General features: G+C 45.9%; 1 long non-coding RNA gene across 2 annotated transcripts; it reads left to right on the top strand.

The window, feature by feature from the left end:
- The first annotated feature begins 19,497 nt into the window (after positions 1–19,497).
- LOC146805117 (uncharacterized) lies at positions 19,498–57,789 on the top strand. 2 transcript variants are annotated; one of them, XR_014967427.1, is made up of 4 exons: positions 43,624–43,824; positions 50,452–50,635; positions 50,879–51,016; positions 57,558–57,789. It is a non-coding gene; the product is annotated as an uncharacterized LOC146805117 (long non-coding RNA). The 2 variants fall into 2 exon arrangements; XR_014967428.1 differs by lacking the exons at positions 43,624–43,824; positions 50,452–50,635 and adding an exon at positions 19,498–19,577.
- The last annotated feature ends 14,300 nt before the right edge of the window (positions 57,790–72,089 follow it).

The raw sequence follows: 72,089 nt of genomic DNA, 5'->3' as shown, positions 1-72,089 counted from the left end.
ATTGTCTTTCAATGAGGCTTCAGACGTTTGGTCGTCTAGTGTTTTGGTGTCTCTGGCCTCTTGTCCTTTATCCGTATGAGCCAGGGAATCCTTTATCCCGGGACATCCCTTTTTGTTGGCTTTAATTGGTACTGTATTTGTCGGATCATATGTTTCATTTTCATTTTCTGTGTGGCCCTCAAAGGTTGCTTATCTGGGCCCTGCGGGGACTTTTTGAGTTGTGTAAATAGGTCACTCAGTATTACTGGGAGTGAGGCTAGTTTATGAACAATTGGACCACATCCGCAACTCGAATTTGCGCCTTGCGATTGGTCATACTTGTTTTGTAGAAGCATATTTAATGTACCCAACTTCCCCGTCGATGGCAACCACAAAGACAGCCAAGGTGTCTAGTAGCATCAGTTGGGTGTCCATCTTGTCGGATTGTTAATGGAGAGTCTCTACCAAGAGTTGCATTGTTTTTAACAAACTAGGCCACGCACTTCCATAATTTGTATTTTTTGGTGATCCCTCCTGGCTTCCTGGATTTGTTGTCACATTTTGGTCTTCTTTAGTTTCCCCCCATATGTTGTTCCTGGTTACCTTCAGTTGTCATATTCAAAGTGTTTGCGGTAGGCCCGCTCCTGCACTTGTCTTGGGAGTAGGCGGCCATAAGACCTTCCCACTCTTCCTTTCCCAAGTATGAAGAGACTTCTATCTCTGGCCTGTCCTCTTTTTCTTTCTCCCCCCGCGTTTAGCTGTTTATTATTTCAATATGATGGTACAAATCTTCTATACCCAATGTTTGTAGGGGTAACCAGTACCAAAACCGTTGCCTACTATGGTGATCTGTGGGATTTCATGTATCAGAATACCTATCTGTAGCCTTTAATACAGGGTAATAATAATCTACCTTTAAATGCCCATTGACCTTAACATATGCTTTCCATAAGCAAATTGTCAAGCCTACTGTCTTGGTAAACATTCATAAACAAAGCAACACCAACGACGGACCACAGTTAAGCACTTAAATTCCAAGAGTTTGTCTTATCAATTATGTACACTAAGTTTATATGTGTGGTGCAACAACTTCCAGCATCCGTCGTTGTTAGATGCAAAGCAAGTCCAGAAATGTTTTACATAACGGAAGGTGCACTCAAAAGAACAAAGTCCAGATTGATATATATTTTCCAAATATTTCTTAGTCTTCTTTTATTTGTTAAAGATAGCGGACAGCCAACGCGTTTCGTTCCTTTAGCACAGGAACTTCTTCAGGGCTTTAAAAGCTTCGTGTGTGGGCTCTCGTCCTTGTGATATACTTTTCAGTTAATGTGGCACGTCGTCTTTCTTAAATTCTTCTGTTCGCTCTCATCACTTTTTTTGAAGTGAGGCGATGGCATTTCAAGTTTGAAACATCCCAGCAATGGCAACTTTTGGAAAATATATATCAATCTGGACTTTGTTCTTTTGAGTGCACCTTCCGTTATTTAAAAAAGTCTTGGTAAACATTGTTTACCCCGAAACTGGAACATGGCATGCCATTACAACGCGGTCGTTACAACGACCACATTATTACAATGCATGCCATTACTCCGCAAGTTGGAACAACAACTTGCTCTAGAGGTCAGAAGGTGTTGTATTTAAAATCCATCACCTTCCCTACTGTTGCACAGACTGGAGTTGGAATAGTAAATTATACTATCCCAACATCCAGCGCCCCCCCTAGAGCAAGTTGTTGTTCTGACTTGCGGAGCAATGGCATGCGTTGTTACAACGCGGTCGTAATGACCGTGTTGTAATGGCAAGCGTAAAAAAAGCATGCAGAAAAATGAGGCATATTCTACTGTCTTTAGCAATACATTTCATTGTAAGCAATCAAGCTTATAACCTTTTTACTGGCTTGTCAACAGGGGCATAGCTTGGTCAGTAAGATTGTGGGGGTGTGAGCTTCAAATTTCTCAACAATCATGCTGCCATATCACAGTAAAATACAATATTTGAGAAGCAGAGCAGGAGGGGGCTTACGGGGCAGCAAGAAGGGATAGCAGCATAACCAATCCAAGCCCATTGTACTGCATGTAAACAAGGCAACCACCCAGCATACAGTCATGAAAGTACAAATGTATACAAAGCTACAAGTGGCAGTAATTACCAGCTCTCCTAAAACAGCCTAACAATGATTATTGTACTGCATATCTCCTATCCCTCACAGTTATTTTGGGTGGATCACACATACAGTTCTAAAATTACAAACATGTAGAAAAATGCCGCCTGCAAAACAATATACAGCCCCTGTCAAAAGAACTTAACATGAATCATCACAGTGAAAACCCCCAGCCTTTGCCAGAGTGGGTGGCCAACGCCAAAACCCTTGTCTACTGCGGTAATCTGTGACATTACATGTAACAAGGGCCTGTCGCAGAACTGGTGGTGCTACAATCGTTTTTTGAGCCCCCCCACCAATGACCTTTTCCTTCACTACCACCTTCCAACAGTGCCCCTCATCTCTCCATAGCCCCTTTCTCGTGTAGATTTCATTTGTTTTAAATCTCTGATTGGGGATGGATTTACTAATAAGAATGTATATCTGCCCAAATTAACCCTTTTTAGCAACATTAGGAATAGCTAATGAAAGACTGGGGAAAATAAATTAATGTTCTAACTCTTATTATGCAGTTTGAATGCAGCTCTTTGTTGTAAGTTCATAAGTCACTGCTCTAGATTAAGATTGTAATTTATGAACTGCTGTAACAAAAGGATCTCTGTGGCAAAAGCAGTAATTCACTAAGCTATGGGTACTCGCAAACATTTTCCCAGGGATCCACAAAGTTTGGTCTGTGATGTGACCAAGGGTTGATGCCAGCATGGTGGTGGTTGGGGAGTGGGGGGCAAAAGTGTGTGGGGGGTTGTGGCAAGGTGGATGTAGGGGAAGCAAAGCATATACATCTAGTGTTTGAATTGCACAATGTGAAACCAAAATCTTGGGATTAATCCCAGGCTTCTCCACTTAATCAAACTTTGTGATCCTTGGCAATTGTTTTCTTTCACTTTACCTCCATTTTCTTGATTATAACACATGACTACAGGATGTGTTACAAAACCTGATTTAACCCCTTGCATGCCCGCCCCTTTCCCCGCCCAGTGCCGCGCTTTTTATTAGCGGGCGGAGTTCATGACGAGCTGGACTCGTCATGGGCACAGCGCCACCGCAGCCCATGACGAGTCCAGCTCGTCATGGGCACTGAAGGGGTTAATAAACTATAATGTTCATGTATACTAGAAACCCAGGTCAGTCTAAGAGTTCACATTACAACCTGAGGGGAAGAATGAATGTTTCTAAATTCACGTTTGAAAATTATCACTTTAAAAAAAATACTTCTCAGTGCATTGATATAATCTGATGTGCTAAGGTGAAAAGGTTCTGCATGTTAATGAAATACACTTTTTTTTTAATTTCTTTTTATTGAACAATCAAAAGGTGGTCATTGCATTCAAACAGCAGTAAGAATATCTGTGTTACATTGTCGTCGTCAGGCAAGAGTACAATACATTATGATCTTGAACAATCCTGGTGTTAATACCTTCTAATCACATACATGTATCATGGTGTTGGTGGTTCATCAAGGGAGGGGACAAATGAGGGTTCACACACATTCCCTCGATATTCATTCCATTTGGTCCAGAGCGCTATCCATTTTCGGGGACAGCCTCGAGCTACATACACCGTTTTCTCGTGTGTCATGCACCAATCCATGTCATCTTTCCAGGCGCTGAAAGTTGGTGGCATTACCGCTCCCCAGAGGCGAACAATGTTTTGCTTGGCAACCATCTGTCCCAGTGTTACCCAAGTTTTCCCCTTCTCATTTATGTCCATGGGCTCCCAAATATTCAGGAGACATCTTTTTATCTCAAGTCGAAGTTCCACCCCCCATACCGCGCTCATACATCTATGGACTTTTGTCCAGTAATGTTGGATTAGTGGACACTCCCAGATTATGTGTAAGAAAGTACCCTCAAGGCCACAGTGTCTCCTACACATCCCATCTGTGCTCCTGCCCATAAACACTAATCTGCGCCCAGAAAGGTACACCCGATGTAGGATCTTTAACTGGATCAGCCGTAGCTTCGCGGAGATGGCTACTTCCTTAGGGGAAGAGAGTGCTTCCTGCCACTCCTCATCGTCTATTTCTAGACCGTCCCTCCCCCATTTGTCCCTCAGCGTCATAAGGGGATCAGGAGAGTGGTGTATGAGCTTTTTATATGTAAGGGAAATTGATTTATCTGGTAGATATCCATCTAGAAGTCTATCTTCAAGGGGAGAGGACTCCGGGAGTATTGCGCCTGCTGGGATATTTGCCTGAAGGGAGTGCCGAAGTTGTACGTATCGGAAATATTCTGAATCCGCCATTTCATGTGTCTGCTTTAGTGAAGCAAATGTGACTATTCCATGTGGTCCCCAGACGTCCCCTATGCGTGAGAGCCCTATTAGGTCCCACTTATTGAACCCCTTGGTACGACCCAGTGTGCCCAGGCACTCAGAATCCCAAAGCGGGTAGCAAGTGTAAGTTTGTTGTCCCAGCCCAGGCTGCGATTTACTGCGTGCTAAATTTGAACCGAGTCTTTTGTAGGTCCCGTAAGGGGATATTTACTAGGCTTGGAGTACAATGCCCTTGTGAAATCGCCTCCAGGTAGAATCCACTTGTCCATGCAATATGCAGGGTCATTGCCACAGCAGTATGTACATTGGTTGATGGTTGAGAGGTGGGCCGCCCAATAATATTTTTTAATATCGGGGAGAGCAATTCCCCCATCATACCAACCAAGTGTCAGTTTGTGGAGCGAGATACGTGGCTTTCCGTTCCACAGTAGGTCTCTTTGTGTAGCTTCAATATCTCTAAAAAACTTTGGTGGGACCAAGTCTGGGTAATTTCGGAGGCATAAAGGAAACGTGGTAGTGCCATCATTTTAAAGAGTGCTACCCGTCCCAATAGAGACAGCGGGAGCGTTTTCCAGTTTGAGGTGTCTCGTTTGAATCTCTGCAAGGGTGGGAAGAGGTTGCGTTCATAGCGGGTCCTGGCACCAGTGGAAATGAAGATGCCGAGGTATTTAAATCCTTCTGTGACTGTCTGAATCGGGCAGTCCTTTGGCATTGATGGAGGAGTTCCATGTAGGACCTATAAGAGTAATTTGCTCCAATTAATTTTGTAACCTGAGTTTCTCCCGAAGCTAGTGAATATATCTAGTACTACCCTTAGTTACTTATGGGGGGAGGTGAGGTAAAGGAGGATGTCGTCGGCGTCTAGGGAGATACGGTCTTCCCATCCTTCGGTCCATTTAAATCCCCGTATAGAAGAGTCTCTTCATATCCATGCCGCGAGCGGCTCCAGGGATAGTGCGAGAGAAGTGGCGAGAGCGGACAGCCCTGCCTCGTACCTCTACCGAGCGCGAACACTTCCCGAGGTTTTGTTGTTTATGAACACTTGAGCCAGTGGTTCAGTGTAGAGGAGTCTCACCCAGCCGATGAAATTAGAGCCAAAGCCCAACTTCTTAAGGACCGCAATCAGGTATGCCCATTCCAGCGTATCGAACACCATTGTTGCGTCTAAAGAAACTACTATTGCATCTTCCTGGATAGTGGAGCTGCGCCCCAGCACTCCGTGAAGTCGATGTAGATTAAGAGCAGTGTTACGATGTGGCATAAATCCCGACTGGTCCGGGTGGACAAGTTTGTCTAATACAGGCCTGAGTCTGGTTGCTAGAAGCTTCGCGAGTATCTTGGGCTCTGCGTTCAGTAAAGAAATCGGTCTGTAGGAGGCACATTCGTCTTTAGGTTTCCCTGCCTTAGGAATGGCAACCAGTTTAGCGATACGTTGGTCCCGTGGTAGTACTCCCACCTCTCTGCTGTCTTCAAACATACTTTTCAAAAAAGGTGCTATTTTATCGGGCTTGAGCTTTTACAGCTTAATGGGTAGACCATTTGGGCCAAAGGCTTTACCTGGCCGGAGATCGCTAATGGCCGTAGCCAGCTCGTCGTTGGTGAGTGCTCTCTCCAGTGCCTCTCGTCGGGGTCCAAAAGAGTGGGCAGTCGGATGTCTGCTAGTAAGTTGGATGAATCTTCCTCCGGTAGGTCCGAGCCCCGTCGGCAGACTCGCTCGAAGTGTGCACAAAATCGCACACTACGTCACGAGGTTCTGTAAGAACTGCACCGGAACTGTCTTGTACCTCAGACACTAGTCTCTGTGTCTGTTCTCGTTTGTCAAGCCAGGCTATAAGTTTGCCCGCTTTGTCCCCCTGATCGTATATGCATCTGTACCTGTCTCTTGCAAGGGTTTTGGCAGCGTCGGTCGCTATTGCTTTGTATTCGGCCGCCTTTATCTGCATTTGGTGAAGAGCAGCTTGATCTTTGCCATCTTTTGCTACCGCCTCAAGATGATGGAGGTCACCTTCAATAGCAACTAGTTGTTTTTCACTTTCCTTACGCAGCCCTGCTATTGTCGTAAGGGTGTGCCCCCTAATTACTGTTTTGAACGCTTCCCATAGAATGGGTAGGGAAGCCACAGTACCTTCATTTTCTTGGAAGTAGTGTTCAATTTCTCGGGTAATGGCGGTTTTGGCCTCCGGGTTGCGTAGATGCCAGGGATTGATAGGTGCAATACAGCCTACTCTCCCCTCCCCGATCGTGAGGTGAACCCACAGGGGGTAGTGATCAGAAATGCCCCATGCTAGGTGTTTGATTTCCTGAGTGATCGTGTTTAAGTGAAGAGGCATGAGAATATAGTCTAATCTGGAGAGGGTGTGGTGTGGTCCCGAGAAAAATGTGTACTGCTGGAGGTTTGGGTAGCGTCGTCTCCATAGGTCTGTGAAGCCAAAAGCTTCTATGAATTTAGAGAGCCAGTTTTGCCCAGCACTGATGTCTCTCGGCGGATGCCGATCTAGCAAAGCCCGATGCAACTGAGTTGAAGTCCCCCCCATTTACGAGTTGTCCCTCTGGAAGGGAGAGTAGGAACGTCCCCAGATCTTTGTACAATTGCGTTTGGAGACCTGGTGGTATATAGACTGTTAACAAAGTAAGCGTAAGCCCTTCCCATTGCCCCGAGACTGCCGTGAAGCGCCCCAGGGAGTCAGTCCAAGTGTGGTTAATGCTTAGTGGGAGGGTACGCCTGATGAGGATGCCCACCCCCCTGGACCCAGAAGTGAAGCCGGCGTTGGCAACCATTTCGTATTCCCATCTATTTAGTGCCATACAGTTGTTTCCAATTCAGTGTGTTTCCTGGAGTAGAGCAACATCTGGGAGGTGACGCTTAATGTATTGGAGGACAATGCCTCTTTTTATCTTATCTCGCAACCCGTTGACGTTCCAACTCAAAAGTTTTAAGCTCTTATCCCACTTCGTACTGAATGTGACAATATACAGTGTTATACAACCTGCGAGGTTTGTAACACCACCGGATCGTAGTAGTTAGTGTCTTGCATGACCAGAACGCCTCCCCTCCTTGACTGCCCCCCAACCCCAACAGTGAAAATAGAAAACACATTCAACCCTAGAACCGCCCCAACACCCGCCCCCTCCCTACTACCCTGCCACGTAGGTTTGAAACTACCCACATCCCCAACTAGCAGAGTGCCTATCGCCCTAGAAACCAGTCAACAGGGACAAGGGGCAATGAGCTAGCGCCAACTCCGGTCGCCAGGAGCCCACCCCTGTACTTCTCGATGGTTGACAGGTTGGGGACTCCGATAATTCAGGAACTATGCCACTTAGCATGTTCCCCACCTCCGTTCCTGTGAGGATCATAAGTTACATTTATGACATAAGGCCTGTTGAGTAGTCCGGAATAAAGAGTCTATGGCGTTAAGTGTCTCTGGCTGTAGGTTTATCCCCAGCCGTGCCGGGAGATGCTAAGTTTTAAGGCACCGCAGTCTCACCGACCACTGCCCCAAGGGACCCCCCCACTCATGTTATTAGCAAGCAAAATTATACATTACAGTTTGTCGAGGCAATCCCGTCTAGTCCAGAGTAGAAGGCCAGAAGCTGTCATTCTTTCTGGGTTGCCACCTGGCCCAGACTGCTGGATCTCGATCTCCAGGAACGCTGGCTTCGTCTATCTGTGTCCGTTTTATTATCTGCTGATCCCGGCGATCGTGCATGGGTTTCTCTCCAGTTGTCCCTCGCCGCTGCTGCCCCCCCCACGCCGCTCCACTATCCATCCAATCCTGTACCTCCGGGGGGGAAGTGAAGAAGAGCGCTTTGCCGTCCGCTGTGACCTTTAGTTTTGCCGGGAAGAACATCGTGTATTTGATCCCCCGTTGTCGAAGGGCCACCTTGACTCCATCAAATACGCTTCTGTCCTGCTGGATTTAAGCGTAAAATCCGGGAAGAACCATATAGTAGAGTTTTCGTAAGGTAGGTCTCCCTGAACTCGAGCTGCCTGCAATATTGCGTTGCGATCCCTATAGTTGAGGATTTTTGCGATTATAGTCCTAGGGGCTGCTCCCGGTTTGGGTTTGGGAATAGGTGCCCGGTGCGCTCTCTCAATGGTGAATAGCGAAGAGAGCCGCCTTGGTTTGAGGTGGTTGAGGATTAGGTCTTCGAGGAAAAGGTCAACACTCGGCCCCTCCACGCCTTCCGGGACCCCAACCACTCTAATGTTGTTGCGACGGGCCCTCCCTTCCTGGTCTTCAAGCTTCAATGCCATTTGATAGTGTTGGTGAACCAGTGTGTTGACCCGGTCCTCAAGCTTCTTCGTAGAGGTTTGGAGTTCCAGGACATTAGCTTCATTAGTTTTGACTTTGTCCGCAGTTTTATTCATATCAGCTCGCAGCAGATTCATTTCAATGGAGACTTTATCGATTTTTGTTTCTAGAGTGGTCCCCAGCCCCTGGGTGGCTCCCATTATGGAGGTGAGAGATGGTTCAGTAGGATCCGCCTGATCCCCAGTGGCGCCCTCGTCTTGTGAGGCAGTCTTCAGGAAAGTGTATTTATCAAGTTTGTTGGCTTGAACAGAGGTGGTACCCTTTGGCTTCTTTATGGGTAGTTGCGTGTATAGGCTACACCACAGGGGGATTAGAGTTTTTCCCGTGGGATTGCGTCTCCCCTCCGAGAGAGTGCAGTACGGCTGCGCAATACTCCTTCAAGACCGCTGTGTATGGCAGGTGCCAAGAAGTGTGCTCGAGGTATGATCTGGGGCCTTCCCCCCGGTTCCCAGGGGTCTTCTCACCACCCGGCCCAGCGTCGGTATTTGTCTCCCCTTCTGACGTTTGCCGGCTTTCCCTCCTGTTGGGCAGACAGTAATGTCAAGGGCATTGTGGGAGGGCGCAGCCAAACAGCGTGTGCCACACAGAATAGATTATAGCTGGTGTCTGACACTAGGGCACAGCATTCCCAAGTTAAAGAAGAAGGGCGACCTCCTGCCTCCAGTGTCTCCTCCCCTCTATACACTGCAGTACTTAGTGCAGGCCACGCATTTGCTCAGGGTACCACCGGTAATGAATTAGCCTCTAGCTCGGGTCAGGTCCCATCCACCAAGCGAGGAGCCGAGAGCTTCTCGCCGCAGCGCCCCAATGCCGACGCCGCAGCGTGTTTTTGTTGTTGCCGCCCGCCTTGCTTCACTCCGCCTCGAGACGCAGCGGTGTTCTAGGCCGGGGGGGGGTCCAGAGAAGCTCGCGCTCACCTGTTACTAGAGAGAAATTGCGGAGGCAGCAGCGCTGCACGGTAGAGGACATTGACTGCAGCCCAGCAGTCACAGGCACAGGGACGGCCTCCCTGGGGTCCGGGGTTTGAAATCTCCACACCCCGTCACTTCCGCTAATATTGAATCCGGCCTACCGGGTGGACGGGGAATGGCCGCCGAGCGTTGCTGTTGAAGCCGGGGGGAGTGGGGGCCCCTCACGGGGGCAGCACAAGTCTTCTAGCCGTCGCCCGGTCCGTCGCGCAGAGTGCGCTCACCAGCGGCCGACGCGTCTCTCTAGGCCACTTTCGCATTCTTTGCGGTCCCGCCGCAGCGGCTCCGAGGTGCAGGGCGGCTTCCAGATAACGGCTAGGGACCAAGCCGCACGGCGATCCGGTCCCCAACTACTTTGTAGACCCCGTGAATGTTAAGGGTCCCCTCCTGCAGGATGTTGGACGGAGTTATTAGGGAATTTAGGGCTCGGCTCCGGCGGAGCTCGGTCTTCAGGCAGCCATCTCTGTTGGCGCCAAGCCAGGCCCCATCACTTTTTGCATTTTGAGAAGACTTTGCCATACTTTTACACTTTTGCTGCAAGATGTCTTAAAATATTAAAGGTGTTTCTAAAGTTGAGTGGTGCAGTACACCCTAGGTTCTTCCTTTCCTTAACTTGAATTAACCTTTAAATAAATTATTGCCTGTTTATTTGGCCTTTTTTTAAAGTTAGTGCTGAGTCGAGTAACCAGCAGCCCAGTGCTGCTGTTAACCAGGGGGGCGAATGTAATGTTCAAGAGGGCCACATGCAGCCTCTGGGCCGTACTTTGAGTATCACTGCACTAAGCTAGCCACATAATATAAACTTCAACATACAAATCGACTACAACGTAAATACGTCAGGCCTAGTGCCTTTATCATAACATTTCATAATAATGGGCCTACAGGCATGATCATTGGCTTGCCTACCATAACCAATTCAGTCCTGCTAGACTGTGAATACACTTTAAAACAGGCCAAAAAGTGCAATACTAACAGTCCTTTCATGGGACGCACACAAATCCAGCCTAATCAAATCCTGTAATGAGAAGATCTTAAGCCTCTTTCCCTGTAGGACCCTCAAAGCCCTTTCTCACCTTGGCAGTGCATGTGCTGTCTCTTTGAGACATGCTGTATCTACTCTGTGGGCTTGGAGCACGCCCATCGCGTTTCATTCGTTCTTTTGTGTGCGGTCCGAAATACTGGCTTTTCAGTGGTGCATTGGTTGTATTTGTCCCTCCTTTTGATGCTTGGTTCCCTCCAATGGGAACTGGCACTATTACATGTACCCGTTCCCTCCTGTCTATTTTTTGCGGGGGATCTTGGCTAATGTTTTGGAATGTTGTGTTTTTTCACACAGCTGACGGCATTTGCTAGATAAAATGGTTGCAGTGCATCCCGCTGATCGGAGGTTAGGTTAAAAATCTGTATTTTTATTTATCTTTATTTTCAGAAAAGCGCACAGGCATGATTTCAGAATTTGAATGATGTTTTTAGTACCCCGCATGCCACAGCTACCGCAGGTATGGCTCCCCTTCTCTCCCAAACACCTCCGCTTCGCTGGTGGGAATGTTGTTCGTTCTTTTGTGTGCAGTCCGAAATACTGGCTTTTCAGTGGTGCATTGGTTGTATTTGTCCCTCCTTTTGATGCTTGGTTCCCTCCCATGGGAACTAGCACTATTACATGTACCCGTTCCCTCCTGTCTATTTTTTGCGGGGGATCTTGACTAATGTTTTAGAATGTTGTGTTTTTTCACACAACTGACGGCATTTGCTAGATAAAATGGTTGCAGTGCATCCCGCTGATCGGAGGTTAGGTTAAAAATCTGTATTTTTATTTATCTTTATTTTCAGAAAAGCGCACAGGCGTGATTTCAGAATTTGAATGATGTTTTTAGTACCCCGCATGCCACAGCTGCCGCAGGTATGGCACCCCTTCTCTCCCAAACACCTCCGCTTCGCTGGTGGGAATGTTGTGTTTTTTCGCTTAGCTGAAGGCATTTGCAAAATAAAATGTATTAAGTGCATGCAGCTGATCGGAAGCTTGTTTAAAATTTGATCTTTGTATTTATCTTTATTTTCGGAACATGGATCCCGTTCTCTCCAAAACACCTGCTGCTTCGCTGTTGGAGATGTTGTTTTTTCACTCTGCTGATGTCATTTTTCAAAATAAAATGCGTTCAGCACATTCAGCTGATTGGAAGTTTTTTTTTAATTCGATCTTTGTATTTATCTTTATTTTTAGAACAGAGCACATGGGTGATTTCACAAATTCTTTGCTGCTTTTAGTACCCCGCATGCAATAGCTGCCCCAGAAATGGCTCCTGTTTACTCCCCAAACACCTCACACTTCACTGTTGGAAATGTGGTGCTTTTTCACTCAGGTGACGGCATTTGCAAAATAAAATTCATTAAGCTGATCAAGAAGTTTGTTTAAAATTCAATCTTTGGATTTATCTTTATTTTCAGAACAGCGCAAATGGGTGATTTCACAAATTCTTTGTTGTTTTTAGTACCCTGTATTTCACAGCTGCTGCAAACATGGCTTCTAATCACTCTCAAACACCGCCTGCTTCGCTGTTGGAAATGTTGTGTTTTTTTCTCTCCCCTGATGGCATTTGCAAAAGAAAACACGTTCAGCGTGTTCAACTGATCAAGAGTTTATTTAAAATCTGATCTTTGTATAGCACACACAGTCGATTTCACAAATTTGTTGTTCTTTCTTAGTTCCCCACTTGCCATAGCTACCTCAAACATGGCTTGCGTTTGTGGTGAACCTTGCAGTTCAGGCCGCAAACAGAAGTGCGGTACTAGCTGTGCAAATGAATGAGAAACACACCCAAGTTACGATATCGGCCAAAGACCCCATGCAGTCTTCGCCCCTTTACTATATCCCCTCTGGCCATGCCTGGCCAGAGGGTGTTACAGGGTGCAGCTTCCAGGTCAGATCAGCATCGCGAGAGCGGTGCTGAGGTCATTAAGTCCCTCTGAACCTAGGGGTTGACCTTCGTCTGAGTGCTTGACAGGCAATGTCTCCTAATCTTTGGCTTGATGGTGGATTTCGCCTCAGGTCGTAGCACCGAGGGTGGGAGCGACTGCTTTCTTTTCTAACATTTGATTCATGATGGGGGTCTGTTTCTGTATTTTGTCTTGGACTCAGTGTCTCAGTCTGGGAGCTAAATGAGGAACTTCTTCTAGACTCAGTCTGCAGGCTGAAATTGCCCCAGTCGGCCTCTTTGCCTACCGACAGGGTGGTCTCTAGGCTGGGGTGGTCTATCCTTCTGTACCACAACATATTCTTTGTGACAACCTCTCGCCCCATTTGCAGTAACCATTGTACCGCTCAAATGTGAGACTGTCCATGTACCCGATTAAAAGGGCGTCCAAAACTTCCATCCCAGCCGGCGATCTTGTATTAACACGAGGTCCCCTAGTAGGAGCTGCCGGGATTTAGCACGCCTTTTCAGGCTGACATGTGCATTGGTCCTAGTGCGCCGGGATTGGGCATCTTCTGGTTCATACGGCGTAGATGCCCACTGACTGGATACAGGGATAGTGTCCCCCCAATGCCCATTCAACATCAAAGACCAGGGGGATCATTGCTTGGTACAGTGTGATATTCCTCGGTATTCCCGTAGGAATTGGTACACGCAGGTCTCAGGGTTGGCACCCTCGGCCACTTCAATTCTGAGTGCTTTATTCAACATATGCATGAAAAGCTCAGCCTCGCCATTGGCTTGCGGCCACTGCAGGGTGATGCGGAGGTATTTTATAATGAGGGTTGTGAGTAGGTCTTTGAAGTCGGCCCCTTGGAATGGTGGTTCGCTATCCGTCTTTATTTCTTGGAGGAGTCCCAGTAGTGCGACGGTCTTCTATAGCACAGGGGCAACATTTGTGAATGCTGTTGACTCTATTATCTCAACTGTAGGATATTTGGAGTAACTATCAATTATCACCGCAGTGATTCATCCATCTGGAGAGCTCCCTAAGTTGAGCATTATCTGGGACCAAGGAATCGTACATGGCTCTTCTGTAATGATAAGTGCCAGGGCTTCTTGAGTGCTTGCAATCTGGCAAGATGGACACTGCTGCACTTCTAATCTCTGGAACCAGACCTTCTCCCTCATTCAGGACTTCATCTGAACAGTTCCCTGAAGGCCTCCATGGCCGAGGGTTGTCACCCGGGGCTGGAGGCTCTAAGGGATTATGATGCGAGACCCTTGCAGAGGCACTCCTTGTCCGGGGCATGCCAGTTGTTGCCGTCCCATAGGAAATTGTGCCATGAGCCCTGCTGGAGGAACCATGACCATCGTCATGACTGGGTCAGCTCTGGTGGCTTAGTTGATCACTTTGATGGTAAGCGCATGTTGTCAGGCTCCGTGAAACACAATGTTTACATAGTTGTCTGTGTTGTCAGTATCATCTTCCACAAGAACTGGTGTTTGCCGGGAAAGGAAGTCAGCTGGGTTCTTGGAGCCTTGTCTGTAAACTACCTCCATCTGGTAGTGTTGCAGGTGGATCGCCCAGAGTTCAATCCGCAGTGGAGGATGTGGTGTTGTAGCCCGGAACAATGGAACAAGCGGCTGGTGGTCTGTGACAGCTGGTGCTTGCTTAATGGCATGGGACTTATGAGGGTCTACTTGAACTCCTTCCTGGTTGAGCACGTAGCCAAAGAGCTCGATGGAGTTCTAGAAGAACAAACACTTGTCTTTATGGAGGGTAACACCGTGGTCGGATAGATGTATCAGTGCCACTTTGAGGTGCGGTGGTGTTCTTCAACGGACGTCGAATAAATTAGGATGACGTCACTTACATTCAGTACCCCTTGTAGGCCAGACAGGGTCTCCCGAATCGCATCCTGAAATACTTCCACCGCTGATGAGATCCCGAAGTTCAACCATTTGTACCGACGTAATCCTAGGTATGTCGAACATGTGGTTATGTAGCAGCTTTCTTCTGCTAGCATCAGTTGGTGGTATCCGGCGTTGAGGTCTATTTTGGAGAACCATCGCGATCCGTTGAGGTCAGCTATTATATCGTCCATCGTGGGCGTTATGTGGCTCTACCGCTTGATTGCTTAATTGGGGAGGTGCATATCTATACATAGCCGTATTTTGCCTTTTTCAACTGTTCAGCGAACACCATGGGTGACACCCATGGCTTTGGACGAGAGACATTCTCGATTACCCCCTTGTTGTTCGAGTTTATGCAGTTCTTGTTCAACCAGGGTCTCAGGGAGAACAGCACTCACCTTTGCCAAAGGGCCAGTGGTTTGATAAATGTATCAATATGCAATTTGACTTGGGGAGCCTTTAAGTACCCGAGCCCAGTGAATAAGTGAGAGAATCGGCTGAGTATCTCTTCAGTCTGAACTTATTTTAGTGCGTGCAAAGATGATCAGACCTAGGTTCTCTGCCATGAGGCTTCGAACTAGGGTAATCCTCCTCTCTGTCAACCAAGTTGAACGTGGTTCAGGCTTCTTGGTCTTCTGCTCTCAACTGGACGGTCATTTTTCCTTTTAGCGGTAGGGGTGTTTGGCTTCCATATGTGAAAATCTTGGTGTTGGTTGTGGATAGCGGTGGACATGCGTGTACGCGCCGATATTGCTGAATCCCCGTCACGTTCACCGAGGCCCCCGTGTCGATCAGGGCTTTAATGCTAGAGCATGCGACTTCGCCAATGCATGTCGGTTGTGGGTGCATACTTGGCTTGAAGCCACCTGTGAATGATATAAGGAATGCTTCCTCTTCATCGTCAGGGGAAGAGTCTTCTAAGTAATGGCGATGATGAGGTGATACCTTGGAGGCACCCTGGGATTCTGGATCTTCTAAGGACAGTTGCCGTACTGACTTCGACGGTGGTTGTCTCCCTCATGCGCCTCTGTTCCTTGGTCCGTCTCTGCAGGGGGGTGGCAAAGTGGCTTAGGATGCCACACTTAGAGCGCATTTGTCCTTGTCAGGGCTGGACTGGCCGTAGCAGGCACTGGTCATTTTACCAGTGGGCCGGAAGGGTGGAGACAGTTTTCGGTACAGTGGGCCGGTTTTGCAGCAGTGCTGCAATATCAGACCCCAGTACCAGAAGCAGCTGCAGTGTTTTCCACACGCACTCTGTACCCCCCTCCCTGTGGCCAGGCCGACTCAATTGTCAGAGCCATTTTGAATTCCCAGTCTGGCCCTGGTCCTTGTGCCGGACATTCTTCAAGGGGATGTTCTTCTCTCCTGTCATATCCGCACAGGGAACCAGATGGGAGATTGATTGATTGTTGAGGCCTACTCCCCCTTCCTTGTGCGCGAACTGAGCCAGAATGCCAAATACTCACTGGTACATGTCTTTCCGGCTGTTGTGTAATGGCTATGTCCATTTCTGTCGCTATGGCATTGGACAGGTCATGGGACAGAGCCAGGATTAGGATGTCATCCAAGGTAATGCCAGGCTGACATAGGATGAGTCCTCTCAGTGTCTTATTTCTGCAGCCTTGTATGATCTGTGCCCTCGCCTCTTTAGGTTGATCGTCTGCCGTGCACATAGTGGCCAGTACTCGCAGACGCTCGCACATATGCATAAAAGATGTCCATGGACTCCCTTTCCCATTGGCAGACAGAAGTGCTCGTAGTTCGGGTTGAGTTGCAGGTCAAAATATGCATTGAGTGTTCTGACCGCTGCATCATAGTCGTTTGCCGCACCCGTTTTAGGTAGGTGTGCAAAGAGTTTGTATATATCTTCCCCTGCATAATATAACAGAAGAGACCTCTTCACCCTGCCGTCAGTCTCCCGGGTCACAGCGAAGTAGTTGCCTAGCCTCCCAATCCAGGTCTTCCAGCAAAGCGGAGGGGGGATCCGCAAGTTCGCTAAAAGGTGGCAGTGCGCTGACCTGCGTGTGCTGGGTGGTGACTGGGGCAAAGAAGCGGCATCTGTAGGGGCCCAGCGTTGCCAGCTTCATCAGCCATGGTCGTGAGATGGTGCAGGGGCAGAAGAGGAAGTGGAGTGACTTACCAACCGAGTGGGATGAAGATTTTGCAGCCGCCAATACTTGATGATATTTCCAGTAAGGTCGCAGTTGTTGCAGCTTGTCTTTGTTGGCTTCCGTCAACTAGAGATCCTTGGCGGACGGTACCTTGGAAGACTAGATAATTGTCATCCGTGGAGTTTATATTCATTCTCTCTGGGCAGTACGGTGAGTATGATTACTAAGGATATGTGTCACACCAGTGGAAATTAAATGTCCCCTCACTTACTTTCTGCTGTGCAGGAAGCTGCAGGCTTATGAGGTCAAAGGGGCCTGCAGCAGGCAGACAGAGGTTCAAAGAGAGGGATGGAGGAGGCACACAGCTGAACGCGAGGATATTCAGCTGAGGGAGGGGCCACTATAGAGTGCTACCTCCACCGCGGGCAGGGCGTGTGCATGCCTCCGAGTGCCACGGGTACCAGGACACTTGGTGTGGGTGGAGCAAGCATTGCTCCAGCGAGTCAGAGGACACGCTGCGCAGCGAAGGCTGCGCCAAGGATCCGACTGATGTTTGAGGGTCCACCGTGCAGTGAGCACTGTGCTGTAGGTAGGGTCACAGCGGAGTAATGGATGGGCAGTCAACCAAGGCGCTCAGGGCACATGAGGGGCCGGTGTCGCATGCAGGTAGCCACCGGTGGAACTTGTGCCTGGGCTGCGGGCAGTAGGGTAAACAAAGTCCCCAACCTCGTCGCCAGTGTGGAGAACCTTGCAGGTCAGGCAGCTAACAGAAGTGCAGTAATAGCTGGGCAAATGAATAAGACACACACCCTAGTCGCGATATGGGCAGAAGACCCTATGCGGTCTTTGCCCCTTTGTTCTAGCCCGTCTTGCGACGCCTGGCCAGGGTGTGTTACAGGGTCCAGGTTCCGGGTCAGCTCAGCATTGCAAGAGCGGTGCTGAGGTCATTACAGCGTTCTCCCAACAAACACTTTCCTGCCTCTACATACATCCCCCTGGGCACCGGGTACCCATATGGGTCTTTCATATGTGTAAAAGATGTGTTTTCGTCTCCACCATTACTCTACTGTGCGGATACTTCCTTGTTGCTCTGCAAAAGACTCGTAGGAGCCCTTCACCCCAGTGACTTATATTTTGGTGGACTGCCCCCAATGCTTCAAGTGTTTGCTCTTTGGCGCCTGGCACTTAATCTCCCTGTCCTGTTCAAAGACAAAGATGACATTTCAGACGTGGTGTACAGCTTGTTTTGTTTTCCGTAAAGGGATGTTCTATTGTTTCGAAATAGTTGTTACAAGTAACCAAATGTGTCCTAACCCTACCAGCCCTTCAAAAACACATTGTTTGCCACATTGTGGACTCTCTCCCAATATTATTTGCTTTTTGGGAAAATTAATTTGCTTTATACTTTTCATGCACATAAATTTTTTATAATTAACTGAGTTTGTCCCAGCCGTGCCAGCCTTTTCTGTTTAAAATGCACTCTAATTAAGTTCCATGGGGAAATTATGTGCGCGCATTACTCTGGCCGCTAAAACTTTCTACTGTCTTGTGCAGCAGTGCATCACTAACAGTGCCCCTTGCTTGTGTAGAAAATTTCATACATTAACACTTGCTGCCCTACGTGCACTGTACTTGGGCAAAGCTTCACCCTACTCTCACAGAAAAGCAAACATGGGGGTGCCCCTTCCCACGTGACATCCTCTCTCCTGCCACCATTTTTACATATGTCAGCATTATATTTCTTTCCTGCCTCTACACACGTCACTTCGGGCACCGGGTACGCATATGGGTCTTTCATATGTGTGAAAGATGTGTTTTAGTTTCCACCATCACTTTAGTGTGCGGATACTTCCTTGTTGCTCTGCAAAAGACCCATAGACGCTTCTCACCCCAGTCACTTACATTTTGGGGGACCAGCCCTAATGTTTTAAGTGTTTGCGCTTTGACGCCCGTCATTTAATCTCCCTGTACCATTCAAAGACAAAGATGAAATACTGGACGCTTCAGATGAGATTTTACAGCTTATTTGTTTTCCGTAAAGGGATGTTCTATTGTTACCAAATAGTAAGGGCTGTTTCATAGCAATTAGGAAAACAACTTCAAACATACTAGACAACCACAGTAATGTACAACACAGGTAAATAGAAAAACAAAGACAATAGCTCTCAAAGACACGCGACCTATTGGCTTTGCCAATGCTTATTGTTGATCAGTGGTTAGGCAACAGTAGCATTGTCAAGCCAGACCTAAAAGTCTATGTAGATTAGTGTAGCCATAGGTTCTCAAACACAAAACTACAATCTGAACTCTAAAGTTAATGGCCGCTGTCCTCCATTCTCTACTACTGCCAGAGAAAACCAAACACTAAATGATCTAGTTGTCTAAGACACTTTAATAGCATTACAATGTCAAGTGTGTGCCCCTTGCCCCAGAAAGTTCAAACTGGGCAGCTGGATAAGTAAACGAAACGATCACAACTGCATGGAGTCACAACTGAATCAAAAGTAATCCTACTCTTGCCTACCAACATGTGGGAAGAGCTAAAGCCTGTCTCCTGGTGGTGCTTCATAAAGCCCTCTTTTTAGGGTGATCACAAGCCAGACCTAAAAACAGGGTGCCACTGGCTAGAAGCAGGTCTCCGAGCGTGTTTACACACCTCACTTCCTTGTCTTTTCGCCTGGTGCAGAAGGCCCTTCTGCCCCGAGCGGTCCCACCGTTCCGGGTCCAGCCTGACATTCCAGGCTCCCTGCCAGACCCCGGAAGCCCCCACTGTACTGTCTCACAGCAGCTGAACTTTCACCAACAGGCAAGGAAGGACTTAAGTTTCAGCAGACCTACAGCGGCTTCAGCGAGCCCCAGAGCAGAGCTCGCACACTCTGGCCGCAGGCAGACTCGAGGAACTCTGAGTCGGCGGAGGATGCCGGCTGAACGGCTGAGTGAGTACATCCCATGAATGATGGTAGAAATCGCGATGACGTGGAGTTAAGGGAGAAAAAGAGTGGGTGGTGGCAAGATATTTTTCAGGGTTCGCTGGATTTGGTAATTGGAGAGAGAGAGAGTGTGTGTGTATATATATTGGTCTGTATATCCGACTATACATCTATCTATAGGTCTGTCTGTCTCTGCCTTTGCCTAGCTAGCTCTATGTCAATATCCATACATCCATCCGCCCGGTTAGCTAATCCATGTCTCTCCATCCATCTATCTAAATGGCTGTTGTGGCCCAGGCCTTTGTTTGGCCAACAATGACGCTGCAGCCCCTTAGATTACATGACAACAGTGACCCCCCTTCTTCAGAATTTACAGTTTACGTACAGGATACGTTCGTGTAAAACCAATGCTGCCCCCCATCCTGTGGAAACCAACTAATAACGTATACACATAATTTACCCAGGAGGTCAGAGGGGCATATTTACAAGCCAGGCGATAAAATTATCGCCGCTTTAGCGGCAGAAAACTGCCGCTAAAGCGGCGATAATGGGCTTGATAATATGCTCTATGGAATTCCAATTGAAGCCCATGTTAGACGTCCTTCACATCTAACATGGGCTTCAATCGGAATTTCATAGAGCATATCATCAAGTCCATTATCGCCGCTTTAGCGGCAGTTTTCTGCCGCTAAAGCGGCGATAATGTTATCGCCTGGCTTGTAAATATGCCCCATAGATTGTTCTTGCATGCTTCCGCTGGGCATATTAAGTCTCACCCTACAACCCCTATCTCGTAACGTAACCGGTCAACTGGAATCTAGTAGCGTCACGTGACCATAGCATACTAAACTTGACTTGCGTCACGTGACCACAAGTGTCTGCTCACACTCCTGTGGTACGGAAGCCTCAGAGGCAGCAGCCTTGCAAGGGTGAAGGGCGCACGAGGACAGCTGGCGATACTGCTTGGAATAAACGTTGTTTAAGTGAAGATGTTCGACCCAACCTGATGGAACGCGGAATTTCAAAATGTTTTTGTTTTATGGAAAACCGAAGAGACACATAGGGGCATATTATCAAGCCAGGCGATAAAATTATCGCCGCTCTAGCGGCAGAAAACTGCCGCTAAAACGGCGATAATGGGCTTGATAATATGCTCTATGGGATTCCAATTGAAGCTCAGTTTAGATGTCCTTCACATTTAACATGGGCTTCAATTGGAATTCCATAGAGCATATTATCAAGCCCATTATCGCCGTTTTAGCGGCAGTTTTCTGCCGCTAGAGCGGCGATAATTTTATCGCCTGGCTTGATAATATGGCCCTTACTCTCTAAGCTGTACATGTTGCCACCCAAAATAAAAACTGTTTGAATGTTGGGCATGTCGAGTCGAGCAGTGCTTTAAATCGGCAGGTACTGTCCGGTAATGAGTACCTGCACTTTTTTAATTTGAAAGTTGGGGTACCGGCTGTTTTCAGAAGTGCAGCAATATATTTAATTGGGGTTTACCGACACCTTTCAGAAGCAAGCAGGTAAGCAGATGAGTACCTGCATTTCTATAATTCCAATTAAAGCACTGCAGTGGAGCCAACGATTTTGTTAGCATGGACACTGGTACCCCTACAATGCCCCTACAGGAAAGACGGCTGCTGCAGGACAATGAGCTAATAATAACATACCGGGTCAGAATGGCCTACAGCTACAGGGGAACCTGACAGCGCCAGGTGGGCTGGTATTTTAGCAGTTGTGGGTCGGTTTTATGGCCGGGTGAGTCTTTTGCCCCCTGTTGATTTTCCAGAACTTACCACTTTTTTTAAGCTATTTGCTTCACTAATGGGTGCCACTTTAATTTTTGTGCCCAGGCCTATTTTTTGTGTGCCAGTTCGACCCTGATAACATAGTTGAGGTAGTAATATAGTTGAGGACTAGATGTCGTACCGCGGCTGGACTCTGCTGAATATCCTGTGATTCTGGGCGCGTGACCTAACTAACCTCCGTACCTGAAAAATAATAACGACTGGGTTCCCTGTTACGCGCTCCAGTGTCCTTGAGCCAGGTTCGCGCTATAAAAACTGCAAAAAATAATTAAAATGAAAAGCGGCCTGGATGACGTCCATCCGCGTGTATGTACATGGTATTAGCACCGTGCCCTGCCGGTGTGTCAGACAGAAACGTAGAAAGGAGGGCGGGGCAGTCACCTCAGGGTGGCACGAGTTTGGGGGGCGGCGGCCGCCACGGGAATAGTAACCCTCCACCCCCTTACCTGCCGCCATCGCGGTAATCGCCAGCTGAACCCCCCCCCCCCACCTTACGAGCCGCGGATGTTAAAAACAGGGACCCACATGGCCTAGCTACGCCACTGATGTCTCGTTTCAGCGCACGGCTGATATCAGCCAGGAAATACCAGTGACAGGCTCCCTGCATGCAAGTCGTACGGGGTACATAGGATTATTATTATTTTAAAAGTGTTTCAAGGCCAAGGCTGGCCGTAGACGCCAAATGTTAGTGCAGACCCTGTTTGTTTGAGGAAGAGGCAGGCTCGGTGCAGAGCAGACCGTCTGCACAGGCAGGTAACTCGAGGCCGTAGAACCGAGAAGGGCTCACGAGGAGTGCGTAAAACAGCGTGAGCTGGAAGGACAGGAAGGAGGCTGCGGGTTTTACAAAGGGGAGGGGTCTGAGAACTGGAGAAAACAAGGCCAGACGTGGTCGAGCCGAGTGCAGGGGAGAGCAGTGCTAAATGTATGCAACGAAGTACTGGGTGCAGGAAGGAAAGCGCCGAATATAGAGTGAGCAGGTTTGGGAGCTGGGGAGAAGAGCTGAATGCAGAGAACGATGGGCTGGGTGATTTAAGGGAGAGACGTGGAGCGTAGACTAGTGCAAGGGAGCGTGAAAAGATCCGAGGAGGTTAGTGTGAGGGTGAAAGACAGACATCAAGGGGCAAATAAGGTCGTATGGCTGCAATGGTTAGAGGAACTCTGGGCCACATGTACAAAGCGTTTTTGTGGTCGCAAACGGACCTATTCAAAGAATCAGCCCATCCTCTAAAACAAAAAGCCTTTTTAAAATGTACAAAGCCCTAGTTGCGATTCGGTAACCTATTACCGAATAGCAAATTGGGTCTGCGATTCAGTATTGGGAAGGGGTGTGTTTAGGGCATCCTTTCCTAAAACTGGATCACAGTGGTATCTATGAATATTATGTGACCAAAATACCTTTGCAAAATACTCGTATTTTACTGCCTACTTCAAGTAGGTGTTAACCCATTCGCAAATGGGAATGGGTCACCGAGGGACACCTTCCCCTTTGTGAAGGTTCCTAAAAACATTTTTAAGAGCAGGTAGTGGTCCAGACCACTACTCTTAAAAAATGTAAATACAAATGTATTTTTTAAACGTTCATTTTTTTAAACACATCACATTTTCCTTTAAGAAAAACAGGCTGCTTTTAAAAAAAAGACCGCTTTACTAAAAAAGCAATCAGAGTCATGGTGGTCTGCTGACACCAGGCACAATCCATGTGATTTTTGCGATTCCCAATGGGTTGCAAACCGAGACCTACCTTATTAATATTCATGAGGTGGGTCTATTTGCGAGCCACTGGAAATTGCAAAATGTGTCAAACACACATTTGTACATTGGTGTTTGCAATTTCCAAACAGCAAATCACAAAAATGTGCTATATCGAAATCGCAAACAATTACCTTTGTACATGTGACCCTAAGTTTCCTTGACTTACCAGTTGCAGCCGTGGTACAGCAGTCAAACACTAAGAAATGGGAGATGATGGAAAGCTGGTGCCAGACCTACCTTCGAAATATGTACTTTTATTAATAATGTCTATTAAACTGAGGAAATGTAAGGAAATTGGTCCATCCCTCTGACCTCACTCAGCAAAAAAACCCTCACATTTCATTACGACTGACATAATCAGCACTGGACTACAACAGATATGGTTGGTGAATCATACCCCGGATTACAGAATAGTGCTCCAAAGTGATATGGCCAAGCCCGCACCACACAAGTACTAATTGACAACAATGAAAGGAAAAGATTTTTAGTTATAATTAGTGCTCCCGGTTTTATGGTATTTATTTTGTTGAAAATTCCGTCTGTATTTACCCATATCTATTTTTTGGATATCTTATTTATATTTATCCATATATTGTGTTTTGTGAATAGATTAAGTTGTATAATTGTATATTTCCACTCTCACTTAACTGATAAATGTACACTCATATTTTGATACCTGTCACGTTTTAGCGAATTATGCAGCTAAATATAACATAACAATTCACCCACAGGTAAATATTAGCATTATACTACAATGTTGAAATATTCCATTATATAAGCAAATCTCATCCTGTTTTTTAACTCACCATGCGGTCTATTTGCTCAGCCGTTGGCCTGGAATTGATGATAGACAGCCTGAAAAGTCACTTAAAAGACGCACAATTTTCTGTATTTTTCCAATTTTAAATAAATGCAGTCAGGAAACAAACTGTTCTGTCTGTATTTATCTGTAAAAAACTGTAAAAATGGAAAACTGGGAGCCTTGGTTATAAAGGGCAGGAGCTGTTTCATAAGTGTGTCTATGTTTGATGTTGCTGTTATTCTTTTCCTAATATGGAAATCAAAAAAATAAAAATTTAGGAAAACAATTTTGATTCATTGCCTGGCTTTGGTAATTTTGCAGTTCGAGGTGCTCGTGAGGTTCGGCACTACTCATTCGTCTTAAAGTACATCTTATTGATTTATTTGCAATACGTACACCTTGACAAAACCTGGCTATTGTACAGGAGCCACCATAGACCGTTTCAACTATAGTGCAAAAGGAATAAAACCATTACACCATAAGCAAAAGGGGTGGGCGAGCCAGTGAAAGCTCGAGCCAAATTTGAGCCTGAAGCCTGGCTCAGGCTCAGCTCGAGCTCCTCCTGGAACCACGAGCCCAAACAAGCTGAGCTTCACCGTAATGATGTGGGCTGGTGGCTATAGCTGCTGACCATGCAACAATAGGAACCAGGTTTGAATTTGGCCTCAACTTAGCATCCCGTAAATCTCCCCGCGCCAAAAAATAAAAGAGTGACATAGTCTGTGCCTGTTGTGAAGCGGTCATATGTGCTTGGTGAAGGTTGACATTGTGTAAACTGCCAAAAATCAAACAGGGATTCCGCCAGTCACCCATACTCTAATCTCATGCTGCAAGAATTAAAGAAAAAGCATTAACATTTGATGTCAGAAAGAGATATTCATGTAGTGGCTTAATAGTAGTGTGAAAATGATAGATCTGTGTTCAATCCTGGCTTCATTCTTTGGCACAATTGTGTGCATCTCAGCAAATGCTTTATTTTATCAAGCCTTCGTTTTGTTCATTATCACACATGAGAACGCCTTTAAATATGCCAGTTGTGTGTTGTGTACTGTCCAAATACCTGTTGGGTTTGAATTTATAGCCTATAATGTTTCTCCATTTATATTAAGAATCTAAGCCACATGTAGGGTGCAAATGACAACTGACTTGCCTTTTAGTTCACTAACAGCATTGTTGTCAGGACGGGGGCAGAAATGTTTCTCAGTGCCTGTTTAACAGCTATGACTATTAGTAAATGCCTCTAGATGCAGAGACATAAGCCTATGTACTAAGGTGAAATGATTCTAAGTGTTAAAAAAAAAAAAAATTGTATTCATGAAGACACCTTATCGTAATCTAAAATTATGTTTGTTGGATGATTTACATGCCAAATATTTTCAAGGCTTGGCTGACACATGGGCTTTTTAGAACCCGACAAGACCCATGGCACCGCTCAACTCTGCTCTTCTTGTTAATTTGTTGCCTCTTATAAACAAGGATAAAACCAACACAAAAGTAGAAGAAGCAAGTGAAACAAAGTACAGCTGTGTCCAACGCCATCAGCAATTATATAAGACAAATGGGTTGACTAAATTCAAAGGCATATATAGTGTAATTGCATAGGGAAACACGTATTGGCAAATTCAGTACACCACTGCTCCAAAAAGCCAAGCTACTGTCTTTATCAATGCTTTTTTTATCTGCATTAGTCTGTAGCAAAAGTGCACAGTAAATGTGCTCGCAACAGCAGAATGATAAAATAGCCATTTAAAATAAATGTATGCTTTAAGCATAACAAAATATGCTTCACATCTTCAGTCAGTTGTTCATCAGCAACTAATTTTAATTCCCCAAAGCAATGATGTCAAAGTAGTCTCACCAGTATAATCCAACCAAAAATGGCTTCCAACCAGTAATGCTGCCACCTTCACTCCAATTAATGCAAAGATGTTTTCAACATGTGTTGATTGAAGATTTTAAGCTGAGACAGAAAATTAGGTCAACATCTTTTTAATACTGTGCCTTATGTAAAAAACAGAAAAACACTCCCCTAAACGGTTAACAGTCAAACAATTAGAACACACGTATACACACTTAGATTTAAGGATTTAATGTTCTGATGCAAAAAGTGCTCAGAGCTAGCTAACTTAAATTATTTTTTTCTACTTTAAAAACAGAATCATTCTTTTCCAAGACTTAATCATGACTCAAAGAAAACAGCTATATGGACCAGCCATACATGAACCGAACTGGTAGTACAAAGCAACTAATCAGTGCTTTGTTTCAGCGAATTTTAGAAAATACAAGGTATGTTTCACATTTCATGATAGCTGTATAAAAAGTAGGCCAGTTTACATTTTTTGCCGGCATTCACTTGATTGTTCTCTGGCATATCCTCAACACACTGTGTTTGAGACCTTTATGGATCAAAGCATAAAAGCACAAACATGACCGTGAAGTACCAATGGAAGGCTATACATTAACACAGAGTTGACTATTTTTGAGTATGAGCTATTAGACAAAAAGTGCTCAACTCTCCTGCAAGGCCATTAGCTTAGAGCATGGTTAAGCTGTCAGTTTGAAATGCAGATTCTCAGACCACCTGAGGGTGTGGGATATTTTCTGTAACACTTTTGGGGTCGTTTTATCCATTGTGCCCTGGGGCGCAACGGGCGTGTGTACCTGCTTTGTGCGTCTATACAAATACAAGGGTATTACAGAAGGGGCCGCAGACACTTGTGCGTCCCTTGCTTTAATATTGATAGGGCTGGCACACATGCAGCACCGCCGATATCATGAGAAGACATTCGCTCTATTGCATGGGGCGTGGCCCCATGTAAATGAGGGATTCGCTTTACCATTGCTCCCACGACGTATTATGTATGTAGGAGGGGAGGCAACTATGCCCTTAGCTGGTGCAAAGTGCACCACAAAAAGGTGCTGCACCTTTAGTGCACCTCCTGAAGGCAGCCCTCTGGATTGGAGGAAGGGTGTCCTATGGACTCCCCAGACACTACCCTGCAGGTGGGTAGTGTCTGGGGAGTCCATAGGACGCGCTTTCTGTCACTCACTGCACCCGCCTGTAAGGGGGGATCTCGCCCCTCAAGTGTAGGCGGCATGCCTCCTGCACTGTGAAACACGGAGCGGCTTTAAATCAGCCACCCCGTGTTTCACTTGAATGCGTTGCCCTGAGGGTAGTGCATTCTTTCCAATACGGCACACTGTCCCTGTTTGCACCCGGTGCACCTGTATAAGATGCACCATGGCGCAAACAGGGAAAGTGCACCATATACATAATACGGCTCCTGTTGAGTTCAGATATGCATCAGAGATAATATTACTGAGAAGGCCTTAATATGATATAAAGGAGATTTCAGCATTATGCAGCACAATAACAAGAAACAACCTCCCTCACATTTAATTCGAGAACACAACACAAACAACAAAAAAAGGTTACATGTGACTGTGATATTACGGGTTTGAAAATTATAAATTACAGTGCTTAATTTGAGCCATGATTGCAGATGAGGCCCACTGGCACTCATCTTTGGGGATCAACACTTATTTATCTTCACCAGACTTTGACCCAGAGCAAGAGAGTGAAAAATGCACAAGGGGGCAAGAAGGAGAAAGAGACAGACAGACAGATAAACAGTGATATAGGGAGAAAGCAGGAACTTGCACGAGTAAAATAAAGAAGAGGGCGTATCTGGTGGTGGATTAAAGAGTAATGAGATGGTATCAAGACTATGCAGCCTCGGTATTCAACACACCAACTTTTAGTAGTGCAGGTTGCAGGTTTCTGAGCAAATCTTTGGGTCCTGGCTCATCAAGCACTGAAAATGTATCCAAGGCTTCACTCATGTCAGTGCTGTGTATTCACAGATACTATAACGTTGCACAGTTCAAAGTGGGAATCAAACTAGAATTTACCTCTAAATTAATGTGAAGTTGCACTTTCACAAAACTCCATGCAGCTCAGCTACAAGCTAAAACCAGCTTGCCTGAACAGTACCAATAGAGCATTTGCTGACACGAAATTCAGGGATGTTTAAAAAAATGTTTATTGATAGTTAACACATCACATACAGTATCAAAACATGGTTGTTTCTTTGCAAACCAGACACAAATTTAGGGATGGTTGAAGCGAAATTGACACAGTTGAGTCAAGCAAAATGAAAGTACGGTTTGGAAGTGAGTCTGCAGTACAGCCAACTGTGCCTTGGCCAGAGTACTGGACAGTGGCGGCTGCTTTCAGTAACAAATGGTGTGGCGCGATGGCGCTACTCACCATAAACTCGGAAATGGAGTATGACCGCTGCAGCACATCTCCCTTCCACGAGCAGGAAAATGAAGTACTTCCTTCCTGCTTATGGAACTGAACTCCAAACAATCCTGGAGCTGGTTTCATGCTGTGAAAGCAGCTCCAGGATTGGTGGGAGCAGGCTCACCCAGCGCTCATTTCGAGGCTGGGGTCCTGTACTGGCAATCCCCAGGCTCTTTAATGGCCTTTGGATTGCTGGGTCTACACTGCGCATCTTGGATAGGACGACTGTAGACAGCCGGCCAATCCGTCATGCTCACTGTAGACCAGTGCTGTAATCCTGCATTTGCAGGATTCAGCCCCGCCCCTACCCTTGCGCTGTACACAGTGTGAGCCGGTGCAGTGGCAAATAAATAAAATGGCTCCTCTCTCCGCCCCCGGTACTAGAAGCATGGCTTTCACTACAATGAAGCCCAAGCACCGCAAAGCTAACTAACATGTACCAACTGGAATTTTTACAAGGCAAGCTACATTACCTTAGGCCATTACTAGCGGCCCCTTGAAGCATTCTGCACTAATTTAGGCCGACTAAAACTGACCCTTGAAGCAGACAGCAGTACCACAGGCAACTACTAGACATCCCTTATAGTAGATTGAAGTACCTTATGCGATTAGAAGAGGTTGCATAGGCTTTCACCACTACCCTCTCAATCTGTCAATACCACAGAAAAGATGTCTTTTTTTGCTGAAAGCAGAAAGGAACAATGCAAAAACCGCACTGTGGTTTATTTATTTATTTTGGGAGTACAGCTTATACTCAATCAGAACTGAAAAAAGTATTTCGCCCAAGAAAAAAAGAAAAGAAAACTATTGAAAAGGCCAGGTCTTGAGTTGTCTTTTAAGGTGAAGAAAAGAGGAGTATTTTCTATTAGCAAAAGGTGGAGCTTTCCACCATCTGGATGCATTGAAATAGAGTGCGGCCACCCACCCTACTGCAATGTATCCGAGGAACTGCAAGCAGATGGGCATAGCGTAAAGTCTAAGAAGGGCAGTATGGTACAATGGATCTCTTTAGATATCCAGGGCCAGTCCCATGCACTTCCCCATGAGTAAAACAGAGTGACTTAGAGAACTTTCTTACGGATGGGAAGCCGGTGAAGTGCCGTACCATGTGAGAAATATTGGGAAGATTAAAAATCATCCTAGATACGGTATTATGAACCACCTGCAGGCGAGTAATGAGCCTCTATGTAGTGTCCAGATTCAGAGCATTTCTATAGTCCAATCTGGATACAATCAGAGCTTACACTACTGTTTTATTGACCTCTATAGGAAGAACCATAAAAATCCTATAAAGCAGTTTTAAGAGGTCAAAACAAGTACTAGCTAGCTTAGCAATTTGGGGAGCCATAGAGAGGTCATTGCCAACGAAGTGGAACACAAGAGAGAGTACAACACCCAAGTCTGATGGGCATCACTCAATCTTTCAAAACTGGGTATGTCTTCCACACAAGAGAACCCCCATCTTGTCTGAGTTAAACTGAAGGTAGTTAGTGCACATCATGCTAGCCATCACTCTCATACAATAATGAAACGTGGCCTGGGCAGGAAATAAGTTCTCGGAGATGGCAACAATAATCTGCATCATCTGCATGATCTTGAAACGAAATCATCACACTAACTCTCTCAACAGGGTCAAATAAATGTAAAAGGGCAGGACTCAGGGGTGAGTCCTCGGTACCCCTTCTAATGTGTGAGTCACTACTGAAGAGGAGGGGCTAGGAATACTGGCTGAAACTTGTCTGTTAAAAGTCAGTCTAGCCTTCTTAGGATGTCTACTACATATGCATTTACAGTTTCGCAAGTCTAATGATTTTTGTTTTATCTCTGCGCTAAATGAACATTTCAATAGTTTATTATGATGGTGATAGACATTAACAAGATTCTGAGCGCATCTCCAACCTGGGTGTGAAGAAGTTGCACTATTATTGTGAAGCTGTATGAAACATTATGATATATTGTATTGGTCATTTATATGAATATCAACAAAATAAAAAGTAGTGAAGCATTCATTATGTATGAAAACCGAGGGGCGTGGCTAGCCGCCTAAGATGGCGGTCGACTCCTGGTAGAGCTCCGGTGCCTGCGGGGATGTTAATTCCTGGTGCCGCCTTTCCCCGGCCACCCGTAGTCCGGAACACCTGATGGCTGAAGCCCCGGAGTCCCCCCACTACGCTGGAAGCCCTGGTGGCCCATCTAAACCGTGGCATGGATCGGTGGTGAGCCCGGGCCGACCTGCGGTGGTGTTCGCGCTGCATCCGGGACTTGCGTTACGGAGTAGCCCGAGCACGTTGCAGGCGGCCTGGAGTGTTGTGGGGCGGGGCTCCCGCCCGCTACTCCCGCTCGCGGCTGGCGGCGATCTGGAGAGTCGGGGACACTGGCATATGCTCCGGAGTGCTGCCTGCCCGGCTGCACGGGCGGACCGCAGGAGACCTGCCAGATTGGAGCTGAGTGTGCCGGGCGGAGGTCGCTGAGAGCAGCGCTGACGTGCTGAGGCCCGACAGAGGCGAACAACGTGCTGCCCTCCCCAGGGGATCCGACAAGGGACAGGCGGTGAGTGGGGAGGATTGCCCCGGTGTGCCTACCACCCAATTTAGAGGCTGGGGCGCGTGGCTGGACTTCCACTTCCTCCCTTCCCCCCCCCCCCCTGACTCCCCTAGCGCGGCCTGAAGCCTGGTGGGACCTTGAAAAACAAAACCACACTGGATACAGGGGTTGATTCCTTCTGGAGTCCCGGACCGGTCATGGACCATGCCCAATGGGACACTGAATAATTATTAGTTCTCGCCCAGTTTCACCCCCGTAGTGCCGCTGCTCTCCCCCTCACGTGCGCGCCCAGCGGCGGAGCCTCCATTGTCCACCTCGGGTTCCCCTGCCGGCCGGAACGTGTAGCAGAATCGCTGCTGGAATCAGTGGGACTGGGCCGGTGGGGGGGGAGGTGGCGCCACCTCTGTAGAGTTTGCCCTGGCTGGCCGCCCTGCCGCTTGATCCTACCACCCCTTCTCTGCAACAGACGCACTATGGACCAGGTCAGGCACCCGTCATCCACGTAAGGGTGGCCTGGACCCCTCCCCCCCCCCGGCCATACGGAGTTCCATAAATAGTAATTTCGGGCGCCTACGGAGTGGAGAGTGCACTATCCCACTACAGTGTTCCCGCGTCATGGGCCGAACCAAAGTGAAGACGCACAAGGGCCGGCGAGAGGCGGGGGCCCCCCCTACCGGGGCGGCCCCCTCCGGTCGACGCGACGAGGCTACCTCCCCGGTTCCGACTGGGGCTGCTCCAGACAAATTGGATCTAATCCTGCAGGAAATCCGCGATTCCAGGGTGGAGTTTGCGGCGCAGCTCGGTGACCGCGAACTCCACTGAGATACGACAACTGTAGCAACAAGTATCGGGCCTTATGGACAGAGTGGAGGATGCGGAGGGTAGAAACAGGCGCAACAACATCCGCGTGATCGGCTTGCCGGAGCGAAGCGAGGGTAATAGGGCGACTGATTTTATGGAGGCATGGTTTAGGGACCATGTAGCGTCGGAGGGCGCTCTCCCCGTATTTCTGCGTCGAACGCGCCCATCGAATACCAACCAGGCCGCCTAGACCAGGCACGCCACCCCGCCCATTGATAGTGAAAATCTTGAACTATAGGGACCAGGATACACTGCTACAGAAAGCGAGGGAAAAATCCGTAATCCAGTTTGAAAACCATCGCATCTCATTATACCCCGACTACACTGTCATGGTCCAGAGACAGCGTGCGTCCTACCAGGCGGTTAAGAAAAAACTGCAAAAAGCGCAACTCAAATACGCCTTACTCTACTTGGCCAGGCTCAAGGTCATTTATGTCAAAGACAAAGATCCCTTTGGGCACCTTTATTGAGGCATACACCTATTTTCAACCATTACACATACAACATCCACATCACCGGCAATCGGAACCAACAATAAGTGATATAAAAAGTTATTTATTAAAATTAATAAGTTTCTCACACGGCAATACTATTACAATCAAGTGTACATCATCAATATACTTTAGATGATCAAAACAAACATAAACACATTTAAAAACCACAATCAATAATTGGGGACATAAACAAAAATCTTGTCCTATGAGCACATCAAGTAATGTATATAAAGATCAACACTTTTTCCTTTTTCTTTGTAGTTGTTAACCTTTAACAGATATTCAAGTACTCGATGAACACAGGACAAGTTGAACAAGCGACATGTTTCGGTGGCACAAGTCAATTCACCACCTTCCTCAAGCTTAAAATGATCAATCAATATCTCCCCAAGTTTCCGTTGTCATAGCTAGCAACGATCAGGGGAGGGTGAGATATCAAATTCCTTTCTTTAATTCTTCCAGTCTCAGTATGGTTAAGACACCTTCAAACCACCCACATATAATCAATTAGGGGTACCGCAAAAGCTTTCACCCTTTTGCTCTCTTCCTTCTGTTTTTGTACGTAAAAAATTTCTCTCGTACAACAGCGGATGATTGTGGAGTCGGCGGGGAAACTTTTCAGTTCCGATATCGCTTGGACTACCCTTGTAGTTGATCAGCCTACCAGTAGCCAGTTATAAAACACATGAAACTATTGGCCATAACTCCAGTGGCACGACACTACAAAACATTGAGATAAGGAACGATTAGAGGTGGCCTAATCCTGTGCATTACTAAAAAACCAAAAATTTTACGTACAAAAACAGAGGAAGGTGGTGAATTGACTTGTGCCACCAAAACGCGTCGCTTGTTCAACTTGTCCTGTGTTCGAGTACTTGAATATCTGTTAAAGGTTAACAACAACAAAGAAAAAGGAAAAAGTGTTGATCTTTATATACCTTACTTGATGTGCTCATTGGACAAGATTTTTGTTTATGTCCCCAATTATTGATTGTGGTTTTTAAATGTGTTTATGTTTGTTTTGATCATCTAAAGTATATTGATGATGTACACTTGATGGTAATAGTATTGCCGTGTGAGAAACGTATTAATTTTAATAAATAACTTTTTATATCACTTATTGTTGGTTCCGATTGCTGGTGATGTGGATGTTGTATTTTTAATGGTTGAAAATAGGTGTATGCCTCAATAAAGGTGCCCAAAGGGATCTTTGTCTTTGACAGAAGTGTCTTATCTTGGTGTCCTGTCCCTTTGGAGAGGAGGACCCCTCTCTTTTTATTTCAAGGTCATTTATGACAAAAAACACACTTCTTTGACAGCCCAGCAGATGCCGAGGAATGGATGGAAGTCATGTGTATAGGGCCCAGTCAGCTCAGCCATCCGAATACATCACCGCAGGGCTCGGGAAAATCCCCGACTCCTCAGAAATCAGGCTCTCGCCGACCCCGGACCCCCACCCAGGAGAACAGTGGAATGGGGCCATCGCGCGAACAGCAGCGCTGTGACCAGAAGAGGGCTTTGGCCGCTGCTGGAGCTTGCCGCGAGGACCTCCTCAAAACTACCACAGACTCAGAGGACAGTACCCTGAACTCGGATTCCGAACACAGTATTTTTTTTTTTTTTAAATCTATTTTTTATTGATTTTACACAACCATCTACTTAGGCAACATTCCGAACACAGTATTATCCTTTTTCCTACAATCACCCCCAGGGCGGCAGATGACATAATTGATAATCAATAGCCGCAGGACCCACCTGTTGAGTGCAGAACCCTTTTTTGGCACATGGACCGGCAAGTGTAATGCAGAGGACATAGATACTAACTTCTGTAACGTATCATATCCTTTTTCTGTATTCTTGCACTCGCTCTCTGTTATTTGTTATTTTGGAATCACCTACATGATAATGCTTGAGGGTGAACACTATTGCTTAAATGGACCATTTTATGTGTTTTTTCCCAGCAAGCACAGGGGATATGGGGTGCGGGGACTCCGGGTCTAAGTCTTATATTTGTATATGCAAATGTGTTTATGGCGGTACCACTGTCTTAGTTTGGCTTATTCATAATCCCCCCTATGCAGGCCCCGTGGAGCCACCAGGTGACGGACACTACCGTACACATGGACATGTTCAAGGGCGGCGGCCCCCCTATTAGCGTACGCACTGTTATTGGTTGTGGAATTATTGTATATTTTTGTTGGGCCCAGCGTAGTTCAGACGTGGAGCCGGGTGTTGTTATAGTTCATGGGGAAGGGGACTCCTGGTCGCAAATGGCTCATAGGCTCCATCTACAGGGTAGCTTTTCTTTACATACAATATCATGCCAACAACGACTACCATCTTAGGGTCCTATAATCTAGTCACATGGAACATACGTGGGTTGGGGGCGATACAGAAGAGACATCGTGTACACGCTTATCTCCTCAGGCGTAAAGCACACATAGTGTTTCTACAGGAATCCCACTTAACAGAAGCGGAAACGGTGAAAACACGCAAAACATGGCGGGGTCATATGTACTCCACTAACTACTCGGCGTTCGCCAGGGGAGCGACAATCTGGGTACGTCATGGGGTCCCCTTTCTGGAACTGGAACGTCGGGTTGATGACCAGGGGAGGTACATATTGCTGAAGGGTACATTAGATGGTGCCCTGATAATCCTGGGTAGTGTATATGCCCCTAATTTTGAACAGGATCGTTTCCTGAGCCGGCTGGGTACTGCATTGGCGGACTGGGATGGTATCCCCTGGGGGCTGGGGGGAGACTGGAATGCTGTATTGGAGGTCACCCTAGATAGATCCCACCCCCCCCCTTAACTGCGCGACTACTACTAAGTTGGCCGCACTGTTTACTACCTGGGTGAATGGCTGGACACTTGCGGACGTATGGAGATGTCTATATCCTGCACACAAGGAGTACTCTTTCTTCTCCCCAGTGCACGGTCTCTATACTAGAATTGATAGATTTCTCTGCTCTCGAGCCATTATCACACAGGTCTGCCACGCTACTTACCTAGCCAAAACCTTCTCAGACCACAACCCTCTAGAACTTACACTAAATTGGGCTACTGTGCCCACCCCTGTGCCCACCTGGAGGCTACATCCGCAGCTATTAGAGGACACCCCTTTCCGGACAGCCATCTCCACCACCATTACTAATTATCTAGCTGACAATTGGGACACAGCCTCTTCCAACTTAATTGCATGGGATGTGCTCAAGGTGGTAGTACGGGGGGCATCAATAGGAAAACTAGTGGGGGCTCACCAGGAAATGCACCAACGATTACACGCCGTGGAGCAACGTCTGACTATATTGGAACAAGAGGTGGTGATTGACCCCGATAAACAAACGGAATTACAGACAGCCCATATTGAACACGCTGAAATACTAGAAACACTACGGGTAATTGATCAGAGGGCATTCCTCCAACGTAAACACACAGAAGCAGACAGATCTGGTACACTTCTTGCACGCATAGTTCGGGACAGACCCGACCCCCGGTGATAACTAGTGTCCGTACAACCCAAGGCAGTGTTGTCCACACCCAGCAGGGCATCAACCTAGCCTTTCAGGACTATCTTACCACATTATATGCTGCGCCCCCACCTGTTGATCAATCCTCTATAGTGGAGTTCCTGCGGGATTTGCCTATGCCGGTACTTCCTGAGGAGACACGTGCGGGTATAGATGGCCCCATAACACAACAAGAAATACGACCTGCGATAAAAGATATCAATCGAAATAAAACGCCTGGGATTGACGGGTTGCCCATTGAATTTTAACACACGTATTCGGAAGTATTGGTGCCTGTACTAGAAGTAGTCTATAATACAGGTCACTTACCACACTCTACCATGCAAGCATTGGTCATATCCTTACCCAAACCAGGACGCGACAGCCTGGATCTCCATAATTATAGGCCCCTCTCCTTGCTTGCGACGGAGTATAAAATATTAAGTAAAGCTCTTGCCAACCGAATCCAGTCCTCCCTCAATATGCTCATACATAGCGATCAGTGCGGGTTCCTGCCGAATCGTAGTACATCCCTCAACACCAGGCGGTTACATTATGTACTGGAGGCCACTCCGCAGGCTCATCAGTCAGCAGGTTGCATCGCCCTAGACCTCCGTCAGGCCTTTGACTCTCTTTCCTGGGAATTCATGTTCGCAACCCTTCAAAGATTTGGATTCCCAGACACATACCTGAAATGGGTACGCCTTCTCTATACGGCCCCTACGGCCCGGGCCCGCACGGGACGCTACATTTCTAATCAATATCCTATTCACATGGGCACGCGACAGGGTTGCCCGCTATCGCCATTACTATTCGTACTCACACTGGAACCTCTAGTGATAGCACTCAGAAGGTCGGTAGACCGGCTTGGTATACCAATCGATGGAGTAACCCACCTGACCTCCATTTACGCAGACGATATCCTGTTGTATTTACGGGACTAGTCGGCTGACAACACTCCCTTGCCGGATATCCTTGACACCTTTGAGCGCCTCTCAGGACTGGCTATCAACCAGGAGAAATCTGTAGTCTGATTTTTCAGGGACAGACCAGGCCCAGATACCCTGCGTTTTGGCGATTATACCTTGCCAGTGGCACCCACCACCTTTAAATACCTAGGTATTCAAATATATAGAACACAGGCAGATCAGATAGAAGGTAATATCACGCGAGCCATAACGGGACTCCGGGCCAGTGTGGCCTTCTGGACCTCCCTACCGCTCTCAGTAATGGGGCGGGTGGCCATCTCTAAGATGGTGATGCTCCCTCGCCTATTATACTACTTTGTGAACCTACCGGTCATAATCCCACAGTCTACCTTTAACACATTAAATACCTTGTTGTTGGACCTGATCTGGGGCAAGGGCCGCAGGCGTGTCAGCCTGCGGAAACTTCAATTTGAGAGCGGAGGCGGGGGTCTGGGAGTTCCAGACTTCCGTGCCTACTACTATGCTAGTCAGCTCCAGTGGCTATTGTATTGGACCGCGGGAAGACATTTATAAGAAATTGGGTACTCATCGGGGGAGTTGGACCGGGGGAGGCTAAACTCTCTGCTGTTGCCCAAGGTTAGGACCCCTCCGGACAGCCCCCCCTTTTGTATACCGCTTTACAATTCTGGAAGAAGGCGTTGACATACACCTAAATGGCGACTCCTTATTCACCGAACATCCCTCTTATAGGTATCCCCACACCACAGGGCAGACTAGCGAAGTCCAGTATACAGGATTGGATGGAGGTTGGAGTAGAGGACATAGGAGGGTTCTTTACTGATGGACACTTGATGGATCACGATACCTTCTTGCAGTCCACAGGCGCCTCGCCACGTTTATATTTATTGCATGCCACTGTATCCCACTACATAAAGAACACATGGGCACCGCAGCGCAGTGAACCCCAACAGCACAACCTAGTACACCTGTTATATCACATGGGGAAGGGGGGACATTTGGTGCATTGGTTATATACAGGAATACGGACGCACTCTGCGATCCCGCTCACTTCACTAAGAGAGCAGTGGTCTGGGGACTCTAACTTGGAGATTACTGATAAGGCTTGGCAGTGCATGCTAGAACACCCCAAAAGAGTTTCCCGTAATGCCAAACTAAAATTCATCCAGACAATGATCTTACATCGGGCATATCTCACCCCCAAGCGGATACATCGTATGTTTCCTGATGCCTCACACAACTGCCCCCGCTGTAAAGGGGATGAGGCGGACTTTCTCCATATGCTGTGGTCTTGCACACATCTCCGACACTACTGGGAGGGAATCCGTCATGCTCTAGGCGAAACTACACAAACCCCTATATCAGATGAACCCCCGAACTGCCTAATGGGTCTCCGCAAACGCTCATGAATCCAGAAAGTACGACTGAGATTCATAGACCTAGCCCTCATTTTAGCGGTAAGAACTCTTACTATGAGGTGGAAGTCCCCCAGGTGTCCAGCGTTATCCAGTTGGCAAGCTGACATGATACAATGGGGAAAGGCCGAAGGGGCAGTCCTTAGGAGGGAAGAGGAGAAGGGGCTTCGGAAGCAGCCCATTTCAATGGATTGGGAGGCAATGTTACACGAGTTTGAATCACTTGACTTATTGTCCCCTCAGGATACTCCAGTTCCGTAGACAATCAGAGGGAATAGGTGACTATACCACAGTAGGTCCCAAGTCCGTGACTCATATATCGCATCGCATGATTACTGAGTACCAGTTCGTGCTACCCAGTTAGTACTTCCCCCTTTGAGGTCCTACTGGACATAGGAAACAATGTGCGACCAGGAGTGGGAGGGATGGGAGGGTTAGGGTGGGGAGGGACACAGTTGCATTTGTTATTTATGTTAATTGGAAAAGTAATGACACTATGCTATGCATTTATTTGCCATTCCTGCAGTGGGCAGCTATACGTGAGGTCACCAGACCTTATTAATACCCCTTTTTCAGCCTTACGGAGGGAGGGGGAAAAGATGGTAACCCTGAGAAATATTTAAGCTGTATTCATGGCTAGAGGAAAATTACCGCCCCCATGTAATTTTCACTGCATTGAATTTCGATATGATGGTATCAAAATAAAGAGTAAAAAAAAAAAATGTATGTGGTACAGAAAAAGACCTAACCAGACACGGTTGAGGTTTTCATACATAAGTGCTCCGCTATTTTTATTTTGTTGATGACTGGTCTGGGACTTCCTGGGGTTCAGACTTGTACATTGTGGCAACAGGTGTGTTATAGTGTTAGAGCACCTCTGTTTTCGGCTTATGTTACATTTGCTCAATGGAGAGGGGTGTGCAACTAATGAATCACTGTTGCCCGTTTGTTTCAATCAATTTATATGGATATGTAGTTTCAAGGAACAGCTCGGCTCATTCTTTATATGGTTAAGTTAATCCAGGCTCTGGTTTTGTTTTTGCTCTCATTGGGGAGACAGAGGGCCTGATGTAGATCTTGGTGGGACAGTCTGACCGGGTGTGTCCTGCTGCCGGCCGGGAAAGGGAGAGGATAGGGCAGAGGAGAGGTGGCGGCCGGCCATTATAGGTAACTCCTCATTTTGTTTAATTCCTCTCTGCACCCTACCACCCCTGTCCGGTAGCAGCCGCTGCTGGCCGCCTGTCTCCATAGCGCCAGGCGGAACAACTTGAGTGAGTGCGGTATAGTGTAGAGTGGGGCCTGTGATTTATATACAGAGTCCATAGGCAAAACCTGTCCACTGTCCAACCGGAGCACATTATTCATCAATCATCATCAACCCTTCAACATTTCAGCTTTTCAACCATGTGGCAAAATAGCTTCAAGGGTTAAAATATCTGATTCCGAAACTTGTTCGCACCATGAGTGTGAGAGGATCAAATGCTTGAGTAGGTTTTGTAAGCATTCATGGAGCGAAATAAAAAAAGAGCTCACTGCCTAACATAAGGTATCACTAATTCGCTCTGGAGTTAAGTGTCTCCCACTTAGAGGGAAGCTTTTACATTTCACTAAACACGTTATTTAGGCTTCCGGTTTTTATTTGCATTCATTTTTTTATGTATATCTTTATTCAGCTTTGGCTTTTCTCGTGCAATCAACATTTGATATACATTGAGAGAAAAAAAATCGACGTTTCATATATCAATATATTTATATTGGTGCACAATACTTTTCAATTTACAACATTATTTTTCTCATTTAGAATTATACGGGGAACAACCTTTACAACGCAACTTTTACAACGCACTACCTTTACAACGCATTTTTTACAACGCATAATCCATTACAACGCATGACATTACAACGCATGACACTACAACGCATCTTTAAAAACTACCTTTACAACGCATTCCATTACAACGCATACTACCATTACAACACATACCATTACAACGCATAATATTACACTAAACTATCCAACACTTACCCTACTGTTGCACCCCTTGGAGTTAGAATAGTAATTTTTACCCCTATACTATCCAACACTTACCCTACTGTTGCACCCCCTGGAGTTAGAATAGTAATTTTTACCCCTATACTATCCAACACTTACCCTACTGTTGCACCCCCTGGAGTTAGAATAGTAATTTTTACCCCTATACTATCCAACACTTACCCTACTGTTGCACCCCCTGGAGTTAGAATAGTAATTTTTACCCCTATACTATCCAACACTTACCCTACTGTTGCACCCCCTGGAGTTAGAATAGTAATTTTTACCCCTATACTATCCAACACTTACCCTAATGTTGCACCCCCTGGAGTTAGAATAGTAATTTTTACCCCTATACTATCCAACACTTACCCTAATGTTGCACCCCCTGGAGTTAGAATAGTAATTTTTACCCCTATACTATCCAACACTTACCCCACTGTTGCACCCCCTGGAGTTAGAATAGTAATTTTTACCCCTATACTATCCAACACTTACCCTACTGTTGCACCCCCTGGAGTTAGAAAAGTAACTTTTACCCCTATACTATCTAATACTTACCTTAAATGCAATTTAATATTATGCGTTGTAATGGTATGCGTTGTAAAGGTATTATGCGTTGTAATGGAAATGCGTTGTAAAGGTAGTTTTTAAAAATGCGTTGTAGTGTCATGCGTTGTAATGTCATGCGTTGTAATGGATTATGCGTTGTAAAAAATGCGTTGTAAGTGCATGCGTTGTAAAAGTGTGCGTTGTAACGTCATACATCCGAATTATACAGACTGTTATTTTTCTCATTTAAAATTATACAAACTGTTTATTTTTGATCACTCCAACATCCTGCACAATGCAGTATCAGAAGCCCCAGCGCTTCGAGCTCGAGGAGGTCCGGACAATGTGCGACCAGGAGTGGGAGGGATGGGAGGGTTAGGGTGGGGAGGGACACAGTTGCATTTGTTATTTATGTTAATTGGAAAAGTAATGACACTATGCTATGCATTTATTTGCCATTCCTGCAGTGGGCAGCTATACGTGAGGTCACCAGACCTTATTAATACCCCTTTTTCAGCCTTACGGAGGGAGGGGGAAAAGATGGTAACCCTGAGAAATATTTAAGCTGTATTCATGGCTAGAGGAAAATTACCGCCCCCATGTAATTTTCACTGCATTGAATTTCGATATGATGGTATCAAAATAAAGAGTAAAAAAAAAAAATGTATGTGGTACAGAAAAAGACCTAACCAGACACGGTTGAGGTTTTCATACATAAGTGCTCCGCTATTTTTATTTTGTTGATGACTGGTCTGGGACTTCCTGGGGTTCAGACTTGTACATTGTGGCAACAGGTGTGTTATAGTGTTAGAGCACCTCTGTTTTCGGCTTATGTTACATTTGCTCAATGGAGAGGGGTGTGCAACTAATGAATCACTGTTGCCCGTTTGTTTCAATCAATTTATATGGATATGTAGTTTCAAGGAACAGCTCGGCTCATTCTTTATATGGTTAAGTTAATCCAGGCTCTGGTTTTGTTTTTGCTCTCATTGGGGAGACAGAGGGCCTGATGTAGATCTTGGTGGGACAGTCTGACCGGGTGTGTCCTGCTGCCGGCCGGGAAAGGGAGAGGATAGGGCAGAGGAGAGGTGGCGGCCGGCCATTATAGGTAACTCCTCATTTTGTTTAATTCCTCTCTGCACCCTACCACCCCTGTCCGGTAGCAGCCGCTGCTGGCCGCCTGTCTCCATAGCGCCAGGCGGAACAACTTGAGTGAGTGCGGTATAGTGTAGAGTGGGGCCTGTGATTTATATACAGAGTCCATAGGCAAAACCTGTCCACTGTCCAACCGGAGCACATTATTCATCAATCATCATCAACCCTTCAACATTTCAGCTTTTCAACCATGTGGCAAAATAGCTTCAAGGGTTAAAATATCTGATTCCGAAATTTGTTCGCACCATGAGTGTGAGAGGATCAAATGCTTGAGTAGGTTTTGTAAGCATTCATGGAGCGAAATAAAAAAAGAGCTCACTGCCTAACATAAGGTATCACTAATTCGCTCTGGAGTTAAGTGTCTCCCACTTAGAGGGAAGCTTTTACATTTCACTAAACACGTTATTTAGGCTTCCGGTTTTTATTTGCATTCATTTTTTTATGTATATCTTTATTCAGCTTTGGCTTTTCTCGTGCAATCAACATTTGATATACATTGAGAGAAAAAAAATCGACGTTTCATATATCAATATATTTATATTGGTGCACGATACTTTTCAATTTACAACATTATTTTTCTCATTTAGAATTATACGGGGAACAACCTTTACAACGCAACTTTTACAACGCACTACCTTTACAACGCATTTTTTACAACGCATAATCCATTACAACGCATGACATTACAACGCATGACACTACAACGCATCTTTAAAAACTACCTTTACAACGCATTCCATTACAACGCATACTACCATTACAACGCATACCATTACAACGCATAATATTACACTAAACTATCCAACACTTACCCTACTGTTGCACCCCTTGGAGTTAGAATAGTAATTTTTACCCCTATACTATCCAACACTTACCCTACTGTTGCACCCCCTGGAGTTAGAATAGTAATTTTTACCCCTATACTATCCAACACTTACCCTACTGTTGCACCCCCTGGAGTTAGAATAGTAATTTTTACCCCTATACTATCCAACACTTACCCTACTGTTGCACCCCCTGGAGTTAGAATAGTAATTTTTACCCCTATACTATCCAACACTTACCCCACTGTTGCACCCCCTGGAGTTAGAATAGTATTTTTTACCCCTATACTATCCAACACTTACCCTACTGTTGCACCCCCTGGAGTTAGAATAGTAATTTTTACCCCTATACTATCCAACACTTACCCTACTGTTGCACCCCCTGGAGTTAGAATAGTAATTTTTACCCCTATACTATCCAACACTTACCCTACTGTTGCACCCCCTGGAGTTAGAATAGTCATTTTTACCCCTATACTATCCAACACTTACCCTAATGTTGCACCCCCTGGAGTTAGAATAGTAATTTTTACCCCTATACTATCCAACACTTACCCTAATGTTGCACCCCCTGGAGTTAGAATAGTAATTTTTACCCCTATACTATCCAACACTTACCCCACTGTTGCACCCCCTGGAGTTAGAATAGTAATTTTTACCCCTATACTATCCAACACTTACCCTACTGTTGCACCCCCTGGAGTTAGAAAAGTAACTTTTACCCCTATACTATCTAATACTTACCTTAAATGCAATTTAATATTATGCGTTGTAATGGTATGCGTTGTAAAGGTATTATGCGTTGTAATGGAAATGCGTTGTAAAGGTAGTTTTTAAAAATGCGTTGTAGTGTCATGCGTTGTAATGTCATGCGTTGTAATGGATTATGCGTTGTAAAAAATGCGTTGTAAGTGCATGCGTTGTAAAAGTGTGCGTTGTAACGTCATACATCCGAATTATACAGACTGTTATTTTTCTCATTTAAAATTATACAAACTGTTTATTTTTGATCACTCCAACATCCTGCACAATGCAGTATCAGAAGCCCCAGCGCTTCGAGCTCGAGGAGGTCCGGACTGCGGGGGGAACAGGGCCAAATAGTAGAGAGGCAGGGGCTTTTGAGATGGTCACGCGCAGATCTTTCACCTCACTACTGTCTAAGTCCACCAGCCGCCACTGCCTTTGCTGCTCCGACACCACCATGACTCCAAATGACTCCGTTGTCACCGAGATTTAAAATAAGGTACTTGTACTATTGTCTTATGTATCGTGTGCTGCTGACACTTGGAATAGCCTTGTATATTACTGCTTTGCTATTACATGCAAATACTTTTTTTTATGTGTAATACAGTAGTGTTCATTTTCCTACTAATCTAGGTAAATGGAACACACCTGTATTGACACTTACAAAAATAAATTGTTGTAGTGATGCTTGGAATGTTGGGCTAGTGGTGCCTGTGGGTGTGCATTCAATAGTGTGTGTATGTTGGGTGAGTGGCATGCAATACTTAACACAAAGGGACATAACACATTGTCTACATATGTATTTCATGCAAACACGCCACATAAATGTATTGACATAAAAATCAGTTGTACTTACCAGTCTCCACACCCTCATAAACTTCACTCCACCAGGACACTGCCAGCACAACAGGAACATCTAAATCGACTCAGCGCAATCAGCTGGACTGAAGGCGGTAGATTACTGTTAGCCAGCACAGAAGACCGACGCCTAGGCGGTTTTATGTTTATAGCCGCAACATCTAAATAAGGCGGGTGGACCGCTGTAACCTCAACAAAGTACTTGGGACTGCCGCCGCTGCGGGATTATGGTAATAATGCCAAGATCTAAATGAGGCCTAGAGTCACTGGCAGCCCAGTAAACCATCACTGGGGAAGCAGGGGGATGGTGATTGGTGGCAGAGAAAGAGACACACAAAAAGCTGTAGAAAGAGACTAGGTGAGAATGCTTTCCATTCAGAGTTCTAAAATTCATATAAAATAGAAACATGCAGAATAAAAATGAATTCGCTTTTGACAGCTATTTAAGGAAAAAACTCATCCATTCAGAACACTGGTAGAGAGAAATGTTCTTAGGCAGACCAACGATGACTATTATAGACCATGAGCTAGGGAGTATTGTTTACACTGCCTTGTATTGAGAATGTTGGTTCACTCTGATCTATTTTGTTCCCCGGATGGGGAAGACCTCAATCCCCGAAACAGAGATAAAACATTTCAGAAAAAGTGGTACAGATGACCAGTCAGATATAATATCATACATATAACTGGGATGTAATATGAACTTTATATTTATAACCAACATAGCTTAAAAAAGAATCATGTAAGAATGTTAATATACATCTTGTAATAGTCAGTTCCACATATCAGTACAATTCTTTTTTTGTTACACAATCAGTGGCAGCTCCCCCATTGGGGCGTGGGGACGTCGCCTCACTGCTTTCTCGCAGTGCGAGAAGCAGAAACATAAAATGGTAAAACTACCATTTTATGTTTCTGCTTCTCGCACTGCGAGAAAGCAGAAGTGCCTAGAGTGCCTGGTTGTGGGCGGGCGGGCGGTCCTGCTCGAGGGCAGGGGGAGTGGCTTGCCCACTGTTGTGGGTACTGACTGTCTGGTCAGCCCCAGGGCCGACCAATCTAGTCATGCGCACTCTCCCTTTTTCTCTATGTAGGCTGCTGCAACAGCCTACATAGAGAAAATGGCCCGGCTGGGGCGCTCTCCGCTGCGCCTTACCAATCACAACGCTGCGTTGTGATTGGCTTAGGGTAGGGGAGGGAGGCTGCCTGGTTGTTGCTTCCTGTTCCTGCTGCAGGAACACGCGGGACCAGGCTGCACCATTACACCGTGACCGGCCAGGAGCGGAGGCGGCGCGGTATCCGGCAGTAAGGTACAGTACATTTTATTGTTATTTCTTTATTACCCCGAATCCCCCTCACACCCCCCTCCCGCGAGCATGCCGCGGCGGCTGGTGCTCTGTCTTTCACCTCTAGACGCATGGGTTCAGTCTCTGAGGGCTACCCTTCCTATTGTCACAGCGGCAGCCTTCACTGCAGATTCCAAGTAAAACGTGTTACTCAACGGGCGGAGTTCACATTATTTCTTGGTCTTCGAGTACTGCAGGAGTAAATTGGTTTACCACTGGGCCAGGGGCCTTTGGAGTAAAGGGGCATGATGTCAATGTAGAGGTTTAGGGCCATATGTAGGTAGGTTCACATTTACCGACTCATAAATACCAAATTTTACCGATTCGGTATTTATGAATCGGTAAATGTGATGTAGGTAATCAATCGGTAATATTTACCGATTCGGAAAGGGTCGGTAATTTAGAATCGGTATTTACCGATTCGGTAATGATGCATACCTTCCCATTGATTCCTATGGGCCAGGAGGCCCATAGGAATCAATGGGAAGCCAGTTACCATTACCGAATCGGTAAATACCGATTCGGTAATGGGGGGAGCACATTCAAGGGTGGCAGGGTGTCACATTGACACCCTGTTGCACCCCTGATTCCTGCATGTGTGCACATGTGGCGGACATACACGCCCTAAGGGCATGTATGTCTTCCACATGGCACTGTTATTACAGCAAAATATTGCATTGTGCAATGTATTCGGTATTTAGCACCAACCTATATTTGGTGCTAAATACCGAATTCTTTTTCCTAGACATCACTCATTTGAGTGTTACCTACATCTCATTTCAGGATTCGGTATTTACCGAATCGGTAAAATTACCGATTCGGTAATTTTACCGATTCGGTAAATTACCGAATCCTGAAATATGCCCCCTACATAGCAAAAGCCAAAATAACGGTCGGTAACGGGATATTTACCGAAAATCGGCCGTTACCGACCGGTATTTGGCTTCCTACATATGGCCCTTAATGAGCAGGTCACTGAAGGCAGCTCCTCTCGGATATGGAACACCTGCCACTCAGTACCCCCTCTCTCCCAACGCGAACACAGAACCCAGGAAACAAGGCAGGCAGCAGTCACCCTTTACAGCGAAGGGTCCCTTGAGTGAGTGTCGCGCACTGCCGACCTGCTCTGTACTGCTGGGCTCCGTGCAGTTTCAGCTCCCAGGGAGTGAGTGCCGCACCGCGCAGTGCCTGCCTGCTCTGTACTGCTCTGTACTGCTAGGCTCCGCACAGTTTCAGCTCCCTGGGAGTGAGTGGCTCACAGTTCCTGCCCGCTATATACTGCTGGGCTCTGTGCAGTTTGACCACCCAGGGAGTGAGTCCCAGGCAGTCCCTGTCCACTGTACTGCTGAGCTTTGCACAGTTTCAGGTCCCAGGGAGTGAGTGCCAAGCAGTGTCTGCCGCCAGGGTCCTTAACGCCTTGGCCTGGGAGTGCTCCATAACTCGCCTTGTGACTCTCTCCGAGAGTTTTTCCACACTTTGTTCCTATTGTCTGTCAGTCTGTCCTGATTTGTGGTCTCAGGCACTCCCTCGAGGGCTGGTGCTTGGCTGTCAGGCCTATATACATTGTAACGGTTACTGGGAAATCAGGGATGGGCGCGATTAGAAGCACAGAAACTGTATTTTTATTTTTCAGTTGCACACTCAGTATAAATCCAACAATTTAAAACGGAAATGAAAAACTATTGATCTGTTTTATGCCATTAGTGAGTTGCCTGCCGCCGGTTAGACGTTTGCATTTTATTTTTCCGTTGTCTGTGCAATGCGGTTACAAAGAAAATTAACTGCTGAAATGGAAAATATTACAAATGTGTTTAAGGCAAATTAAGTGAAGTGAAGTAGCTTCCAGGTACACAGGCGCTATGTTTTTAGGGAATGTCGCAACAATCAGACGTCGCCAATGCAGTACCAATAAACAGCAGGAAGCGCTCTTAAGCGGCGCTCAAGAACTTGCTCACTGCTGACCCGCCCGGCAACTTCAAAAGTTCAAAATGCCAGCAAGCGCCACAAACCAAATCAAACAAAACAAAAATGCAAGCGTGGGGAAACAATATAACATGAAGAGCTGAGGTAGTTCAATGAGAAAATGTACGACGGGTGGATGAACTCATAAAACAACCACAATTGAATTATGGAGCTGCACTTTCTGCCACAGCCATCTCCCTTGAAGGCTGCAATTTGTTGCACCTGCACACACGCAATTTAATTCCACAGTGAATGCAGTCTGCACAGAGCTGCTGAATGAATTCACCCAAACACATTTTAACGCATAAGAGGCAGAGAGAGCAGAGTAACAGACCTGGCATCATACATCTGAGCCCCACACCATTTTGGGCATTGTCTCTTGGTTGTCACCTCTTTCTCAAATTTGCTTGAAAATGCACTATATGCCCACTCTTTTTTCAAAATGTTCTCGGGGGAAGAACCCCCCAAACTCCCCATAGGTGGTTCGGGCTCGCTTGCTAAGCTCGCTCGCAGAACGACAATTGTTTTACGCCTCACCACTTTCAAATGTCACCAGCCCCCACAGTACACAATATTGATACATTTTTGGAGCATGAAACAGATAAATAGTTTTTTGTGCTTTATGAACTCTGAGATACAAATACAGTCTTCATTGCCAACACGTGTAGCTCCTTTCCTTATACAGCATGGGATTTTTATAAGTACAGAGCCTGTTGGGGTAATATATGTTAAATAGTAACCTTGTAAATCGGGAAAATCATATTATTCATAACCTTGCAAAGTTTCAAGGTGGAATTGCCGATTGTAGCCATGTGAAAACTTCTACTGCTGCATGATAAAGTTACGATCAATGTAAAAAGAGATGACGCAAAGGGCATTGAAATGTAGCATTGTTTCTAAAATCACTTATCTCAAAACCTAGCACTGGCAGATCAAAGTTTCTATGAAGGTTTAATTAAGCAGGAATGATTGTGGTTGATATTTTCTAACGCCCCCGGGGCAACAGGGGCATTTGCACATTTAAGATGGACGAATAAGCAAAAGTGATCTGTATCCCTGTTACTACCCTGTTGTAGAAGACTTTTCGTAGTTCTGGCTCTTTGCTTATACACCATACAGGGACATTTAAGGATACTGGACACATAAAATGAATAAATCTAGACAACTACCATTTGTGTTAGAGGTTGTCCAGCTCACCTGACAGCCTTGGGCCTAGACACAGAGGCTTTGGAGAGAAGGTGTATCTCTAAGTTCTGGTCACTCATTGTCAGGGTTTTCTTGTGCCAGCAGACCCCTCTGGCCTTTATTGCTGAGAGCTTGGTAAATTGTGTTCGATAGGCTAAGAGTTCGAGATGTGAGGTGTTCACTTTCCGTGAGTATTACAATCCAGACCAAGGATTCTCAATGCCACCTGTTGATGAGGAAAGGTCGGACCTGGACAGAAAATCGGCCCAGGCACCAGAATAAAAGTGGCCTCAATAGTGATTGAGATAAATAAAAAAAAGTGGCCCATGTTTACAAATTGGGACAGTTTCGACCCTCTAAAGACACGCTGTGTACATTTTTGCAAGGTATGGGAGACTACATGCCTTTCTGTTTGCTGCCGGCAATATATGTTTTCATATCAGGGAAATCAACTGTAAAAACTGACTCAGCAGACCACAAAACTGTACCACAAATCAACTGTAAAAACTGACTCAGCAGACCACAAAACTGGCCCACAAACAGCCAAAGAACCAGCCTACACACTGACCTTACAGACAAGTTCATTGGGCACTGAGGATTGCCCCATAGCTATAGCCCAGTCCAACCCTGAAGTGGGGTCTAAGAGCAGGAGCCATGCCCCACTGCTCTCAGAGCAAAGCAGCAAAAATAAAATGATAATGTAGTTATTATCATTTTATTTTTTGTAGCTGCGGGCTGGGTTAGGACGGCGCTGATGGCACAGGGGGAGGAGTGGTTTGCAAACTCCCTAAGTGCACATGACTGTTTGGCCGGCCCTCTTGGGCTGAACAAACAGTCATGCGCACTTTGAATGTTCCCTAACAGGCTGCATTACACAGCCGGGTGAGAAACATGCTAAACCTCCCTGTCCCCACCTGAGCGCCGAACCACGGCGCTCAGATCAATCACAAGGCTGCATTGCAGCATTGTGATTGGCTCAGGGGAGTCCGGGAACCGGGGGCTACCTGCTGCCGGGACTGCAGGAAGAAAGAAGCTGAACAAGACGGAGGAGAGACAGCGGCTGGCGAAAAGGTAAGTGGTATTATTTTTAATTCATTTTTTATTTCTCTACCCCGCCCCTCCACCGACGTTTTCTGCCAGCTACTACTGTCTAAGAGTCACGACACATTTTATTGTAGCTCACAACTGATCAATGGCACTCTGTGTTGCTGTGCTGTGGGGGTGTGTCTGTGGAGAGTTCATGTGCTGTCCTCAGTGTAGTCAATACATTCAATTGTGACTAATGGAATGGAATAACGAGGTAAACAAAAGGGAGATGGTTGGAGTGGAGTGGGGGAAACAGCAGCCATGCCAGTCTGGGGTTGGTTCCTGTGTATCAATAAATACTTTTCTGTAAAATATCTCCAACTCCACAAATTGGCAACTAGCTTGACCTCAACCACACCCACGCATCCTGGCTAACGACTGGGATCCAAACTTATTAAAAACCCACAGCAATCACTCTAAGCTTCCTCCCTACAACAGCAACCGAAGAAATATGAGGGAATAATATCTATTACAGACGTGTTTGTGAAGACTTGTATTCATTCATAGGCAGCAGATATTTTGGATGCGAGTACCCTTGAAATATTTCTACTCGCTCACCCTTTGCTGCGGGGAAAATATTTGATCAAGTGCATGCCGAACGAATGGCACTCCTGCAACGTGCGCTTACTGCTTGTGACCTTTCAATTCTACAATCATGCCAGCATGTAATGACGTAAGATGCTTCTCTTCAGGATGCGGGTCACACTGTGTGACCTCCAACATGGCAGCCATATTGGTTAACGGTTTTCAGCACTTTACCGCTGGATCATCACACATCGATTCGTTTCACAACAACTCCTCACTTATTACTGCTTCTGAGTATCCTGTCGAGATCACAGAATCATCCAAATTAGCAGGATTATCCAAATAAGGCTGGTGAGTGACATTAGGATGTCTACAAACATGGTAAAATAACTTTAATTGTCAAAGTGTCTTAATTTGCTTTGGTTTTACCATTGCAAGACTATTTAAATCAAATGTATTTTCCTTAAGAGTACTGCATAAATGCAAGGTAATCTCTAAGTGTTGAGCACCACCACTTTACTTAAGTGTACTTCTGCATACATCATGTGTGCAAAAGGTCATTCACCTACGCCTCAAGTGTTTTATCTTTTCCAGGCAAACCAGTCTTAAGATGGCCAGAATGGAAGACCTACTTTTGTAAATTGATTTCTACAGAAAGAATTCTCTGCAAGCAGAAAAAATATTGTTACACACCCTGAGGCCAGAGAGAGTTTATGATCATATCGCCAAACGGTAAAGACCCAGAACTGCTTCTGAAACCGATATGTTTCTTATTACTACTGATGACCTAGATTACCACTTAAGTATTTCCATATGTGCTTCAGTAGATCGCTTTAATTTTTTTCTCCAAAGAAGACAAAGCAATACTGAGTCTCTTGATGACTGCATCACATAACAAAAAAACGTATTGTCTCATATAAATGTGGGGCACTATATGGAAAGTTATTAAGAGTCCAAATCATAATGCACACAAATGGCATTAGAGCGCAAAAAAGATTGTGGGCTAACCTAGACACTCATTTGAAGGAAGTTAGGTAAACAACTTCTATATGATGTGCTAAATCAGCTCCTACAGGAACACATGAACAAGTGGTGTGTAAAGTCACTCAAAGAATGATTAAATGGAAAATGCTTCAAATAAGTCCAAGCTTCAAAAACCTTCCAGTCACCCAAATATCCAAACTAGCGAGAACTGGTAAGGGTGCTACTGATGTGTTAGTAAATACCAGTTTGCCCATGACAAACGCTGTCCAGCACTTAATATTGCTCTAAATGTGATATCCTTGGGCATTTTGTGAGTCTGCTGAAAGAAGAAAATTTGTGGAAGTGTGAACTGCATTACCCACAGGTCCCTTACGTCCTCGTCCCATTCATTACAAAGTGGAGATAACTATCTCCCGACAGAAAAAAAGACCAGAGGAATGCTGGGACCCTAATACTGCCCCTCCCACCGGGAGTACATAAGCAGTACTTACCCAGCATCCCTCCTGTTCTTTTTTTCTGTCTGTCGACAGAATGGACTTTGATGTGCTGGTGCTGCTCCTGCTGGGCTGGAGTGTCGGTCTTCTCTCCTCCCCCCGCCCGGCTGCTTGGCTGTGCGGGCGTGGGGTTTTCTGGGCTGTCTCCTGGCCTGCCGGGCTTGCTGGGAGTCAGTCTCTCTTCACGGCGGATTACTGCCTGTCCGCCCGGCCCTTTGCGGCTGGGGCAGTGACTTCCGGTTCCTTCCTGGTCGCGGGCGAGTCTCTCTGCAGCCTGGCCGAGTGATGGGCGTGCTGCGACTGCCGTGTTGCTGCTGTTTCCTGCTGGCGGTTGAGGTGGGGGCCTTGTTCCTGGTGCTGGCCCCCGCCTTGGGTGAGTTCCGCTTGGCGGTTTCTCCTTTTCCTGCCTGTTTTGTTCCTGCTGTGCGTCCTGTCCTTCTGTGGGGCTGGTTGTGTTTCTCGTCCCTCTCACGAACCTGGGGCGCTCTTGGCATGTTGTGCTGCTTGGTGCTGTGGCGCTTGGTGTGCTACAGTCTACCGGTTCCTGCTCTGATGCCGGCTGCCTCTTCCTCTGCCTTTGGAGCCCCTGGCTCGCTTGCACAGTGCCGGGTGTCAGAGCGGTGCTCCCTGTGCAGTCCGCTGCCCCGTAGTGGGTCCGGGTGCTGCATGCTGCCCTGTTCCTTCTCCGGGGCCAGGTAATTGGTGTGCTTGCTCTCTGGGTGTCCTGGGCAGGCTTACTGCCTTACAGTGGTGACTCCGGTTTGCGACATGTCTCCTGGTGTTGCCGTAGTTTCTCCTGGGGCCTTGGGGGTTCTCTGCTGTTGGTGCTGCGCCGTTGGGTCCGTGGGTGCTGTGCTCCCTGGTTCCTGGCTCGGGGCTGTCGCTGCGTCTCGGTGTGCCTGCTGTTCGATCCTCCGGCTTTGGGCTCAAGGCTTTCCTGTTCCTGCTGCCCTGTCGCGCCCCCTCCTTGCCTGGGCCTCCTGCCAATAGGGCCTTGGTTGCTTCTTGCTTTTTGCCCTGGCTTTCTGCCCTGTTGGCCGTTTAGCTCTGCTGGTGGGTGCGTTTTGCTGCTTCCACCAGGGTCGTGTGTTCGCTCCCCTTACATGGGCCGGCTTTTTCTTTCCGTTGACATGGATTGGCATTTTTGGGCGGGGCTTGCAGGCCCACCTTGTGTGGTGGGTGGCTGTGGCCTGGTGGTTGTGGGATCTGTCTCTTGGCCTGCCGGTTGCGTGTTCGATCCCGGGTGTTTCCGTGGTTGTCTGCTTCTTTCCTGGGCTCTGGTGGCTGTGGTTTTGTGCCATGTCCAGGTTGGGTGGTGCTGGAGCCATGTTCCGTAGGCTCTGCGGGCCCGCCTCTGCCATGTGTTCTCCTCTGTGCTCCGGGCCGCGTGGTTTCGCGTCGTGCTCCTCTTGCGTCTGCCTGGGGTCCTGCCAGGCTCGTGCTTGCAGCTTGTGTTGCTCCCCTTGGCTCCTGGTGGCCTGTCGGGGTCTGTCCTGCTGCTTGGCTGTGCCTGCGTGGCCGTGCTCCTTGGGGTGTTGCTGGTGCGGGTGCTGTGGTCTGGTCTTGGGCGCGCTGGTCCGTGTATCTGCCTGCCCTTTTCACTGGTCGGCCTTGCCTTGCTGCCGGCTCTGTTCCTCTGTGGGCGGCCTGTTCGGTGGTGGCTTGTACTCTGCTTCTGGTGCTGTTTGCGTGGCGGGTGGGGTGTGGTGTCCACTTCCTCTCCTGGTTTCCGTGGCCTGCGTCTGGTGCCTGCCGGGGCTTCCGGGTGTCGTGCCTGCTGCCGATGGTTCCGGTTTGGTCCGTCCCTCTCCGGTTCTTTGGGCTAGCCTCTCTGTGTTTCTGGATTGGCGTGCGCTGGGCTGCGTTTTTCCCTCGGACTGCCTCCTTCGTGGCCTGTCCTGTTCTCCTGTGCTCTGGCTTTGAGCTGCGGGTGTTTGTCCCGGGTCCTTCTGTATGCTGGGGTTGCCTTGTGGGGCTGGCTGGCGGGTGCTGTCTCCGTCTGCTTGCCCCTTCCTTGCCGGGTGCTGCTGTCTTGGTTGCTCCTGGCCCAGGCGCTCTCTTTGCGCTGTTGCTGGCTTCTGGGTTTTCTTGGTGTTGTCCTTGTGTTTCCCTGCTTTTGCTATGCCACTGCTCTGTTTCCTGTGCGTGTCTTTGGCCTGCTTCGGTGGGTCCTGGCTGCCTCTCCTGGTTCAGCCAGTGGTTTTGCTCGGTCTGGGTCGGGTGTCTGGCGGGCCTGCGGGGTCCGGTTCCTCTGGCCTTGCCGCCCTGTCAGCACCTGTTCCCCTCTGCTCTTTGGGGTTCGCTTTGGGCAGGCCTGGTTGGGACTCCCTAGGGGTGCCTGGTGCTGTGAGCTTCTCAGGCTGGTGTGGTTAGGCTCCTGTTCTTCCTTTACTTTGCATCCCCTCCGGGGGCTGTTCCCTATGGCGGTTTGCCTGTTTGTTGCCTGGGGTTCGTGCCTCTGCTGTTTGGGCCTGGCTGTCTTTCGCTGCTGTCGTGTTCTTGGCGTTGGCGTCTGTTTTCCCCTCTTCTGTGCTGCGGTTCTTCCGGTTGGGGTTCCGTCTGGCCTTCGGGGGCGGTTTCTCCCTGGGCGATTCTGGTCTAGTCTGGTCCACTTCATGGGTGCCTGGCTGGGGCCTGCTGGGGCTTTCCGGCTCCTGCGGGTTTCTGGCACCTGTTGGTGGCTTTCTTCGGCCCTGTGTCCTTGCCTGTGCACTCTCTGGGTGGTATGGCGTGTCGCTCTGCTGGTTTTCGGGCCCTGTCATGGTGTTTCCTTTGGGCCTGCTCCTTCCTGCAGTTCTCTTCCCAGGCTTCCTTCGCCTGTGTTTGCTTTCCCCTGTTGCGGGGGTGCTCCTTCTTTTTCCGCCCTCCTTGTTCGGGCCTGTGTGGGTTCTGGTGTTGGGTGCTTCTGGGTTGGCATGTCCAGGGTTGCCTCCTGTTGCTCCAGGTCTGCCGGATTCCTGCTGGTTCTGCGGGGTTTCTGGTTGTGCCTGCTTGGCTTGCTGGCTGTGTTGTCACTTCTTGGCCAGCTCTGGGGTGTATTTTGCTGGACGTTCCTGGTTCCACCCTGGTTCCGGTGTCCTGGCTCGCTCCAGTCTTGCCTTCCTTCCCCGGGCTCTGTTCCCGGTGGGTGTCTATTTGGCCCCCCTTCGCTGGTTGGGGTGTGGTTCCTCTTGCCTCTGTGGGTTCCTCCTTTCTGGCTGCAGGTTGTCTGGGGTTGCTGCTGCTTGGCCCTCTGCCTTCTCTGCTTCCTCTGGTTTCCGCTTTGGCGGATTCCTCTGTTTGTTTTTCTTCCTGCCTTCTGTGTGGTTCGCCGGTGGTGTGTTGGGGTCTTTGTCGACCTCCCGCCCTTTTCTTTGGCCTGGGCGCTGCGTGGGCTCCTTCCACAGGCTGGTTGGGCCTGCGGGTCCTCCTACGTCTACGGGTTGCTTGGCTCCGGTCCTGGCTTCCTGTTTTCCTGTTTGTTTGTTGCCCTGGTTTTTGCTGTTCTCTGGGCTCCTCTCTGGCGTTGGCTGGGGTTGGGCCTGGTGGGTTTCTGGTCTGGGTGCTGTGCACCCTGGGGCCTTTTCCACTACTCCTGCCCTGGTGGTGTGTTTGGCCTGGGTGTTGGGTGCCGGTGCGGTCCTTCGCCTTGTTGGCTCCTGTTTTGGTCTGCCCTCTGTGATTTGGCGGGTTTGTGCCTGGTTGTTTCCGGGTTTGGGGTCTGCCGGGGGTTCCCGGTTGCCCTGGACTTGCGCCCTGCCTTGTTTTCCCTTCCTGTGGGATTGGGGTTTTTGTGGTTACGGCCGGTGGCCCTGTTCCCACCCTTGCTGTGCCTGTTCGATCCGGTTCATTGGCCTCTCTGTTGTGTGGTCGGCTGTTGGTGTGTTGTTTCTGGGGGCTTCTCGGGCCTGTAGTCTTCTACCTCCTCTGCCCCTGCTGTTCTGGGTTTTGGGGCCGTCCTGGTTTGGTTGGCGGCGTCCTTCCCCGTGGGGTTTTTGGCCTCCTGGGTTTCGAGTCTCTGTCTCCTTCCCTGTCCTTTTCGGTTTGGTTGGGGTCTGGCTCCTGGCTCCTGTTCTGCTCCTGGGGTTTGGTGGCCCTGGTGGTGCTGGCGATGCTTCCTGGGGCCTGGTCCTCCTCTGCGGGGTTTGATTGGTTTTCTCCTCTGGGCTCTCTGGGTGCCGGGTCTTCGGTTTGGTGGGATTGGCCGGGTTCTGGCCTTTGCTTTCCTCCTTCCTTTTTGGTCTGGGTGCTTTTGTCTGCGCCCTGTTGGCTGGGCTTGGCTTCTTCTCTTTGGCCTTCTCCAGGGTGGTCGGGTTTTGCTCGGTGTCTGTGTGGCTGCCGGGTCCCGTGTGCCTTCCTGGTGGTTCTGGGCTGGGTGGCCTTGTCCGGTGGGTTCCTTGGCCGTGTCCCTTTGGCCTGGTTGCCCTGTCTCCAGTCTCTCTGGTTGACGGCCGCTTTGTTGTGGCCCTGGCCTTCTGTTCTTTTTCTTGGTTGTCTCCGGTCCTTGTTGGGGCCCTGCTGTCCTGTTCTGGGTTGCTGGCCGGTTGCTTCCTGCGATCCTCCCTTCCCTCCTTCTTGGTACTCCCTTGGGTTGCTGCTTTTGGTGTGGTTTCCTGGGTGCGCTTGTGGGTGCGGATGGCCGTTTTTCTGCTTTGGTATTCTCCACTTTGTAATGAATGGGACGAGGACATAAGGGACCTGGAAGAAATGCTCTATTACTTACCGGTAATCTTCATTACTCCGGGTCCCGTTGTCCTAGTCCCATTCATACGGCCCTCCCGCCCTCCCGGGCGGCCGGCCTTCCTGTCTGGGCATGTTTGTTCAGGAGGGATGCTGGGTAAGTACTGCTTATGTACTCCCGGTGGGAGGGGCAGTATTAGGGTCCCAGCATGCCTCTGGTCTTTTTTTCTATCGGGAGATAGTTATCTCCACTTTGTAATGAATGGGACGAGGACAACGGGACCCGGAGTAATGAAGATTATCGGTAAGTAATAGAGCATTATTACTAACTGAGTTGACCACAGAAATTGATTAACAAAATGTTGCACAGTGTGTGCTGAGTATTGAATCTGATGTCTTGGGTTTGAACATGTTTACAACATATAGAAGCAAACTAATGTGCCCTATTACCTTAGTTGGTATAGAATTAGTAATTGTTGTTGATTCGGAGGTCCCCTCTCGCTATAATTAATCATACGAACTAAATTGATAAACGTGCGTTTGTGTTAGGGAATTATTTAAAACCACTAAACATACATCTTCGAAGCTTCACAGGATAACCTATATGCCTTATTTTGTTTTCACGCAGCAAACAACTCAGGGTAATTTATATGTGTCTGAAAAATGACCTTATTTCCTTGGTTGGATAGACCAAGGTAATTTAGGTATCAAATAAGATCTGAATAGTTCTTACTAAGTGTCATCAGTAAATGACAGTACAACGTTTGCAGAACTTAAATTCCCAGAAGTGTTTACAAGGAAGAAGGAATAATTGCAACGATTCTACCACAAGATAATGTTTTAAAGAATGCATGAAAATGTGATATACAAGGTGCATATTTTCCATTTCTGTATGAGAGAAAACGTTAGCATAGAAGTAGACAAACTTGTGAAAGAAGGAATAGTAGAAAATATTGAGTCGAGTGTTATAGTTTTAATCTGCTAGAAAATAAGGATTCATTTCAGCAAGCTTCAGGTAGCATAATCAGATCACACCAGGCTGCATTATCAGTTATTCATGAAATGCTGCAGAAAAGTGCAGGTTTATTTTAGATATGCAAGCATTCAACAGATATGTGTCTTTTTCTCTATTTCAGAAAATCAAGAAAATACAGCCTCAACCATGGTCTGACCTATCACAAATGTATAATAATTTGTTCTCCTCTCTTGAGGGATGAATATGTTCTGTTACAAGTTCAAGGTCACTTAGTGAAGCTCTGCTGGTAGTTGAACATGCTATTGTATTCCTGTCTTTCATAAAGTGTAAATTCATCTCCTTAGTTAAATATGTACAGCTGTAGCCAATAGGATGCTTTGGAAAGTAGGAGTTTCTTGGACTGTTGTACACATTGACACATTGGTTGTCATGAATAAAACATGTATAATTCAACCCTTCTACATGATGTATTTTTGTTCATTTTACTTTTAACTACAGAGCACTGGTGTTTTGGGCTTTCTCTGAAGACAAACTCTATATCAGTCTATTTTGCAGATGTATTTTGACACTTAAAAATATGCTAAATATTTTCATTTTGTTAATTAAACGTTTAGCTTTCTGAGTGATACTATTTTTTAATAAACTCAAAAAGTTATTAACTTTAGAATCTTGTGATGCACAGGTTTTATTGATAGCCTTGGACTAAGTGTATGAGAGACTCAGATAGTCCCATTCACACCTAATGACCCTTTATTTTCTTAACTAAAGTGTCAATAATTTTCGGCCAGCGGGTATGGGGAATAGGCTAATTAATTAGTTAGGCTAAGTAGTGAAAATGTTTAGCTGCCAACAAGCTGGAGAATTCTGGAGATTTTTGGAGAATTGCCAGAGTATCTGTAGATGTTGCCCAGAGGTCTGTTTTGAGGAGTATCAATAGGTTCTTGTGTGGTGTGTTTTGTGACATGTGTTGTGTTTTAGTGATTCGTAAGTATTATATTATGGTATTGTGTCAGGTGCAGTATATGGCACATTATGGTTGGTTGATGATTGTGTATTATTAAATTAATGTTTTTTTTAAAAAACCTTTAGTTTTCGTTTTACCATAAACAGTACAGCAGCATAGTATGACAATGTAAGCATACAATAAGCACCAATGGTTCAGGGAAATATAAAGAACTCCCAACTGGCCCCATGTAATTTATTCTCCAGACACAACCCACTGCACGGACATAGACATCTGTCATAGACCAGGATTCCTCGGTTATGGGACACCCACCCCAACTGTTTCATCCCCATTGGTTTCCCCATTTTCGGTATCCTCACCGTCCGAAGAGGTCATATTCACCTCTGGATCTAGTAACACATTACACAGGTAGCAAGATCTTCTATTACTTTGTCATAGCGTCTGGCAAGTCTCTTGTGAAATTCCACTGCTACGGACCATTCTAACACATCGCTGCACCAGTGAGTAAAGTCACGTACTCTCTGTCCCATCCAGGTTATAGCGATGCGTCGCCTGGCCAGGACTAGTGCCAAGTGCAGAAATCGATATGCCAACTTCCTGCCCCTTGTACATTTAACATTACCCAGGAGACAGCACAGTGGTGTATGTGCAAAAGGTAAACAGACAGTCCTCTGAATTTCTATCGCTACCCGGGTACAGTAACCCTGTATTTATTTATTTATAAAGTTTTATATAGTGCGAACAAGATCCCGAGGGATATCAAAGCGCTTTACAATAGGTTGGAAGGAAGGACATAAATACAATATCGACATCAGGTAAGAATAGGAAACAAGGATGATCACATAATTACAGGACAATTGAATCAAGGAGAGTAGTACATAAACCAGGTATATAGCGGACTACGAAGGGGGACATGTGGTAGAGGAGAGCAGTATCAAATGATGGTACAACGGTTGTAGGATCAATGACTCCGAGCCGGTGAATCTAGTCCAGTTAAGGTAAGAATGTATTCATTAAGAATCTTTTGGCTTCCAGTTTGAAAGCAGTCGTTGAGGAGATTCTGCGTACTTCCGGTGGAAGAGAGTTCCATATCTTTGGGGCAGCACCGGAGAAGGCTTGGTGACAAGTTCTCTATTTGCTCAGGATGAGGGGTTTCAAGAGGAAAGTGTTTGCGAGCATTAGTCCTTTATCAAAGCACTTATGGCCTAGTTTCATGCAATAGTACACACATTAGTTCACGCATGCGCAAAAGCATTTCCCCTTATTTTAACGGTTTTAATAATATTTTTCACAGCACACTGTTAATGAAATGTTACTGAGGGTTCAATCCGAGCAGGTTTTATTTTCTCAAAACCCTGCTCCCTCACATGTGACTTCCAAACTCTCAATATTGGTTTCTGGCCTGTGATCAGAGCACATGTGATCCACAAAACGCTACCATACGTAGATTTTCTTTTAGCAACAAAGTAATACAGTAATATCAGTAAAGAATATCAATCTAACTTATTACCAAGAACCAGCAGCCTATGTTCTAATGCTTCATTCCAATAGATAGCCACTTTCCAACACATTGTGTACGTACCAGATCAAACAAAATTCCAACAATTGCTCGTATCTTCAAGACATATCCCTATGTTTTACCTGATGACCATTATAGATTAAAAAGAATTCTCTGGTGCATATGCACATTCCAAATTAACTTTTGTTTCAGCTTTATATATGTTCCTCCAAATTAAATTGCTACGCAGGTATAGCTCAGAAGCACATTGAGTCTTCAACTTTGCCTATATGCCTTGCAATAATGGCAGACAATATGTTCTCCTAGAAAAATATTTTTTTTAAAGCAAGAGAGGTAGCAGTTTAAAATACTTATGAAAAAGGTGGGAATGCAGTAGGGATCAAACCCTGGCTGACTACAAGACTCCTGGCCATAGGAATAAATGTAACAGGCCAAGAAGGTCACTCTAGTGGCTGTTATTCAGGGTGTGAAATGATTATTCCAGCCTGTTATTTTGGCCGCTAATCAGTAACAAATAGATATAGGAGGATGCCAGACTACATCATGAAATTGGAGACAAACATGATATTGGTTATGAAAATGCATAAGGGGATTGAACCCAGATGCAAGGTCAAGTGGCAGAATCTCAATCACTTCCTTCTAGATCCTTTGGTCGTGGATTTCCTGAAACAACATTCAGGTTGTCTGCAAAAATGGCTAAATGAGAAAAGCTTTGGGAATTAGGCTATCAAGCTGAGCAATTGTAGGGAGAGATGGTGATCCTTTCCATGTCCATTATTAAAGATCATGCCTTAAAGGAAGCTAAGCAGTTTTCCTGTGAGAGTGTTTTAAGTGCTGAGGGAAGCAGATTTCGATAGACTAAGTTGAAGCCAATTGGATGAGGCAGTACACAAGACTGTAGTTCAGTCTCAACATTATGATCTAAATCAGGCGAGCTAGACTAAATATTCATGAGACACTTTCTTGTGCAGTGGGGGTTTCATAACTATGTAATTGGCAAAGTTCTTACATCAAAGAGAATGTGGAATTGTCTAAGTACCTCTCAACATTGCCAGGCTAAGTGCATGGAGTCCGCTACACCGTGACTGTACCTGGGGCAAGCACCCAATCGCTATGCAGATATGCGGTGCAGGCATATGGGAGTAAGATTAGTCCTATGTAGAAAATTATAATGCACCAGCTTAAAGTGAGCATTACAGGAGACAGTATGAGTAAGGTCATTGACGCATAACCAGTCCCCTTTAGTAAGTAGAGCGCCCAAGTCCATGTGCCAGACCATCCATGTCCGCGATGAAGGACCCGCCATATCAGAACGCATGGCTTTGCACAATAGCGAGATCAAGTGCCAGCCCGCACCACATACCAGGAGGATACAGAGACTGTGTGTAGGTGGAGGACCAGCTGGGAAGTCGGCCATGTTTCCCTGGCTATTTCATTAACTGAATGATGATGTTTTATTTGTCTTCATATTGATATTTTATGTGAAGATTTGTGGATTTCAGAGATCTCGAGTTAGATAAAAGTGCCTGTGGAAGATTTAAAGAAAGCAAACAAATTTAAAAATAAGTTGAAGTTATGAGATCCTTAATAGTCTAGTTGTGAATGAGTACTAATTAAATTAATTACACTTTTTCTGTGTATTGCTGGCTAATACCTAGCTCAATGTATATGCACGTGCGATGTTTGTGCAATGGTGTAGTGCTTTGAAGAACTACTTACCTTTTGTGGTGAGTTTGACTTCCGTCCTGTGTCCGGGTACACAGAAACAGGTTTAATGTTCATTGTTCTTGGTTTCTTTAATTATTGCGTTTGAGATATTGTTTGAAACTGTATAATGATTAATTGTGTAAAGTGTTTGAAATCTACAATGGGTGCAATTTAGACAAAATCTAAGAATTCCCTGTCAGAAGGGCAAGCTCCACCCCTAGTTGGAACTGTTGCATATGAAATGGTTTTGAATCATGGTATGCATACTTGTCTGTGGTTTAAATAATGGCACAAAGCTACTGCAAATGTGAAAAAATTTGCAATTTCCTGAAAATGGTACGTCTGAAATGAAGAAGCTGGATTATTTATGCCGTGTTTTATTTGAAATAAAACTACAACAGATACAGTCACAGTTTGAAGCACTGAATGAACGAGATTATGTAGCTAATGAAAAAGCACATAACAAAATATTGAAAGGTCAGATTAGTAAAGCTAGTCCTAATTGGATTGATGCAAGACTGTGTTAGAGGAAAAGGGCATGGCATACAGAAGTGTTAAAAATTGTGGGTATATTTACCATAATTGCCAGTGACCCAAATTAAAACAAATCAAAAGAGAACTACAACAAAAATAAAGATGAGCAAAAAAGTGATTCTGAGGAATGATGTATTGATCGTCACAAGGTCACCTCCTAATAATGAGGGTCAAGTTCAGATTCAAGGACCTGATTAAAGTGAATCAAGTGAAAGGGAAGATGATTCTGAGGTTGGTGAAGTGAGAAAAGGGTTGTGAAAATAGTGCTTCAAAACACAGAGTAGATTTAGAAGAATAAGTAGATTCAGATATTTATCATTGCAATATAAAAAATAAAGACTTTTGATGAATTTGTGTTTTTGAATTTGAAAGACTGGGAAGCAAGCTAGTTGCACATATGACAAACTTGAAAGGGTTTCTGAAGAAATGGATGTGAATCTGGCTAAAAAGACAATTCAAGAGTCTTATGAAAAGAAAATGGGAGAATCTGAATTACAAAAAGAAAGTATTGTATAATTAAGAGCACACTTCAGAGAAATATAGATTCAATTAGAGAATGGGAGAATGTGAAAAAGAACATAGATGACTGGACTGAAATGCCCCAGAAATGAAATATGAAAAAAGTCATGAGTGCTTCTAAATGTGAAGTTTGTAAAAGAGAGTTCCCATTGAGAGGATCGATTGGAGGAGCTTATGTCCAAGTTCCTTGGAGCAGAGAGGATGTTTGGACTTGTACAAAGTGTATTCCAAAACTTAGGGAGGAGCCCGAAAAGTGGTATACAGAAGTGGATAGGATTGTGACTGTTTCAAAAGAGCCTTGGGAAGATTTAGGTGCATTATTTTCAATGACCATGCATAAGGATTTATGAAGTGAGAATAAAAAGTGTCATTCAAAAAAAATACTCAGGAAATTGAACATTTTAAATGAAAGGTTCCTGAAAAACAGCTTGATTTGTCAAAAATTAGGAGATCGACAGAAAATGAAGATGAGGCAGTTCATGCATATCATGAGAGATTAATGCAGATTTACAGGCAACACAGTGTTTGAATAATTCATTCATTGATTCATAAAAACTTTATTGCAGCTATTACAGCCATAAAAGCACATTGAAAAATTACATCAATTTGGAATACATGCTAGATAAAGAGTACAAGATCATAGGATACATTAAAATCTAAACATATATGAATAATAATACCTCCAGTAACATCCTACTAACCATAAAAATCACAGGATTAGTCAATATGGCGGGTGCAAAAAAACGGCTAAGAATTGCTTGTGGTCTGATCCGGTTTTAACAAGTTCCTTCGTATTGACCACATAGAAAAAAGACATTTCGAAATTGCAACCACATGAACCGGGTCGGTGTCAGATTTTAGGATCCTAAAAGATTCACGATAGTTCCTAATGCCCAGGTTTCTACAAAGTTGAATAATCCATTTCAGCCTAGCCTGTTTGTATGCCACGCAGAAGAGCATTACATGGACTATTGTTTCTTCCTCCACGTGGCAACCAGGAGAAAAGCGATGGGGTACTCCTGCCCACTTATTTGTAATCGCATATAGCGGTAGTGTCCCATACCTAAATTGCAAAAGCAACTTCTTAGCTAATAACAGTTGTATAGAGTCCAAAACCCACTCAAATTCATAGTGACACTTAAAATCCAGGAACCCGTAAGTGAAATTCGTAGGATTAACTGACTGCAACATTTTAGTCAGTTTATACTCTTTCAGTGCAGTTGCCAAGATTTTTTTAGAAATGGCTGGGCAAGTTTCTTCTGGGTTAATCCATAGCTTCTCCCTTCCAGTTGCACGGAAAGAGTGCCTTACAAATGATTGCCAGGGTATACTGCCAGCCCCCAATAATGTCATTACCGCTTTTAGTTCCTCCCTGTAGCAGCCCAGCTCGGGAGTGCTCCACAGCCGCCGCCAATAAAGCAACGGGCGTGACGAGATAAGATCCGCTATTGGGAGGATATTCAAATCCATCCTTAGCGGTACAAGTGGTGTATTTTTTGGTAGGGTCAGAATTTGTCTAATAAAATTATTTTCAGTTTGTGTGAGAGCATTAGATGGACTGTGCCCCCAGAGTTCCGCCCCGTATAGGGATGCTGACCTAGCTTGAACTTTGTAAATTTCAAGCGGTGGGCTTATGATCTTTAGAACACAACTCTTCTGAACTTTTAAAATTCCCCCAGCAGCCTGGGTTAGCTTTAAATTAGCCTTGTTGATTTGAGGACCCCACCCCATTTTGTCATTCAAGGAGAGGCCCAAATAATCAAATATAGGGACCCTCTCGAGGGGTCTATCATCCATCATCGGGTGCGGGCAGTTGGTGAAAGTGGCGTTAAAGACCATATATTTGGTTTTCTTGATGTTAACCACAAGGTTCCTCTTTTTGCAGAACTTGCTAAATTCCTTTAGCACGAGCTGCAGTCCCATAGCTGACTTCGAAAGCAGCAGGGTATCATCCGCGAACATTAATGCGGGAAACTTACGGAGTGCCAGTTTCGGGGAGTCTATATCCTTGATGGCAAGTAGATCTTCAATTAGCCCGTTGAGAAAGAGGGAGAAAAGGGTCGGCGCAAGTACACAGCCCTGCCTCACCCCCTTGCCAACGGGAAACGGTGCCGTCAGTTGCCCTTTCTTGCCGTACCTTACTCTAACAAATGTACCTTCGTGGAGGCTTTTAAACTGAAAGCAAAGATATGGTGGAACTCCCATGGCCAGCAAAATACTCCACAGCTGGTTACGGTCCACCATATCAAATGCTGATTTCAAATCCACGAAGGTTAGGTACAGGCTCCCACCTTCCAGAACTACATGCTTCCAGTAAATTAACTGGAGCCTGAACAACTGGTCTACAGTGGAAGTTTTGGCTCTAAAACCCGCTTGCAACGGGGTCAGGATGTCATGGTCTTGGATCCATTCCTGCAGTCTTTCCAATAGCACCCTTGCGAAGTTTTTTTGTGATACATCGATGAGGCTAATTGGCCTATAATTGGCCGGTTCGATGGGGGACCCTTTTTTATAGATAGGGATAATCTCTGCCCCAGCCCACGTGGGGGGAGTTGGAAGACCATGAAGAATTGCGTTAAAAAGTGATTGAAGATAAGGAGCCCACGCTACCTGTCCGTTTCTGTACAGGTCCCCAGGGATTCTGTCTAATCCTGGCACTTTGTTCAGTTGTAGCTTGGCTAGGGCTGATAATACCTCAACCAGGGTACAAGATGGTATATTCCATGAAGGATCAGGGGTAAGACAACAGACCGGAGGCTCACTCGATTCAATTGGCAAAGTTGAGTATAACTCCTTAAAATATAGAAGCCAGGCTTCCTCACCAATATTTGGTTCGACATTAGTCTTGCCCTCTATTTTTCCAGTGTGGATCAAGTTCCAAAAAGCTCTCGCGTCTTTTGAGTCTAGGGCAGTCTTAATAGCCTGCCATCTGTCTATTTCCCATTCTGATTTTGCTTTAAAAAGAATTTTCTTAAAAGCAGCCCTAGCTTCCCTGATACACAGGTTGTCACCCCCTTAAGAGATGCTAACAGGGTTCGCTTTGCCTCCCTACACCCCCTGCTAAACCAGGGGTTTTTATCACCACGGTGTTTACACTTGGAAGGCCTACTACTATAAAAGAAGTCCGCCAAGGTTGTAACCATTACCTGGTGAATTTTCCCCAGGTCATCACCATGTCCTGGGTTAGCAGGATTACCGGATGCAAAGCTTGCCTTTTCTAGAAGGGGGATAATACTATTATACATTTTTGACATTATTTCTGGGGATTGGTTTATTGTGGCCCAGCGAATACGTCTCCCTCCATCAACCACTGTGAGATCATTTCTAGGGGGGTTTACAAAACCTTGATCTGTTTCAATCATACAAAAATCTAGCAATATGACCAAAGGATTATGGTCACTTTCAATACGTGAATCAACACTAAAATCTGCCACTTTATGCCAAATTTCAACACTAGATAAAAAATAATCAATTACTGTTGCCTGTCCTGATCTCTCGAAGATAAAATGCCCTGGATTATCTCTCAGAAAACGTCCTTATTGGGTATGTATTAGGTGCTGGGATTAACCAAATTGCATCCTCATCGCTGGTAATAGGTTTCATAAGACCATTGAGGGGTTCATAGTGGCAATTAAAATCCCCACCAATCAAAAAGAACACATTACCCGAGAGGGAATTAAGAAGACTAGCCAAGGAGTCTAGAGTCGAGGATGTCCCACCGTGTTGAACTGGCCGAGAATAAACATTAATAATAGCCAGTTTTGGTAGATTTCTGCTTGTCAGGAGGATGCAAATAATATCTGGAGAGTGGGTATCACCTCTTTTTACCACACATCCAAGGTGAGTTACCATCCAAGTACATAGACCCTCCGATGGTCTACCTCTGGGGCCCTTAACAGCTGGCTCACAATACGCCACAAACCCTACTCTATAGAGGGGGCTTAGGGCCCAAGTTTCTTGGAAGAGGCAGATCTCATGAGAGTCAATATAATCTCCCCAATTCGGCAAATCAAGTTTGGCCACGAGGCCTGCAATATTCCATGACAATATTCTAGGGCCACCAGATTGCAATTCCAGACCACTCTCTACATTCACCTCCAACCCTTCGGTATCCGACAATCCAGGAAACTCGACACAAGCAGGGGGGGGGACTACTGCTTCGGGGTATGATCTCACTTCACTGGGTGGGATATATATATTCGTTGGAAAAACAAAGTTCTCATCCTCTGCATCAGAATCAACTGTGGGTGCTCTTTCACTATCAATGGACCCTATTGCTTCGCTAATCAGGGGGGCTCGGTTTATCCCCCCGTCCACCTTTCCACTGATGATATCCCTCAGCCTCTTGGACGTTATCACTGTGGGAGGAACAGTGAATGGTAGTCAATCCACAAGATCTAGTACACTAAATCTATTACTTACTGGGACACCTGGTGGATACAAATTGCAACCCACCTCTTTTCTATGACCCTGCCTAACATGTTGGCCTCGCCATCCCCTGTTTCTTCCATAATAACCTGGGTTAGCACTATAATTTGGGGGAGGATAGAAATAACTTAGATCCAAAGTCTGGATTGTAGATCTAAAGTTTTAAAGGAAATCCATACAAACGTGTTCCACCACCCTACTGTCCTTAAAATTAATGACAATACAATCCCCCTCTATATCTTTGGGTCTGCGTCCTACCCATCTCACTCCTCTGACAAATAGAATTTGGCATTGAACATTTATCGGGAGAGGTCTATTATTGTTCAACCAATGGATAGATTTGTTTTTCAATTCAGCATAGGATTAAATTCCACCATTTTCCAATTCGGGGACCCCAGCCAAAACAACAACATAAGGTGAACTTTCGGGAGGTAGGTCAATATATGGAAGGGTGATCTTTGGATCTTCAACATTGGATTTCCCTTTTAACACTCCATTTAAGTTTTTCAGCTGACCCTCTCCCGACTGTTGTTGGGCTTTGCTTACTATCGGTTTGCAAACCGTGGTTAAATGTTCCTCTGGGCCAACAGTGGTACTTGAGTCGGCTGCAATTTCCCTAGTCACCATGGGATCCATAAGGTTTGGTGGGCGGCTGCAGATCAATGAAGGATTAGAAACCAAAGGACCCTCAGATACATACTTTGCTTGTGCTTGTTCACAGTTGGCCATTTTATCCTTAATAGAATCCAAACTAGACCTAGAGAGTTCTTCAATTTTCTTAGCCTTTTCTCAATTGACACTAATCTTTCCTCGAGGGGCTGCAATGATGATGATATAAGATCACCTACTTTCCGCAAAAAAGTCTCTTCCGCCATAGGTAGTGTGCTCACAATATTGGCCAAGTGAAGAGTACTTATAACAGGTGAAGTCTCCAGCGGGCCTTCGATGGCTTTGGGCCCCACAACAACCAAGTCATTATTATTATTAAGTTTTGAAATCTTGGGCTTTCTTCCCCACTGGACAGCTCCTCCCCGCTTCCTCTTGGGAACCATCCCCTGGGGGTGCCCCTGTGGCTGTAAAGAGGTACTAGGGGCTTCCGTATTTCAAGTTACTATACTGCCATTGAGATTTGTCAATAATTTATCAATCATTGCCGCAAAGTGAAATGACTCTCCCTTCAAAGAAATATTGCCCAAATCTTGTGATGACTGACAATTAGTCCGGTTCGGGGGCACAGCAACAGCAGCCCTTTGCTGACGCCGCTCTGGTGTACGAGCCTTCGACAGGGCCCCTAACGAGGATCTTTTCGTAAAGACTAGGTCCTGAGAAAGCCGACACTCTGTTATGGCTATCTCGTGAGCCCAAACAGACGTGGCCCTCGTAATAAATTGGTCTAATGACCCAGCTACGTAGCCACCTGTCGTCGCTTTCTTCCCCCTTCCGTCGCGCCTAGTCATTATGAGGACAAAATGCAAACAATAAACTGTTGACACTCAATGAGTACTTACAGGACAGTAAGCCAGCCTTTGATGGATTAAATGTTAAAGAGGGGGCCGGTCCGGTCTCCTCCGGGCTCCTCTGGGCTTAAACGGGCCCGCCCTTGGCCCGGGCTTCACCCGGCGCACGTCCGCGCAGCGGATCTCGTAGGGCGTTTTATAGAACACTGTTGGCACCGATGAAGCAGGCTCAGGTGTGGGCTCTGGCACACGCCCCCTGGGACTTGTAAATTCACTCCTGGTCGGGTTCCAAATCGGCAAGGCGTTATGAAAGCGCCGATGAAGCAGGCTCAGGTGTGGGCTCTGGCACACGCCCCCTGGGACTTGTAATTTCACTCCTGGTCGGGTCCCAAATCGGCGAGGCGTTATGAAAGCGCCGATGAAGCAGGCTCAGGTGTGGGCTCTGGCACACGCCCCCTGGGACTTGTAGTTTCACTCCTGGTTGGGTGCCAATACGGCAAATCCTCCCTAGCTTTGATGGTCAGAAAATCTGGATTTTATTAAAGACACAAGTGCGCTAATAGTATTGCAATCTCCTTTATTGCCACCACTCTCAGCAGCCTCTTTAAAGAACTTAGAACACATAACACCAAAATTCCAACGTAATAAAAGGGCAGAGCCCTGTGCCCTCTTCCTTTTTTTTTGAGCTGGCCACACATCACATAACTAATAAAAAGAATGTTCTTCAAACTGTCCAAAATTCAACAAGGTCAATAAAACCAAGTCCATAATTAATCTTACTCCAGAAACTCCAAGAAAATTTCCCATCATGAGATGATTTCGTCTTCTCCATTCGCTTCCTTTATTGTTGACCATGGGCTACAATATCACACATTAAATTTAAAACAGGGTTTGGTAACAGGATGGGAATAATATTAGCCTCTGTGTCTTTAATAAAATCCAGATTTTCTGACCACCCAAACTGGTGAAAATCTAAATTTTATGTCAAGACCGTAGGCTAACATTATTGCAAGTTCAAAGCTTTCTTAATAAACAACAAGCTGCATTCTCAACAGGCTTGAAGTAAAATCCACGAAAAACGGCATCATTTGACTAATCAGCACAGCTCAATATGTCTTGCAATACATCTCACAGCATAAAAGCTTGGAAAGCAGAAGCACCCCTTACTAAATGCGTTCCACACACACGAACATCCACATCTGAGTTACTTATCACCTCCTCCACCCATCTCACAAGAATTGGAGATTACACCCCTTTATAAAGATATCTACACGAAATCAACAATTGTTCTACATTCGCCGATCTTAACTTGTAACATCCTACTCTCATACTTCTTCAGACAGTGTACCACACACACATTTTCATGATCATCGAAATATGCATAAAATATTGACATAGAATTTGTTTTTGTCCTTTTGTTTAGGTAAAAGCATACTCCTTCCGGAGAAAAGATCCTGTTTGAACCTTCTAAAGCCCTAACATCTGATACTCTCCTAAAAGATACCAGACATAACAGAATTGTTAACTTCTGTTGAAAACACCTTCAAGTCTAGTAAGTAATCTGCACCTAAACTGTCCAGATAACTCAATACCTTTGTCATATCCCACACCAAATTATATTTAGAAACCGGTTTACAAATCTGTATACTCCACATAAGTCTCCTCACCAGAACTTTTTGACCTACCGTAATGCCATTAATTAGAACATGACCAGCAGCAATAGCCGATTGATGAAGATTAATCGTTCTGTAGGAAAATCCCTTCTTAAACATTTCAAATAAATAATTCACTACCTCCACAATATCCACAGAAATGGGATCAAAATCCCTCTCCACACACCAACAAATCAATTTCGAGTACTTGGCGCTCAGGACTCTTTAATACGTTTTGTTGCTCCCTGTGAAAAGTCCTGCCACCTCCCATACTCACCTGAAATTTTCCATTGCCTCAACCTCAACTCACTTTCCAAGACCAGATAGTGCAACTCTCCTGCTGGACCTACCAAAATCTCTGGAAATATTGGCAAATATTGGCAACAGAATTGGATAATCCACTCACATCTCCAAAACTATTGGATACCAGACCTGAGACTTCCACAGAGGTGTTATTACCACCACTATCTCCTTTCACTTCTGTACCATCACAGCTACCCAAGTTATCATAGAAAATGGAGGAAAGGCATAAGGCTTGAGGCCTCTCCAATCCTGTCTGAATGCATCTATCCCTGTGACTCCGGGGCTGGACGCCAACTGAAAATTTTTTTATCTAGGTATTCAACCTGTTCACAAACTAGTCCACTTGAAAAGGACTCCAATGTTCGGTCAATTTCAGGAAAACTGCTCTGTCTAGAGTGCAATCGCTCGAATCCCTTTAATTCCTTGAGAACCAATCGGCCTCCACATTGCTGAACCACGGTATATATTCCACATGCACGACTATGTTCTGTCTCAAGCAATATTTCCAAAACACATTGATGAAATCTTTTGATTTTGGTCCTTCTAACTTGTTCACATATCTTACAGCAGAGACAATGTTCATCCGCAAAAGAATCAAACACTTCACCCTGTCCTTCATAAAACTCCTTATTGCAAAGCACCCTGCCAGAAGCTCCAAGCAATTTATGTGTAACTTGCTTTCCTCTTCTAACCATGTTCCTCCTGTAGAAACCGTACCACAACGTGCTCTCCATCCTGCCAAACTCGCATTTGATTCTATAACCATCTCTGAATTTGCACCAAAAATAGTTCTCCTATTCCACGCCGCCATATTTCTTAACCACCAACTAAGCTTCTTGGATTTGTCTGAAAGCACAATTTCCTCTGAATATCTTAACCCCTGCTTCAGATGTTTTGCCTTCAATCTCTGAAGTGCACAATAATTCAAAGTTCCTGGAAAAATAGATAGAATCGTAGAGTATAAGAAACCTACCACTCTCACCAACATTCTCAACAAGATTTTCACCAAACTCAAAATCTTCCTTATTTCCTTTTTTTTAAAATATATTTCAACGTTTCCTTTGGTAGTCTCAATTATCCCGCTACCGTATTTAACAGAAAACCTAAAAACGGAGTCTCCTGACTCAGAATCATACACAACTTCTGTCTGTTCACCACAAACCCCAGATCATCCAACAAGGACACTGCTATAGTTGTAAGTTCCAAAGCTCTTGATCGCTCCTGATCCATTAAAATAATGTTGTCTAGATATAATATTAGATGCACACCGCATTTTCTCTAAAATGTTGCCAATGGCCGAAGAACCTTGATGAAACACCAAGGAGTCAAAGACAGACCGAACGGCAAGTACACAAGCTTCCACATTCTACCACCTCACTTAAACTGAAGACATTTTTGATGGGGTTCCCAAATCAGAATAGTCAAGTAAGCATCCTTCAAATCTAACTTGGCTAACCTGTCTTCTGTTTGTAGAAAATCCCTTAAAAATGCATGTCTTCCATCTTGAAATGGTGATACTCTACCCAATCATTCAAACTCCTCAAATTTATCACTGGCCTCATTCCTTTTTCTCTACTAGAAAAATATTGCTTACAAATCCCTTTGACTC

Source organism: Triturus cristatus, chromosome 8 (genome assembly GCF_964204655.1).
Source record: "Triturus cristatus chromosome 8, aTriCri1.1, whole genome shotgun sequence".
NCBI classification, from domain to species: domain Eukaryota; kingdom Metazoa; phylum Chordata; class Amphibia; order Caudata; family Salamandridae; genus Triturus; species Triturus cristatus.
Note: the sequence above shows the minus strand (reverse complement) of the source record. Positions and strands in the feature narration are given on the sequence as shown.